Source organism: Lissotriton vulgaris, chromosome 2_2 (assembly GCF_964263255.1).
Source record: "Lissotriton vulgaris chromosome 2_2, aLisVul1.2, whole genome shotgun sequence".
In the NCBI taxonomy this organism is placed as follows: domain Eukaryota; kingdom Metazoa; phylum Chordata; class Amphibia; order Caudata; family Salamandridae; genus Lissotriton; species Lissotriton vulgaris.
Genome location: NC_141688.1, coordinates 198484579 through 198556667, shown reverse-complemented (window position 1 = coordinate 198556667; position 72089 = coordinate 198484579).

Genomic DNA, 72089 nt, shown 5'->3' with positions numbered 1-72089 from the left:
AACCTAAAACTAATTTTAAACAAACTTCTTTCTAGGCATCCACTCTCCCTAATCTTGCAAGAAAATGTCAATTAACTTGTTGAAATAATGCATTCACGCCTATCCTAAAACTAAATTTAAATCAACTTTTTTGCAGTAACATACTCACATTTCACATAAAACAATTTTTTTTCAGGAATCCACTCTATGGAACCACAAAATAATTTTTTAAAAACATCTTTCTAGGCCTCCACTCTCCGTAATCTTGCAAGAAAATTTCAATTAACTTGTTGAAATATTGCAATCACCCTTATCCAAAAACGACATTTAAATCAACTTTTTTGCAGTAGCACACTCACATTTTTCATAAAACAAACACATTTTTTTCAGGAATCTACTCTCTGAAACCTAAAACTAATTTTAAATAAACTTCTTTCTAGGCATCCACTCTCCCTAATCTTGCAAGAAAATGTCAATTAACTTGTTGAAATGATGCAATCACCCATATCCTGAAACTAAATTTAAATCAACATTTTTGCAGTAACACACTCACATTTTTCATAAAACAAACACATTTTTTTAAGGAATCCACTCTCTGAATTCTTCTACTCATTTTTTTTAAATTTCTTTCTAGGCATCCACTCTCCCTTATCTTGCAAGAAAATTCAATTAACTTGTTGAAATGATGCATTCACGCCTATCCCGAAACTAATTTTAAATCAACTTTTTTGCAGTAACACACTCACATTTTTCATAAAACAAACACATTTCTTTCAGGAATCTACTCTCTGAAACCTAAAACTAATTTTAAATAAACTTCTTTCTAGGCATCCACTCTCCCTAATCTTGCAAGAAAATGTCAATTAACTTGTTGAAATGATGCAATCACCCATATCTGAAACTAAATTTAAATCAACATTTTTGCAGTAACACACTCACATTTTTCATAAAACAAACAAATTTTTTTTAAGGAATCCACTCTCTGAATTCTTCTACTCATTTTTTTTTAATTTCTTTCTAGGCATCCACTCTCCCTAATCTTGAAAGAAAATTTCAATTAACTTGTTGAAATGATGCATTCACGCCTATCCCGAAACTAATTTTAAATCAACTTTTTTGCAGTAACACACTCACATTTTTCATAAAACAAATAATTTTTTTTCAGGAATCCACTCTCTGGAACCTAAAACGAATTTGTAAAAAACATCTTTCTAGGCATCCACTCTCCCTAATCTTGCAAGAAAATTTCAATTAACTTGTTGAAATATTGCAATCACCCTTTTCCAAAAACAAAATTTAAATCAACTTTTTTGTAGTAACACACTCACATTTTTCATGAAACAAACAATTTTTTTTCAGGAATCCACTCTCTGGAACCTAAAACGAATTTGTAAAAAACATCTTTCTAGGCATCCAATCTCCCTAATCTTGAAAGAAAATTTCAATTAACTTGTTGAAATATTGCAATCACCCTTATCCAAAAAGGAAATTTAAATCAACTTTTTGCAGTAACACACTCACATTTTTCATAAAACAAACACATTTTTTTCAGGAATCTACTCTCTGAAACCTAAAACTAATTTTAAATAAACTTCTTTCTAGGCATCCACTCTCCCTAATCTTGCAAGAAAATTTCAATTAACTTGTTGAAATAATGCATTCACGCCTATCCTAAAACTAAATTTAAATCAACTTTTTTGCAGTAACATACTCACATTTCACATAAAACAATTTTTTTTCAGGAATCCACTCTATGGAACCACAAAATAATTTTTTAAAAACATCTTTCTAGGCCTCCACTCTCCGTAATCTTGCAAGAAAATTTCAATTAACTTGTTGAAATATTGCAATCACCCTTATCCAAAAACGACATTTAAATCAACTTTTTTGCAGTAGCACACTCACATTTTTCATAAAACAAACACATTTTTTTCAGGAATCTACTCTCTGAAACCTAAAACTAATTTTAAATAAACTTCTTTCTAGGCATCCACTCTCCCTAATCTTGCAAGAAAATGTCAATTAACTTGTTGAAATGATGCAATCACCCATATCCTGAAACTAAATTTAAATCAACATTTTTGCAGTAACACACTCACATTTTTCATAAAACAAACACATTTTTTTTAAGGAATCCACTCTCTGAATTCTTCTACTCATTTTTTTTAAATTTCTTTCTAGGCATCCACTCTCCCTTATCTTGCAAGAAAATTCAATTAACTTGTTGAAATGATGCATTCACGCCTATCCCGAAACTAATTTTAAATCAACTTTTTTGCAGTAACACACTCACATTTTTCATAAAACAAACACATTTTTTTCAGGAATCTACTCTCTGAAACCTAAAACTAATTTTAAATAAACTTCTTTCTAGGCATCCACTCTCCCTAATCTTGCAAGAAAATGTCAATTAACTTGTTGAAATGATGCAATCACCCATATCTGAAACTAAATTTAAATCAACATTTTTGCAGTAACACACTCACATTTTTCATAAAACAAACAAATTTTTTTTAAGGAATCCACTCTCTGAATTCTTCTACTCATTTTTTTTTAATTTCTTTCTAGGCATCCACTCTCCCTAATCTTGCAAGAAAATTTCAATTAACTTGTTGAAATGATGCATTCACGCCTATCCCGAAACTAATTTTAAATCAACTTTTTTGCAGTAACAAACTCACATTTTTCATAAAACAAATAATTTTTTTTCAGGAATCCACTCTCTGGAACCTAAAACGAATTTGTAAAAAACATCTTTCTAGGCATCCACTCTCCCTAATCTTGCAAGAAAATTTCAATTAACTTGTTGAAATATTGCAATCACCCTTATCCAAAAACGACATTTAAATCAACTTTTTTGCAGTAACACACTCACATTTTTCATAAAATAAATAATTTTTTTTTCCGGAATCCACTCTCTGGAACCTAAAACGAATTTGTAAAAAACATCTCTCTATGCATCCACTCTCCCTAATCGTGCAAGAAAATTTCAATTAACTAGTTGAAATAATGCAATCACCCTTATCCTGAAACTAAATTTAAATCAACTTTTTTGCAGTAACATACTCACATTTCTCATAAAACAAACAATTTTTTTTGAGGAAATCACTCTCTGGAACCTAGGACTATTTTTTTAAAAACATCTTTCTAGGCATCCACTCTTCCTAATCTTGCAAGAAAATTTCAATTAACTTGTTGAAATATTGCAATCACCCTTTTCCAAAAACGAAATTTAAATCAACTTTTTTGTAGTAACACACTCACATTTTTCATGAAACAAACAATTTTTTTTCAGGAATCCACTCTCTGGAACCTAAAACGAATTTGTAAAAAACATCTTTCTAGGCATCCAATCTCCCTAATCTTGAAAGAAAATTTCAATTAACTTGTTGAAATATTGCAATCACCCTTATCCAAAAAGGAAATTTAAATCAACTTTTTGCAGTAACACACTCACATTTTTCATAAAACAAACACATTTTTTTCAGGAATCTGCTCTCTGAAACCTAAAACTAATTTTAAATAAACTTCTTTCTAGGCATCCACTCTCCCTAATCTTGCAAGAAAATGTCAATTAACTTGTTGAAATGATGCAATCACCCATATCCTGAAACTAAATTTAAATCAACATTTTTGCAGTAACACACTCACATTTTTCATAAAACAAACACATTTTTTTTAAGGAATCCACTCTCTGAATTCTTCTACTCATTTTTTTAATTTCTTTCTAGGCATCCACTCTCCCTAATCTTGCAAGAAAATTTCAATTAACTTGTTGAAATGATGCATTCACGCCTATCCCGAAACTAATTTTAAATCAACTTTTTTGCAGTAACACACTCACATTTTTCATAAAACAAATAATTTTTTTTTCAGGAATCCACTCTCTGGAACCTAAAACGAATTTGTAAAAAACATCTTTCTAGGCATCCACTCTCCCTAATCTTGCAGGAAAATTTCAATTAACTTGTTGAAATATTGCAATCACCCTTATCCAAAAACGACATTTAAATCAACTTTTTTGCAGTAACACACTCACATTTTACATAAAACAAATAATTTTTTTTTCAGGAATCCACTCTCTGAGACCTAAAACGAATTTGTAAAAAACATCTCTCTATGCATCCACTCTCCCTAATCGTGCAAGAAAATTTCAATTAACTAGTTGAAATAATGCATTCACCCTTATCCTGAAACTAAATTTAAATCAACTTTTTTGCAGTAACATACTCACATTTCTCATAAAACAAACAATTTTTTTTCAGGAATCCACTCTCTGGAACCTAGGACTATTTTTTTAAAAACATCTTTCTAGGCATCCACTCTTCCTAATCTTGCAAGAAAATTTCAATTAACTTGTTGAAATATTGCAATCACCCTTTTCCAAAAACGAAATTTAAATCAACTTTTTTGTAGTAACACACTCACATTTTTCATGAAACAAACAATTTTTTTTTCAGGAATCCACTCTCTGGAACATAAAACGAATTTGTAAAAAACATCTTTCTAGGCATCCAATCTCCCTAATCTTGAAAGAAAATTTCAATTAACTTGTTGAAATAATTCAATCACCCTTATCCTGAAACTAAATTTAAATCAACTTTTTTGCAGTAACATACTCACATTTCTCATAAAACAAACAATGTTTTTTTGAGGAATTCACTCTCTGGAACCTAGGACTATTTTTTTAAAAACATCTTTCTAGGCATCCACTCTTCCTAATCTTGCAAGAAAATTTCAATTAACTTGTTGAAAAATTGCAATCACCCTTTTCCAAAAACGAAATTTAAATCAACGTTTTTGTAGTAACACACTCACATTTTTCATGAAACAAACAATTTTTTTTTCAGGAATCCACTCTCTGGAACCTAAAACGAATTTGTAAAAAACATCTTTCTAGGCATCCAATCTCCCTAATCTTGAAAGAAAATTTCAATTAACTTGTTGAAATATTGCAATCACCCTTATCCAAAAAGGAAATTTAAATCAACTTTTTGCAGTAACACACTCACATTTTTCATAAAACAAACACATTTTATTCAGGAATCTACTCTCTGAAACCTAAAACTAATTTTAAATAAACTTCTTTCTAGGCATCCACTCTCCCTAATCTTGCAAGAAAATGTCAATTAACTTGTTGAAATGATGCAATCACCCATATCCTGAAACTAAATTTAAATCAACATTTTTGCAGTAACACACTCACATTTTTCATAAAACAAACAAATTTTTTTTAAGGAATCCACTCTCTGAATTCTTCTACTCATGTTTTTAAATTTCTTTCTAGGCATCCACTCTCCCTAATCTTGCAAGAAAATGTCAATTAACTTGTTGAAATGATGCATTCACACCTATCCTGAAACTAAATTTAAATCAACTTTTTTGCAGTAACACACTCACATTTTTCACAAAACAAATAATTTTTTTTTCGGGAATCTACTCTCTGGAACCTAAAACTAATTTAAAAAAAACATCTCTCTATGCATCCACTCTCCCTAATCTTGCAAGAAAATTTCAAATAACTTGTTGAAATATTGCATTCACGCCTATCCTGAAACTAAATTTAAATCAACTTTTTTGCAGTAACATACTCACATTTCACATAAAACAATTTTTTTTTTCAGGAATCCACTCTATGGAACCCAAAAATAATTTTTTAAAAACATCTTTCTCGGCCTCCACTCTCCCTAATCTTGCAAGAAAAGTTCAATTAACTTGTTGAAATATTGCAATCACCCTTATCCAAAAACGAAATTTAAATCAACTTTTTTGTAGTATAACACTCACATTTTTCATTAAACAAACACATTTTTTTCAGGAATCTACTCTCTGAAACCTAAAACTAATTTTAAATAAACTTCTTTCTAGGCATCCACTCTCCCTAATCTTGCAAGAAAATGTCAATTAACTTGTTGAAAATGCAATCACCCATATCCTGAAACTTAATTTAAATCAACATTTTTGCAGTAACACACTCACATTTTTCATGAAACAAACACATTTATTAAAGGAATCCACTCTCTGAATTCTTCTACTCATTTTTTTTAAATTTCTTTCTAGGCATCCACTCTCCCTAATCTTGCAAGAAAATTTCAATTAACTTGTTGAAATGATGCATTCACGCCTATCCAGAAACTAAATTTAAATCAACTTTTTTGCAGTAACACACTCACATTTTTCATAAAACAAATATTTTTTTTTTCAGGAATCCACTCTCTGGAACCTAAAACGAATTTGTAAAAAACATCTTTCTAGGCATCCACTCTCCCTAATCTTGCAAGAAAATTTCAATTAACTTGTTGAAATATTGCACTCAACCTTATCCAAAAACGACATTTAAATCAAGTTTTTTGCAGTAACACACTCACATTTATCATAAAACATACACATTTTATTTCAGGAATCTACTCTCTGAAACCTAAAACTAATTTAAAAAAAAATCTCTCTATGCATCCACTCTCCCTAATCGTGCAAGAAAATTTCAAGTAACTAGTTGAAATAATGCAATCACCCTTATCCTGAAACTAAATTTAAATCAACTTTTTTGCAGTAACATACTCACATTTCTCATAAAACAAACAATTTTTTTTTCAGGAATCCACTCTCTGGAACCTAAGACTATTTTTTTTAAACATCTTTCTAGGCATCCACTCTTCCTAATCTTGCAAGAAAATTTCAATTAACTTGTTGAAATATTGCAATCACCCTTTTCCAAAAACGAAATTTAAATCAACTTTTTTGTAGTAACACACTCACATTTTTCATGAAACAAACATTTTTTTTTCAGGAATCCACTCTCTGGAACCTAAAACGAATTTGTAAAAAACATCTTTCTAGGCATCCAATCTCCCTAATCTTGAAAGAAAATTTCAATTAACTTGTTGAAATATTGGAATCACCCTTATCCAAAAAGGAAATTTAAATCAACTTTTTGCAGTAACACACTCACACTTTTCATAAAACAAACACATTTTTTTCAGGAATCTACTCTCTGAAACCTAAAACTAATTTTAAATAAACTTCTTTCTAGGCATCCACTCTCCCTAATCTTGCAAGAAAATGTCATTTAACTTGTTGAAATGATGCAATCACCCTTATCCAAAAACGAAATTTAAATCAACTTTTTTGCAGTAACACACTCACATTTTTCATAAAACAAAAATTTTTTTTTCAGGAATCTACTCTCTGAAACCTAAAAGTAATTTTAAAAAAACATCTCTCTATGCATCCACTCTCCCTAATCGTGCAAGAAAATTTCAATTGACTTGTTTAAATGATGCATTCACGCCTATCCTGAAACTAAATTTAAATCAACTTTTTTGCAGAAACACACTCACATTTTTTTATAAAACAAACAATTTTTTTTCAGGAATCCACTCTCTGGAACCTAAAACGAATTTGTAAAAAACATCTTTCTAGGCATCCACTCTCCCTAATCTTGCAAGAAAATTTCAATTAACTTGTTGAAATGATGCATTCACGCCTATCCCGAAGCTAATTTTAAATCAACTTTTTTGCAGTAACACACTCACATTTTTCATAAAACAAATATTTTTTTTTTCAGGAATCCACTCTCTGGAACCTAAAACGAATTTGTAAAAAACATCTCTCTATGCATCCACTCTCCCTAATCGTGCAAGAAAATTTCAATTAACTAGTTGAAATAATGCAATCACCCTTATCCTGAAACTAAATTTAAATCAACTTTTTTGCAGTAACATACACACATTTCTCATAAAACAAACAATTTTTTTTCAGGAATCCACTCTCTGGAACCTAGGACTATTTTTTTAAAACATCTTTCTAGGCATCCACTCTTCCTAATCTTGCAAGAAAATTTCAATTAACTTGTTGAAATATTGCAATCACCCTTTTCCAAAAACGAAATTTAAATCAACTTTTTTGTAGTAACACACTCACATTTTTCATGAAACAAACAATTTTTTTTTCAGGAATTCACTCTCTGGAACCTAAAACGAATTTGTAAAAAACATCTTTCTAGGCATCCAATCTGCCTAATCTTGAAAGAAAATTTCAATTAACTTGTTGAAATATTGCAATCACCCTTATCCAAAAAGGAAATTTAAATCAACTTTTTGCAGTAACACACTCACATTTTTCATAAAACAAACACATTTTTTTCAGATATCTACTCTCTGAAACCTAAAACTAATTTTAAATAAACTTCTTTCTAGGCATCCACTCTCCCTAATCTTGCAAGAAAATTTCAATTAACTTGTTGAAATAATGCATTCACGCCTATCCTGAAACTAAATTTAAATCAACTTTTTTGCAGTAACATACTCACATTTCACATAGAACAATTTTTTTTTCAGGAATCCACTCTATGGAACCAAAAAATAATTTTTTAAAAACATCTTTCTCGGCCTCCACTCTCCCTAATCTTGCAAGAAAATTTCAATTAACTTGTTGAAATATTGCATTCACGCCTATCCTGAAACTAAAATTAAACCAACTTTTTTGCAGTAACACACTCACATTTTTCATAAAACAAACACATTTTTTTCAGGAATCCACTCTCTGAAACCTTCTACTCATTTTTTAAAAATTTCTTTCTAGGCATCCACTCTCCCTAATCTTGCAAGAAAATTTCAATTAACTTGTTGAAATGATGAATTCACGCTTACCCAAAAAGGAAATTTAAATCAACTTTTTGCAGTAACACACTCACATTTTTCATAAAACACATTTTTTTCAGGAATCTACTTTCTGAAACCTAAAACTAATTTTAAACAAACTTCTTTCTAGGCATCCACTCTCCCTAATCTTGCAAGAAAATGTCAATTAACTTGTTGAAATAATGCATTCACGCCTATCCTAAAACTAAATTTAAATCAACTTTTTTGCAGTAACATACTCACATTTCACATAAAACAATTTTTTTTCAGGAATCCACTCTATGGAACCACAAAATAATTTTTTAAAAACATCTTTCTAGGCCTCCACTCTCCGTAATCTTGCAAGAAAATTTCAATTAACTTGTTGAAATATTGCAATCACCCTTATCCAAAAACGACATTTAAATCAACTTTTTTGCAGTAGCACACTCACATTTTTCATAAAACAAACACATTTTTTTCAGGAATCTACTCTCTGAAACCTAAAACTAATTTTAAATAAACTTCTTTCTAGGCATCCACTCTCCCTAATCTTGCAAGAAAATGTCAATTAACTTGTTGAAATGATGCAATCACCCATATCCTGAAACTAAATTTAAATCAACATTTTTGCAGTAACACACTCACATTTTTCATAAAACAAACACATTTTTTTAAGGAATCCACTCTCTGAATTCTTCTACTCATTTTTTTTAAATTTCTTTCTAGGCATCCACTCTCCCTAATCTTGCAAGAAAATGTCAATTAACTTGTTGAAATGATGCAATCACCCATATCTGAAACTAAATTTAAATCAACATTTTTGCAGTAACACACTCACATTTTTCATAAAACAAACAAATTTTTTTTAAGGAATCCACTCTCTGAATTCTTCTACTCATTTTTTTTTAATTTCTTTCTAGGCATCCACTCTCCCTAATCTTGCAAGAAAATTTCAATTAACTTGTTGAAATGATGCCTATCCCGAAACTAATTTTAAATCAACTTTTTTGCAGTAACACACTCACATTTTTCATAAAACAAATAATTTTTTTTCAGGAATCCACTCTCTGGAACCTAAAACGAATTTGTAAAAAACATCTTTCTAGGCATCCACTCTCCCTAATCTTGCAAGAAAATTTCAATTAACTTGTTGAAATATTGCAATCACCCTTATCCAAAAACGACATTTAAATCAACTTTTTTGCAGTAACACACTCACATTTTTCATGAAACAAACAATTTTTTTTCAGGAATCCACTCTCTGGAACCTAAAACGAATTTGTAAAAAACATCTTTCTAGGCATCCAATCTCCCTAATCTTGAAAGAAAATTTCAATTAACTTGTTGAAATATAGCAATCACCCTTATCCAAAAAGGAAATTTAAATCAACTTTTTGCAGTAACACACTCACATTTTTCATAAAACAAACACATTTTTTTCAGGAATCTACTCTCTGAAACCTAAAACTAATTTTAAATAAACTTCTTTCTAGGCATCCACTCTCCCTAATCTTGCAAGAAAATGTCAATTAACTTGTTGAAATGATGCAATCACCCATATCCTGAAACTAAATTTAAATCAACATTTTTGCAGTAACACACTCACATTTTTCATAAAACAAATAATTTTTTTTTTCAGGAATCCACTCTCTGGAACCTAAAACGAATTTGTAAAAAACATCTTTCTAGGCATCCAATCTCCCTAATCTTGAAAGAAAATTTCAATTAACTTGTTGAAATATTGGAATCACCCTTATCCAAAAAGGAAATTTAAATCAACTTTTTGCAGTAACACACTCACACTTTTCATAAAACAAACACATTTTTTTCAGGAATCTACTCTCTGAAACCTAAAACTAATTTTAAATAAACTTCTTTCTAGGCATCCACTCTCCCTAATCTTGCAAGAAAATGTCATTTAACTTGTTGAAATGATGCAATCACCCTTATCCAAAAACGAAATTTAAATCAACTTTTTTGCAGTAACACACTCACATTTTTCATAAAACAAACAATTTTTTTTTCAGGAATCTACTCTCTGAAACCTAAAAGTAATTTTAAAAAAACATCTCTCTATGCATCCACTCTCCCTAATCGTGCAAGAAAATTTCAATTGACTTGTTTAAATGATGCATTCACGCCTATCCTGAAACTAAATTTAAATCAACTTTTTTGCAGAAACACACTCACATTTTTTTATAAAACAAACAATTTTTTTTCAGGAATCCACTCTCTGAATTCTTCTACTCATTTTTTTTAAATTTCTTTCTAGGCATCCACTCTCCCTAATCTTGCAAGAAAATTTCAATTAACTTGTTGAAATGATGCATTCACGCCTATCCCGAAACTAATTTTAAATCAACTTTTTTGCAGTAACACACTCACATTTTTCATAAAACAAATAATTTTTTTTTCAGGAATCCACTCTCTGGAACCTAAAACGAATTTGTAAAAAACATCTTTCTAGGCATCCACTCTCCCTAATCTTGCAAGAAAATTTCAATTAACTTGTTGAAATATTGCAATCACCCTTATCCAAAAATGACATTTAAATCAACTTTTTTGCAGTAACACACTCACATTTTTCATAAAACAAATATTTTTTTTTTCAGGAATCCACTCTCTGGAACCTAAAACGAATTTGTAAAAAACATCTTTCTAGGCATCCAATCTGCCTAATCTTGAAAGAAAATTTCAATTAACTTGTTGAAATATTGCAATCACCCTTATCCAAAAAGGAAATTTAAATCAACTTTTTGCAGTAACACACTCACATTTTTCATAAAACAAACACATTTTTTTCAGATATCTACTCTCTGAAACCTAAAACTAATTTTAAATAAACTTCTTTCTAGGCATCCACTCTCCCTAATCTTGCAAGAAAATGTCAATTAACTTGTTGAAATGATGCAATCACCCATATCCTGAAACTAAATTTAAATCAACATTTTTGCAGTAACACACTCACATTTTTCATAAAACAAACACATTTTTTTTAAGGAATCCACTCTCTGAATTCTTCTACTCATGTTTTTAAATTTCTTTCTAGGCATCCACTCTCCCTAATCTTGCAAGAAAATGTCAATTAACTTGTTGTTGTTGAAATGATGCATTCACACGTATCCTGAAACTAAATTTAAATCAACTTTTTTGCAGTAACTTACTCACATTTCTCATAAAATAAACAATTTTTTTTCAGGAATCTACTCTCTGAAACCTAAAACTAATTTTTAAAAAACATCTTTCTAGGCATCCACTGTCCCTAATCGGGCAAGAAAATGTCAATTAACTTGTTGAAATAATGCAATCACGCCTATCCTGAAACTAAATTTAAATAAACTTTTTTGCAGTAACATACTCACATTTTCCATAAAACAAAAAATTTTTTTTTTCAGGAATCCACTCTCTGGAATCTAAAACTAATTTTTAAAAAACATCTTTCAAGGCATCCACTCTCCCTAATCTTGCAAGAAAATTTAAATTAACTTGTTGAAATATTGTAATCACCCTTATCCAAAAACGAAATTTAAATCAACTTTTTTGCAGTAACACACTCACATTTTTCATAAAACAAACACATTTTTTTTAAGGAATCCACTCTCTGAATTCTTCTACTCATTTTTTTTTTAATTTCTTTCTAGGCATCCACTCTCCCTAATCTTGCAAGAAAATGTCAATTTACTTGTTGAAATGATGCATTCACACCTATCCTGAAACTAAATTTAAATCAACTTTTTTGCAGTAACACACTCACATTTTTCACAAAACAAATAATTTTTTTTTCAGGAATCTACTCTCTGGAACCTAAAACTAATTTAAAAAAAACATCTCTCTATGCATCCACTCTCCCTAATCGTGCAAGAACATTTCAATTAACTAGTTGAAATAATGCAATCACCCTTATCCTGAAACTAAATTTAAATCAACTTTGTTGCTGTAACATACTCACATTTCTCATAAAACAAACAATTTTTTTTCAGGAATCTACTCTCTGAAACCTAAAACTAATTTTTAAAAAACATCTTTCTAGGCATCCACTGTCCCTAATCGGGCAAGAAAATGTCAATTAACTAGTTGAAATATTGCAATCACCCTTATCCTGAAACTAAATTTAAATCAACTTTTTTGCAGTAACACACTCACATTTTTCATAAAACGAACACATTTTTTTTCAGGAATCCACTCTATGAAACCTTCTACTAATTTTTAAAAAACATCTTTCTAGGCATCCACTCTCCCTAATCTTGCAAGAAAATTTCAAATAACTTGTTGAAATATTGAATTCACACCTATCCTGAAACTAAATTTAAATCAGCTTTTTTGCAGTAACACACTCACATTTTTCATGAAACAAACAATTTTTTTTTCAGGAATCCACTCTTTGGAACCTAAAACGAATTTGTAAAATACATCTTTCTAGGCATCCAATCTCCCTAATCTTGAAAGAAAATTTCAATTAACTTGTTGAAATATTGCAATCACGCTTACCCAAAAAGGAAATTTAAATCAACTTTTTGCAGTAACACACTCACATTTTTCATAAAACAAACACATTTTTTTCAGGAATCTACTTTCTGAAACCTAAAACTAATTTTAAATAAACTTCTTTCTAGGCATCCACTCTCCCTAATCTTGCAAGAAAATTTCAATTAACTTGTTGAAATAATGCATTCACGCCTATCCTGAAACTAAATTTAAATCAACTTTTTTGCAGTAACATACTCACATTTCACATAGAACAATTTTTTTTTCAGGAATCCACTCTATGGAACCAAAAAATAATTTTTTAAAAACATCTTTCTCGGCCTCCACTCTCCCTAATCTTGCAAGAAAATTTCAATTAACTTGTTGAAATATTGCATTCACGCCTATCCTGAAACTAAAATTAAACCAACTTTTTTGCAGTAACACACTCACATTTTTCATAAAACAAACACATTTTTTTCAGGAATCCACTCTCTGAAACCTTCTACTCATTTTTTAAAAATTTCTTTCTAGGCATCCACTCTCCCTAATCTTGCAAGAAAATTTCAATTAACTTGTTGAAATGATGAATTCACGCCTATCCTGAAACTAAATTTAAATCAGCTTTTTTGCAGTAACACACTCACATTTTTCATGAAGCAAACCATTTTTTTTCAGGAATCCACTCTCTGGAACCTAAAACGAATTTGTAAAAAACATCTTTCTAGGCATCCAATCTCCCTAATCTTGAAAGAAAATTTCAATTAACTTGTTGAAATATTGCAATCACGCTTACCCAAAAAGGAAATTTAAATCAACTTTTTGCAGTAACACACTCACATTTTCCATAAAACACATTTTTTTCAGGAATCTACTTTCTGAAACCTAAAACTAATTTTAAACAAACTTCTTTCTAGGCATCCACTCTCCCTAATCTTGCAAGAAAATGTCAATTAACTTGTTGAAATAATGCATTCACGCCTATCCTAAAACTAAATTTAAATCAACTTTTTTGCAGTAACATACTCACATTTCACATAAAACAATTTTTTTTCAGGAATCCACTCTATGGAACCACAAAATAATTTTTTAAAAACATCTTTCTAGGCCTCCACTCTCCGTAATCTTGCAAGAAAATTTCAATTAACTTGTTGAAATATTGCAATCACCCTTATCCAAAAACGACATTTAAATCAACTTTTTTGCAGTAGCACACTCACATTTTTCATAAAACAAACACATTTTTTTCAGGAATCTACTCTCTGAAACCTAAAACTAATTTTAAATAAACTTCTTTCTAGGCATCCACTCTCCCTAATCTTGCAAGAAAATGTCAATTAACTTGTTGAAATGATGCAATCACCCATATCCTGAAACTAAATTTAAATCAACATTTTTGCAGTAACACACTCACATTTTTCATAAAACAAACACATTTTTTTAAGGAATCCACTCTCTGAATTCTTCTACTCATTTTTTTTAAATTTCTTTCTAGGCATCCACTCTCCCTTATCTTGCAAGAAAATTCAATTAACTTGTTGAAATGATGCATTCACGCCTATCCCGAAACTAATTTTAAATCAACTTTTTTGCAGTAACACACTCACATTTTTCATAAAACAAACACATTTTTTTCAGGAATCTACTCTCTGAAACCTAAAACTAATTTTAAATAAACTTCTTTCTAGGCATCCACTCTCCCTAATCTTGCAAGAAAATGTCAATTAACTTGTTGAAATGATGCAATCACCCATATCTGAAACTAAATTTAAATCAACATTTTTGCAGTAACACACTCACATTTTTCATAAAACAAACAAATTTTTTTAAGGAATCCACTCTCTGAATTCTTCTACTCATTTTTTTTTAATTTCTTTCTAGGCATCCACTCTCTCTAATCTTGCAAGAAAATTTCAATTAACTTGTTGAAATGATGCATTCACGCCTATCCCGAAACTAATTTTAAATCAACTTTTTTGCAGTAACACACTCACATTTTTCATAAAACAAATAATTTTTTTTCAGGAATCCACTCTCTGGAACCTAAAACGAATTTGTAAAAAACATCTTTCTAGGCATCCACTCTCCCTAATCTTGCAAGAAAATGTCAATTAACTTGTTGAAATATTGCAATCACCCTTATCCAAAAACGACATTTAAATCAACTTTTTTGCAGTAACACACTCACATTTTTCATAAAATAAATAATTTTTTTTTCCGGAATCCACTCTCTGGAACCTAAAACGAATTTGTAAAAAACATCTCTCTATGCATCCACTCTCCCTAATCGTGCAAGAAAATTTCAATTAACTAGTTGAAATAATGCAATCACCCTTATCCTGAAACTAAATTTAAATCAACTTTTTTGCAGTAACATACTCACATTTCTCATAAAACAAACAATTTTTTTTTGAGGAAATCACTCTCTGGAACCTAGGACTATTTTTTTAAAAACATCTTTCTAGGCATCCACTCTTCCTAATCTTGCAAGAAAATTTCAATTAACTTGTTGAAATATTGCAATCACCCTTTTCCAAAAACGAAATTTAAATCAACTTTTTTGTAGTAACACACTCACATTTTTCATGAAACAAACAATTTTTTTTCAGGAATCCACTCTCTGGAACCTAAAACGAATTTGTAAAAAACATCTTTCTAGGCATCCAATCTCCCTAATCTTGAAAGAAAATTTCAATTAACTTGTTGAAATATTGCAATCACCCTTATCCAAAAAGGAAATTTAAATCAACTTTTTGCAGTAACACACTCACATTTTTCATAAAACAAACACATTTTTTTCAGGAATCTACTCTCTGAAACCTAAAACTAATTTTAAATAAACTTCTTTCTAGGCATCCACTCTCCCTAATCTTGCAAGAAAATGTCAATTAACTTGTTGAAATGATGCAATCACCCATATCCTGAAACTAAATTTAAATCAACATTTTTGCAGTAACACACTCACATTTTTCATAAAACAAACAATTTTTTTTTCAGGAATCCACTCTCTGGAACATAAAACGAATTTGTAAAAAACATCTTTCTAGGCATCCAATCTCCCTAATCTTGAAAGAAAATTTCAATTAACTTGTTGAAATAATTCAATCACCCTTATCCTGAAACTAAATTTAAATCAACTTTTTTGCAGTAACATACTCACATTTCTCATAAAACAAACAATGTTTTTTTGAGGAATTCACTCTCTGGAACCTAGGACTATTTTTTTAAAAACATCTTTCTAGGCATCCACTCTTCCTAATCTTGCAAGAAAATTTCAATTAACTTGTTGAAATATTGCAATCACCCTTTTCCAAAAACGAAATTTAAATCAACGTTTTTGTAGTAACACACTCACATTTTTCATGAAACAAACAATTTTTTTTTCAGGAATCCACTCTCTGGAACCTAAAACGAATTTGTAAAAAACATCTTTCTAGGCATCCAATCTCCCTAATCTTGAAAGAAAATTTCAATTAACTTGTTGAAATATTGCAATCACCCTTATCCAAAAAGGAAATTTAAATCAACTTTTTGCAGTAACACACTCACATTTTTCATAAAACAAACACATTTTATTCAGGAATCTACTCTCTGAAACCTAAAACTAATTTTAAATAAACTTCTTTCTAGGCATCCACTCTCCCTAATCTTGCAAGAAAATGTCAATTAACTTGTTGAAATGATGCAATCACCCATATCCTGAAACTAAATTTAAATCAACATTTTTGCAGTAACACACTCACATTTTTCATAAAACAAACAAATTTTTTTTAAGGAATCCACTCTCTGAATTCTTCTACTCATGTTTTTAAATTTCTTTCTAGGCATCCACTCTCCCTAATCTTGCAAGAAAATGTCAATTAACTTGTTGAAATGATGCATTCACACCTATCCTGAAACTAAATTTAAATCAACTTTTTTGCAGTAACACACTCACATTTTTCACAAAACAAATAATTTTTTTTTCGGGAATCTACTCTCTGGAACCTAAAACTAATTTAAAAAAAACATCTCTCTATGCATCCACTCTCCCTAATCGTGCAAGAAAATTTCAATTAACTAGTTGAAATAATGCAATCACCCTTATCCTGAAACTAAATTTAAATCAACTTTGTTGCTGTAACATACTCACATTTCTCATAAAACAAACAATTTTTTTTCAGGAATCTACTCTCTGAAACCTAAAACTAATTTTTAAAAAACATCTTTCTAGGCATCCACTGTCCCTAATCGGGCAAGAAAATGTCAATTAACTAGTTGAAATATTGCAATCACCCTTATCCTGAAACTAAATTTAAATCAACTTTTTTGCAGTAACACACTCACATTTTTCATAAAACGAACACATTTTTTTTCAGGAATCCACTTTATAAAACCTTCTACTAATTTTTAAAAAACATCTTTCTAGGCATCCACTCTCCCTAATCTTGCAAGAAAATTTCAAATAACTTGTTGAAATATTGCAATCACGCTTACCCAAAAAGGAAATTTAAATCAACTTTTTGCAGTAACACACTCACATTTTTCATAAAACAAACACATTTTTTTCAGGAATCTACTTTCTGAAACCTAAAACTAATTTTAAATAAACTTCTTTCTAGGCATCCACTCTCCCTAATCTTGCAAGAAAATTTCAATTAACTTGTTGAAATAATGCATTCACGCCTATCCTGAAACTAAATTTAAATCAACTTTTTTGCAGTAACATACTCACATTTCACATAAAACAATTTTTTTTTCAGGAATCCACTCTATGGAACCAAAAAATAATTTTTTAAAAACATCTTTCTCGGCCTCCACTCTCCCTAATCTTCCAAGAAAATTTCAATTAACTTGTTGAAATATTGCATTCACCCCTATCCTGAAACTAAAATTAAACCAACTTTTTTGCAGTAACACACTCACATTTTTCATAAAACAAACACATTTTTTTTCAGGAATCCACTCTCTGAAACCTTCTACTCATTTTTTAAAAATTTCTTTCTAGGCATCCACTCTCCCTAATCTTGCAAGAAAATTTCAATTAACTTGTTGAAATGATGAATTCACGCCTATCCTGAAACTAAATTTAAATCAGCTTTTTTGCAGTAACACACTCACATTTTTCATGAAATAAACCATTTTTTTTTCAGGAATCCACTCTCTGGAACCTAAAACGAATTTGTAAAAAACATCTTTCTAGGCATCCAATCTCCCTAATCTTGAAAGAAAATTTCAATTAACTTGTTGAAATATTGCAATCACGCTTACCCAAAAAGGAAATTTAAATCAACTTTTTGCAGTAACACACTCACATTTTTCATAAAACAAACACATTTTTTTCAGGAATCTACTTTCTGAAACCTAAAACTAATTTTAAATAAACTTCTTTCTAGGCATCCACTCTCCCTAATCTTGCAAGAAAATGTCAATTAACTTGTTGAAATAATGCATTCACGCCTATCCTAAAACTAAATTTAAATCAACTTTTTTGCAGTAACATACTCACATTTCTCATAAAACAAACAATTTTTTTTCAGGAATCCACACTCTGGAACCTAGGACTATTTTTTTAAAAACATCTTTCTAGGCATCCACTCTTCCTAATCTTGCAAGAAAATTTCAATTAACTTGTTGAAATATTGCAATCACCCTTTTCCAAAAACGAAATTTAAATCAACTTTTTTGTAGTAACACACTCACATTTTTCATGAAACAAACAATTTTTTTTTCAGGAATCCACTCTCTGGAACCTAAAACGAATTTGTAAAAAACATCTTTCTAGGCATCCAATCTCCCTAATCTTGAAAGAAAATTTCAATTAACTTGTTGAAATGATGCAATCACCCATATCCTGAAACTAAATTTAAATCAACATTTTTGCAGTAACACACTCACATTTTTCATAAAACAAACACATTTTTTAAGGAATCCACTCTCTGAATTCTTCTACTCATGTTTTTAAATTTCTTTCTAGGCATCCACTCTCCCTAATCTTGCAAGAAAATGTCAATTAACTTGTTGAAATGATGCATTCACACCTATCCTGAAACTAAATTTAAATCAACTTTTTTGCAGTAACACACTCACATTTTTCACAAAACAAATAATTTTTTTTTTCAGGAATCTACTCTCTGGAACCTAAAACTAATTTAAAAAAAACATCTCTCTATGCATCCACTCTCCCTAATCGTGCAAGAAAATTTAAATTAACTAGTTGAAATAATGCAATCACCCTTATCCTGAAACTAAATTTAAATCAACTTTGTTGCTGTAACATACTCACATTTCTCATAAAACAAACAATTTTTTTTCAGGAATCTACTCTCTGAAACCTAAAACAAATTTTTAAAAAACATCTTTCTAGGCATCCACTGTCCCTAATCGGGCAAGAAAATGTCAATTAACTAGTTGAAATATTGCAATCACCCTTATCCTGAAACTAAATTTAAATCAACTTTTTTGCAGTACCACACTCACATTTTTCATAAAACGAACACATTTTTTTTCAGGAATCCACTCTATGAAACCTTCTACTAATTTTTAAAAAACATCTTTCTAGGCATCCACTCTCCCTAATCTTGCAAGAAAATTTCAAATAACTTGTTGAAATATTGCATTCACGCCTATCCTGAAACTAAATTTAAATCAACTTTTTTGCAGTAACATACTCACATTTCACATAAAACAATTTTTTTTTCAGGAATCCACTCTATGGAACCCAAAAATAATTTTTTAAAAACATCTTTCTCGGCCTCCACTCTCCCTAATCTTGCAAGAAAAGTTCAATTAACTTGTTGAAATATTGCAATCACCCTTATCCAAAAACAAAATTTAAATCAACTTTTTTGTAGTATAACACTCACATTTTTCATTAAACAAACACATTTTTTTCAGGAATCTACTCTCTGAAACCTAAAACTAATTTTAAATAAACTTCTTTCTAGGCATCCACTCTCCCTAATCTTGCAAGAAAATGTCAATTAACTTGTTGAAAATGCAATCACCCATATCCTGAAACTTAATTTAAATCAACATTTTTGCAGTAACACACTCACATTTTTCATGAAACAAACACATTTATTAAAGGAATCCACTCTCTGAATTCTTCTACTCATTTTTTTTAAATTTCTTTCTAGGCATCCACTCTCCCTAATCTTGCAAGAAAATTTCAATTAACTTGTTGAAATGATGCATTCACGCCTATCCCGAAACTAAATTTAAATCAACTTTTTTGCAGTAACACACTCACATTTTTCATAAAACAAATATTTTTTTTCAGGAATCCACTCTCTGGAACCTAAAACGAATTTGTAAAAAACATCTTTCTAGGCATCCACTCTCCCTAATCTTGCAAGAAAATTTCAATTAACTTGTTGAAATATTGCACTCAACCTTATCCAAAAACGACATTTAAATCAAGTTTTTTGCAGTAACACACTCACATTTTTCATAAAACATACACATTTTATTTCAGGAATCTACTCTCTGAAACCTAAAACTAATTTAAAAAAAATCTCTCTATGCATCCACTCTCCCTAATCGTGCAAGAAAATTTCAAGTAACTAGTTGAAATAATGCAATCACCCTCATCCTGAAACTAAATTTAAATCAACTTTTTTGCAGTAACATACTCACATTTCTCATAAAACAAACAATTTTTTTTTCAGGAATCCACTCTCTGGAACCTAAGACTATTTTTTTTAAACATCTTTCTAGGCATCCACTCTTCCTAATCTTGCAAGAAAATTTCAATTAACTTGTTGAAATATTGCAATCACCCTTTTCCAAAAACGAAATTTAAATCAACTTTTTTGTAGTAACACACTCACATTTTTCATGAAACAAACATTTTTTTTTCAGGAGTCCACTCTCTGGAACCTAAAACGAATTTGTAAAAAACATCTTTCTAGGCATCCAATCTCCCTAATCTTGAAAGAAAATTTCAATTAACTTGTTGAAATATTGGAATCACCCTTATCCAAAAAGGAAATTTAAATCAACTTTTTGCAGTAACACACTCACACTTTTCATAAAACAAACACATTTTTTTCAGGAATCTACTCTCTGAAACCTAAAACTAATTTTAAATAAACTTCTTTCTAGGCATCCACTCTCCCTAATCTTGCAAGAAAATGTCATTTAACTTGTTGAAATGATGCAATCACCCTTATCCAAAAACGAAATTTAAATCAACTTTTTTGCAGTAACACACTCACATTTTTCATAAAACAAATTTTTTTTTTTCAGGAATCTACTCTCTGAAACCTAAAAGTAATTTTAAAAAAACATCTCTCTATGCATCCACTCTCCCTAATCGTGCAAGAAAATTTCAATTGACTTGTTTAAATGATGCATTCACGCCTATCCTGAAACTAAATTTAAATCAACTTTTTTGCAGAAACACACTCACATTTTTTTATAAAACAAACAATTTTTTTCAGGAATCCACTCTCTGGAACCTAAAACGAATTTGTAAAAAACATCTTTCTAGGCATCCACTCTCCCTAATCTTGCAAGAAAATTTCAATTAACTTGTTGAAATGATGCATTCACGCCTATCCCGAAACTAATTTTAAATCAACTTTTTTGCAGTAACACACTCACATTTTTCATAAAACAAATAATTTTTTTTTCAGGAATCCACTCTCTGGAACCTAAAACGAATTTGTAAAAAACATCTCTCTATGCATCCACTCTCCCTAATCGTGCAAGAAAATTTCAATTAACTAGTTGAAATAATGCAATCACCCTTATCCTGAAACTAAATTTAAATCAACTTTTTTGCAGTAACATACTCACATTTCTCATAAAACAAACAATTTTTTTTCAGGAATCCACTCTCTGGAACCTAGGACTATTTTTTTAAAACATCTTTCTAGGCATCCACTCTTCCTAATCTTGCAAGAAAATTTCAATTAACTTGTTGAAATATTGCAATCACCCTTTTCCAAAAACGAAATTTAAATCAACTTTTTTGTAGTAACACACTCACATTTTTCATGAAACAAACAATTTTTTTTTCAGGAATCCACTCTCTGGAACCTAAAACGAATTTGTAAAAAACATCTTTCTAGGCATCCAATCTGCCTAATCTTGAAAGAAAATTTCAATTAACTTGTTGAAATATTGCAATCACCCTTATCCAAAAAGGAAATTTAAATCAACTTTTTGCAGTAACACACTCACATTTTTCATAAAACAAACACATTTTTTTCAGATATCTACTCTCTGAAACCTAAAACTAATTTTAAATAAACTTCTTTCTAGGCATCCACTCTCCCTAATCTTGCAAGAAAATTTCAATTAACTTGTTGAAATAATGCATTCACGCCTATCCTGAAACTAAATTTAAATCAACTTTTTTGCAGTAACATACTCACATTTCACATAGAACAATTTTTTTTTCAGGAATCCACTCTATGGAACCAAAAAATAATTTTTTAAAAACATCTTTCTCGGCCTCCACTCTCCCTAATCTTGCAAGAAAATTTCAATTAACTTGTTGAAATATTGCATTCACGCCTATCCTGAAACTAAAATTAAACCAACTTTTTTGCAGTAACACACTCACATTTTTCATAAAACAAACACATTTTTTTCAGGAAGCCACTCTCTGAAACCTTCTACTCATTTTTTAAAAATTTCTTTCTAGGCATCCACTCTCCCTAATCTTGCAAGAAAATTTCAATTAACTTGTTGAAATGATGAATTCACACCTATCCTGAAACTAAATTTAAATCAGCTTTTTTGCAGTAACACACTCACATTTTTCATGAAGCAAACCATTTTTTTTTCAGGAATCCACTCTCTGGAACCTAAAACGAATTTGTAAAAAACATCTTTCTAGGCATCCAATCTCCCTAATCTTGAAAGAAAATTTCAATTAACTTGTTGAAATATTGCAATCACGCTTACCCAAAAAGGAAATTTAAATCAACTTTTTGCAGTAACACACTCACATTTTTCATAAAACACATTTTTTTCAGGAATCTACTTTCTGAAACCTAAAACTAATTTTAAACAAACTTCTTTCTAGGCATCCACTCTCCCTAATCTTGCAAGAAAATGTCAATTAACTTGTTGAAATAATGCATTCACGCCTATCCTAAAACTAAATTTAAATCAACTTTTTTGCAGTAACATACTCACATTTCACATAAAACAATTTTTTTTCAGGAATCCACTCTATGGAACCACAAAATAATTTTTTAAAAACATCTTTCTAGGCCTCCACTCTCCGTAATCTTGCAAGAAAATTTCAATTAACTTGTTGAAATATTGCAATCACCCTTATCCAAAAACGACATTTAAATCAACTTTTTTGCAGTAGCACACTCACATTTTTCATAAAACAAACACATTTTTTTCAGGAATCTACTCTCTGAAACCTAAAACTAATTTTAAATAAACTTCTTTCTAGGCATCCACTCTCCCTAATCTTGCAAGAAAATGTCAATTAACTTGTTGAAATATTGCAATCACCCTTATCCAAAAAGGAAATTTAAATCACCTTTTTGCAGTAACACACTCACATTTTTCATAAAACAAACACATTTTTTTAAGGAATCCACTCTCTGAATTCTTCTACTCATTTTTTTTAAATTTCTTTCTAGGCATCCACTCTCCCTAATCTTGCAAGAAAATGTCAATTAACTTGTTGAAATGATGCAATCACCCATATCTGAAACTAAATTTAAATCAACATTTTTGCAGTAACACACTCACATTTTTCATAAAACAAACACATTTTTTTAAGGAATCCACTCTCTGAATTCTTCTACTCATTTTTTTTTAATTTCTTTCTAGGCATCCACTCTCCCTAATCTTGCAAGAAAATTTCAATTAACTTGTTGAAATGATGCATTCACGCCTATCCCGAAACTAATTTTAAATCAACTTTTTTGCAGTAACACACTCACATTTTTCATAAAACAAATAATTTTTTTTTCCGGAATCCACTCTCTGGAACCTAAAACGAATTTGTAAAAAACATCTCTCTATGCATCCACTCTCCCTAATCGTGCAAGAAAATTTCAATTAACTAGTTGAAATAATGCAATCACCCTTATCCTGAAACTAAATTTAAATCAACTTTTTTGCAGTAACATACTCACATTTCTCATAAAACAAACAATTTTTTTTGAGGAAATCACTCTCTGGAACCTAGGACTATTTTTTTAAAAACATCTTTCTAGGCATCCACTCTTCCTAATCTTGCAAGAAAATTTCAATTAACTTGTTGAAATATTGCAATCACCCTTTTCCAAAAACGAAATTTAAATCAACTTTTTTGTAGTAACACACTCAAATTTTTCATGAAACAAACAATTTTTTTTCAGGAATCCACTCTCTGGAACCTAAAACGAATTTGTAAAAAACATCTTTCTAGGCATCCAATCTCCCTAATCTTGAAAGAAAATTTCAATTAACTTGTTGAAATATTGCAATCACCCTTATCCAAAAAGGAAATTTAAATCACCTTTTTGCAGTAACACACTCACATTTTTCATAAAACAAACACATTTTTTTCAGGAATCTACTCTCTGAAACCTAAAACTAATTTTAAATAAACTTCTTTCTAGGCATCCACTCTCCCTAATCTTGCAAGAAAATGTCAATTAACTTGTTGAAATGATGCAATCACCCATATCCTGAAACTAAATTTAAATCAACATTTTTGCAGTAACACACTCACATTTTTCATAAAACAAACAAATTTTTTTTAAGGAATCCACTCTCTGAATTCTTCTACTCATTTTTTTTAATTTCTTTCTAGGCATCCACTCTCCCTAATCTTGCAAGAAAATTTCAATTAACTTGTTGAAATGATGCATTCACGCCTATCCCGAAACTAATTTTAAATCAACTTTTTTGCAGTAACACACTCACATTTTTCATAAAACAAATAATTTTTTTTTCAGGAATCCACTCTCTTGTACCTAAAACGAATTTGTAAAAAACATCTTTCTAGGCATCCACTCTCCCTAATCTTGCAGGAAAATTTCAATTAACTTGTTGAAATATTGCAATCACCCTTATCCAAAAACGACATTTAAATCAACTTTTTTGCAGTAACACACTCACATTTTTCATAAAACAAATAATTTTTTTTTCAGGAATCCACTCTCTGGAACCTAAAACGAATTTGTAAAAAACATCTCTCTATGCATCCACTCTCCCTAATCGTGCAAGAAAATTTCAATTAACTAGTTGAAATAATGCAATCACCCTTATCCTGAAACTAAATTTAAATCAACTTTTTTGCAGTAACATACTCACATTTCTCATAAAACAAACAATTTTTTTTCAGGAATCCACTCTCTGGAACCTAGGACTATTTTTTTAAAAACATCTTTCTAGGCATCCACTCTTCCTAATCTTGCAAGAAAATTTCAATTAACTTGTTGAAATATTGCAATCACCCTTTTCCAAAAACGAAATTTAAATCAACTTTTTTGTAGTAACACACTCACATTTTTCATTAAACAAACAATTTTTTTTTCAGGAATCCACTCTCTGGAACATAAAACGAATTTGTAAAAAACATCTTTCTAGGCATCCAATCTCCCTAATCTTGAAAGAAAATTTCAATTAACTTGTTGAAATAATTCAATCACCCTTATCCTGAAACTAAATTTAAATCAACTTTTTTGCAGTAACATACTCACATTTCTCATAAAACAAACAATGTTTTTTTGAGGAATTCACTCTCTGGAACCTAGGACTATTTTTTTAAAAACATCTTTCTAGGCATCCACTCTTCCTAATCTTGCAAGAAAATTTCAATTAACTTGTTGAAATATTGCAATCACCCTTTTCCAAAAACGAAATTTAAATCAACGTTTTTGTAGTAACACACTAACATTTTTCATGAAACAAACAATTTTTTTTCAGGAATCCACTCTCTGGAACCTAAAACGAATTAGTAAAAAACATCTTTCTAGGCATCCAATCTCCCTAATCTTGAAAGAAAATTTCAATTAACTTGTTGAAATATTGCAATCACCCTTATCCAAAAAGGAAATTTAAATCAACTTTTTGCAGTAACACACTCACATTTTTCATAAAACAAACACATTTTATTCAGGAATCTACTCTCTGAAACCTAAAACTAATTTTAAATAAACTTCTTTCTAGGAATCCACTCTCTGAATTCTTCTACTCATGTTTTTAAATTTCTTTCTAGGCATCCACTCTCCCTAATCTTGCAAGAAAATGTCAATTAACTTGTTGAAATGATGCATTCACACCTATCCTGAAACTAAATTTAAATCAACTTTTTTGCAGTAACACACTCACATTTTTCACAAAACAAATAATTTTTTTTTCGGGAATTTACTCTCTGGAACCTAAAACTAATTTAAAAAAAACATCTCTCTATGCATCCACTCTCCCTAATCGTGCAAGAAAATTTAAATTAACTTGTTGAAATAATGCATTCACGCCTATCCTAAAACTAAATTTAAATCAACTTTTTTGCAGTAACATACTCACATTTCACATAAAACAATTTTTTTTCAGGAATCCACTCTATGGAACCACAAAATAATTTTTTAAAAACATCTTTCTAGGCCTCCACTCTCCGTAATCTTGCAAGAAAATTTCAATTAACTTGTTGAAATATTGCAATCACCCTTATCCAAAAACGACATTTAAATCAACTTTTTTGCAGTAGCACACTCACATTTTTCATAAAACAAACACATTTTTTTCAGGAATCTACTCTCTGAAACCTAAAACTAATTTTAAATAAACTTCTTTCTAGGCATCCACTCTCCCTAATCTTGCAAGAAAATGTCAATTAACTTGTTGAAATATTGCAATCACCCTTATCCAAAAAGGAAATTTAAATCACCTTTTTGCAGTAACACACTCACATTTTTCATAAAACAAACACATTTTTTTAAGGAATCCACTCTCTGAATTCTTCTACTCATTTTTTTTAAATTTCTTTCTAGGCATCCACTCTCCCTAATCTTGCAAGAAAATGTCAATTAACTTGTTGAAATGATGCAATCACCCATATCTGAAACTAAATTTAAATCAACATTTTTGCAGTAACACACTCACATTTTTCATAAAACAAACACATTTTTTTAAGGAATCCACTCTCTGAATTCTTCTACTCATTTTTTTTTAATTTCTTTCTAGGCATCCACTCTCCCTAATCTTGCAAGAAAATTTCAATTAACTTGTTGAAATGATGCATTCACGCCTATCCCGAAACTAATTTTAAATCAACTTTTTTGCAGTAACACACTCACATTTTTCATAAAACAAATAATTTTTTTTTCCGGAATCCACTCTCTGGAACCTAAAACGAATTTGTAAAAAACATCTCTCTATGCATCCACTCTCCCTAATCGTGCAAGAAAATTTCAATTAACTAGTTGAAATAATGCAATCACCCTTATCCTGAAACTAAATTTAAATCAACTTTTTTGCAGTAACATACTCACATTTCTCATAAAACAAACAATTTTTTTTGAGGAAATCACTCTCTGGAACCTAGGACTATTTTTTTAAAAACATCTTTCTAGGCATCCACTCTTCCTAATCTTGCAAGAAAATTTCAATTAACTTGTTGAAATATTGCAATCACCCTTTTCCAAAAACGAAATTTAAATCAACTTTTTTGTAGTAACACACTCAAATTTTTCATGAAACAAACAATTTTTTTTCAGGAATCCACTCTCTGGAACCTAAAACGAATTTGTAAAAAACATCTTTCTAGGCATCCAATCTCCCTAATCTTGAAAGAAAATTTCAATTAACTTGTTGAAATATTGCAATCACCCTTATCCAAAAAGGAAATTTAAATCACCTTTTTGCAGTAACACACTCACATTTTTCATAAAACAAACACATTTTTTTCAGGAATCTACTCTCTGAAACCTAAAACTAATTTTAAATAAACTTCTTTCTAGGCATCCACTCTCCCTAATCTTGCAAGAAAATGTCAATTAACTTGTTGAAATGATGCAATCACCCATATCCTGAAACTAAATTTAAATCAACATTTTTGCAGTAACACACTCACATTTTTCATAAAACAAACAAATTTTTTTTAAGGAATCCACTCTCTGAATTCTTCTACTCATTTTTTTTAATTTCTTTCTAGGCATCCACTCTCCCTAATCTTGCAAGAAAATTTCAATTAACTTGTTGAAATGATGCATTCACGCCTATCCCGAAACTAATTTTAAATCAACTTTTTTGCAGTAACACACTCACATTTTTCATAAAACAAATAATTTTTTTTTCAGGAATCCACTCTCTTGTACCTAAAACGAATTTGTAAAAAACATCTTTCTAGGCATCCACTCTCCCTAATCTTGCAGGAAAATTTCAATTAACTTGTTGAAATATTGCAATCACCCTTATCCAAAAACGACATTTAAATCAACTTTTTTGCAGTAACACACTCACATTTTTCATAAAACAAATAATTTTTTTTTCAGGAATCCACTCTCTGGAACCTAAAACGAATTTGTAAAAAACATCTCTCTATGCATCCACTCTCCCTAATCGTGCAAGAAAATTTCAATTAACTAGTTGAAATAATGCAATCACCCTTATCCTGAAACTAAATTTAAATCAACTTTTTTGCAGTAACATACTCACATTTCTCATAAAACAAACAATTTTTTTTCAGGAATCCACTCTCTGGAACCTAGGACTATTTTTTTAAAAACATCTTTCTAGGCATCCACTCTTCCTAATCTTGCAAGAAAATTTCAATTAACTTGTTGAAATATTGCAATCACCCTTTTCCAAAAACGAAATTTAAATCAACTTTTTTGTAGTAACACACTCACATTTTTCATTAAACAAACAATTTTTTTTTCAGGAATCCACTCTCTGGAACATAAAACGAATTTGTAAAAAACATCTTTCTAGGCATCCAATCTCCCTAATCTTGAAAGAAAATTTCAATTAACTTGTTGAAATAATTCAATCACCCTTATCCTGAAACTAAATTTAAATCAACTTTTTTGCAGTAACATACTCACATTTCTCATAAAACAAACAATGTTTTTTTGAGGAATTCACTCTCTGGAACCTAGGACTATTTTTTTAAAAACATCTTTCTAGGCATCCACTCTTCCTAATCTTGCAAGAAAATTTCAATTAACTTGTTGAAATATTGCAATCACCCTTTTCCAAAAACGAAATTTAAATCAACGTTTTTGTAGTAACACACTAACATTTTTCATGAAACAAACAATTTTTTTTCAGGAATCCACTCTCTGGAACCTAAAACGAATTAGTAAAAAACATCTTTCTAGGCATCCAATCTCCCTAATCTTGAAAGAAAATTTCAATTAACTTGTTGAAATATTGCAATCACCCTTATCCAAAAAGGAAATTTAAATCAACTTTTTGCAGTAACACACTCACATTTTTCATAAAACAAACACATTTTATTCAGGAATCTACTCTCTGAAACCTAAAACTAATTTTAAATAAACTTCTTTCTAGGCATCCACTCTCCCTAATCTTGCAAGAAAATGTCAATTAACTTGTTGAAATGATGCAATCACCCATATCCTGAAACTAAATTTAAATCAACATTTTTGCAGTAACACACTCACATTTTTCATAAAACAAACACATTTTTTTTAAGGAATCCACTCTCTGAATTCTTCTACTCATGTTTTTAAATTTCTTTCTAGGCATCCACTCTCCCTAATCTTGCAAGAAAATGTCAATTAACTTGTTGAAATGATGCATTCACACCTATCCTGAAACTAAATTTAAATCAACTTTTTTGCAGTAACACACTCACATTTTTCACAAAACAAATAATTTTTTTTTCGGGAATTTACTCTCTGGAACCTAAAACTAATTTAAAAAAAACATCTCTCTATGCATCCACTCTCCCTAATCGTGCAAGAAAATTTAAATTAACTAGTTGAAATAATGCAATCACCCTTATCCTGAAACTAAATTTAAATCAACTTTGTTGCTGTAACATACTCACATTTCTCATAAAACAAACAATTTTTTTTCAGGAATCTACTCTCTGAAACCTAAAACAAATTTTAAAAAAACATCTTTCTAGGCATCCACTGTCCCTAATCGGGCAAGAAAATGTCAATTAACTAGTTGAAATATTGCAATCACCCTTATCCTGAAACTAAATTTAAATCAACTTTTTTGCAGTAACACACTCACATTTTTCATAAAACGAACACATTTTTTTTCAGGAATCCACTCTATGAAACCTTCTACTAATTTTTAAAAAACATCTTTCTAGGCATCCACTCTCCCTAATCTTGCAAGAAAATTTCAAATAACTTGTTGAAATATTGCATTCACGCCTATCCTGAAACTAAATTTAAATCAGCTTTTTTGCAGTAACACACTCACATTTTTCATGAAACAAACAATTTTTTTTTCAGGAATCCACTCTTTGGAACCTAAAACGAATTTGTAAAATACATCTTTCTAGGCATCCAATCTCCCTAATCTTGAAAGAAAATTTCAATTAACTTGTTGAAATATTGCAATCACGCTTACCCAAAAAGGAAATTTAAATCAACTTTTTGCAGTAACACACTCACATTTTTCATAAAACAAACACATTTTTTTCAGGAATCTACTTTCTGAAACCTAAAACTAATTTTAAATAAACTTCTTTCTAGGCATCCACTCTCCCTAATCTTGCAAGAAAATTTCAATTAACTTGTTGAAATAATGCATTCACGCCTATCCTGAAACTAAATTTAAATCAACTTTTTTGCAGTAACATACTCACATTTCACATAAAACAATTTTTTTTTCAGGAATCCACTCTATGGAACCAAAAAATATTTTTTTTAAAACATCTTTCTCGGCCTCCACTCTCCCTAATCTTGCAAGAAAATTTCAATTAACTTGTTGAAATATTGCATTCACGCCTATCCTGAAACTAAAATTAAACCAACTTTTTTGCAGTAACACACTCACATTTTTCATAAAACAAACACATTTTTTTTCAGGAATCCACTCTCTGAAACCTTCTACTCATTTTTTAAATATTTCTTTCTAGGCATCCACTCTCCCTAATCTTGCAAGAAAATTTCAATTAACTTGTTGAAATGATGCATTCACGCCTATCCTGAAACTAATTTTAAATCAGCTTTTTTGCAGTAACACACTCACATTTTTCATGAAACAAACCATTTTTTTTTCAGGAATCCACTCTCTGGAACCTAAAACGAATTTGTAAAAAACATCTTTCTAGGCATCCACTCTCCCTAATCTTGCAGGAAAATTTCAATTAACTTGTTGAAATATTGCAATCACCCTTATCCAAAAACGACATTTAAATCAACTTTTTTGCAGTAACACACTCACATTTTTCATAAAACAAATAATTTTTTTTTCAGGAATCCACTCTCTGGAACCTAAAACGAATTTGTAAAAAACATCTCTCTATGCATCCACTCTCCCTAATCGTGCAAGAAAATTTCAATTAACTAGTTGAAATAATGCAATCACCCTTATCCTGAAACTAAATTTAAATCAACTTTTTTGCAGTAACATACTCACATTTCTCATAAAACAAACAATTTTTTTTCAGGAATCCACTCTCTGGAACCTAGGACTACTTTTTTTAAAAACATCTTTCTAGGCATCCACTCTTCCTAATCTTGCAAGAAAATTTCAATTAACTTGTTGAAATATTGCAATCACCCTTTTCCAAAAACGAAATTTAAATCAACTTTTTTGTAGTAACACACTCACATTTTTCATGAAACAAACAATTTTTTTTTCAGGAATCCACTCTCTGGAACATAAAACGAATTTGTAAAAAACATCTTTCTAGGCATCCAATCTCCCTAATCTTGAAAGAAAATTTCAATTAACTTGTTGAAATAATTCAATCACCCTTATCCTGAAACTAAATTTAAATCAACTTTTTTGCAGTAACATACTCACATTTCTCATAAAGCAAACACATTTTTTTCAGGAATCTACTCTCTGAAACCTAAAACTAATTTTAAATAAACTTTTTTCTAGGCATCCACTCTCCCTAATCTTGCAAGAAAATGTCAATTAACTTGTTGAAATGATGCAATCACCCATATCCTGAAACTAAATTTAAATCAACATTTTTGCAGTAACACACTCACATTTTTCATAAAACAAACAAATTTTTTTTAAGGAATCCACTCTCTGAATTCTTCTACTCATGTTTTTAAATTTCTTTCTAGGCATCCACTCTCCCTAATCTTGCAAGAAAATGTCAATTAACTTGTTGAAATGATGCATTCACACCTATCCTGAAACTAAATTTAAATCAACTTTTTTGCAGTAACACACTCACATTTTTCACAAAACAAATAATTTTTTTTTCGGGAATCTACTCTCTGGAACCTAAAACTAATTTAAAAAAAACATCTCTCTATGCATCCACTCTCCCTAATCGTGCAAGAAAATTTCAATTAACTAGTTGAAATAATGCAATCACCCTTATCCTGAAACTAAATTTAAATCAACTTTGTTGCTGTAACATACTCACATTTCTCATAAAACAAACAATTTTTTTTCAGGAATCTACTCTCTGAAACCTAAAACTAATTTTTAAAAAACATCTTTCTAGGCATCCACTGTCCCTAATCGGGCAAGAAAATGTCAATTAACTAGTTGAAATATTGCAATCACCCTTATCCTGAAACTAAATTTAAATCAACTTTTTTGCAGTAACACACTCACATTTTTCATAAAACGAACACATTTTTTTTCAGGAATCCACTTTATGAAACCTTCTACTAATTTTTAAAAAACATCTTTCTAGGCATCCACTCTCCCTAATCTTGCAAGAAAATTTCAAATAACTTGTTGAAATATTGAATTCACGCCTATCCTGAAACTAAATTTAAATCAGCTTTTTTGCAGTAACACACTCACATTTTTCATGAAACAAACAATTTTTTTTTCAGGAATCCACTCTTTGGAACCTAAAACGAATTTGTAAAATACATCTTTCTAGGCATCCAATCTCCCTAATCTTGAAAGAAAATTTCAATTAACTTGTTGAAATATTGCAATCACGCTTACCCAAAAAGGAAATTTAAATCAACTTTTTGCAGTAACACACTCACATTTTTCATAAAACAAACACATTTTTTTCAGGAATCTACTTTCTGAAACCTAAAACTAATTTTAAATAAACTTCTTTCTAGGCATCCACTCTCCCTAATCTTGCAAGAAAATTTCAATTAACTTGTTGAAATATTGAATTCACGCCTATCCTGAAACTAAATTTAAATCAGCTTTTTTGCAGTAACACACTCACATTTTTCATGAAACAAACAATTTTTTTTTCAGGAATCCACTCTTTGGAACCTAAAACGAATTTGTAAAATACATCTTTCTAGGCATCCAATCTCCCTAATCTTGAAAGAAAATTTCAATTAACTTGTTGAAATATTGCAATCACGCTTACCCAAAAAGGAAATTTAAATCAACTTTTTGCAGTAACACACTCACATTTTTCATAAAACAAACACATTTTTTTCAGGAATCTACTTTCTGAAACCTAAAACTAATTTTAAATAAACTTCTTTCTAGGCATCCACTCTCCCTAATCTTGCAAGAAAATTTCAATTAACTTGTTGAAATAATGCATTCACGCCTATCCTGAAACTAAATTTAAATCAACTTTTTTGCAGTAACATACTCACATTTCACATAAAACAATTTTTTTTTCAGGAATCCACTCTATGGAACCAAAAAATATTTTTTTTAAAACATCTTTCTCGGCCTCCACTCTCCCTAATCTTGCAAGAAAATTTCAATTAACTTGTTGAAATATTGCATTCACGCCTATCCTGAAACTAAAATTAAACCAACTTTTTTGCAGTAACACACTCACATTTTTCATAAAACAAACACATTTTTTTTCAGGAATCCACTCTCTGAAACCTTCTACTCATTTTTTAAATATTTCTTTCTAGGCATCCACTCTCCCTAATCTTGCAAGAAAATTTCAATTAACTTGTTGAAATGATGCATTCACGCCTATCCTGAAACTAATTTTAAATCAGCTTTTTTGCAGTAACACACTCACATTTTTCATGAAACAAACCATTTTTTTTTCAGGAATCCACTCTCTGGAACCTAAAACGAATTTGTAAAAAACATCTTTCTAGGCATCCACTCTCCCTAATCTTGCAGGAAAATTTCAATTAACTTGTTGAAATATTGCAATCACCCTTATCCAAAAACGACATTTAAATCAACTTTTTTGCAGTAACACACTCACATTTTTCATAAAACAAATAATTTTTTTTCAGGAATCCACTCTCTGGAACCTAAAACGAATTTGTAAAAAACATCTTTCTAGGCATCCACTCTCCCTAATCGTGCAAGAAAATATCAATTAACTAGTTGAAATAATGCAATCACCCTTATCCTGAAACTAAATTTAAATCAACTTTTTTGCAGTAACATACTCACATTTCTCATAAAACAAACAATTTTTTTTGAGGAATTCACTCTCTGGAACCTAGGACTATTTTTTTAAAAACATCTTTCTAGGCATCCACTCTTCCTAATCTTGCAAGAAAATTTCAATTAACTTGTTGAAATATTGCAATCACCCTTTTCCAAAAACGAAATTTAAATCAACTTTTTTGTAGTAACACACTCACATTTTTCATGAAACAAACAATTTTTTTTCAGGAATCCACTCTCTGGAACCTAAAACGAATTTGTAAAAAACATCTTTCTAGGCATCCAATCTCCCTAATCTTGAAAGAAAATTTCAATTAACTTGTTGAAATATTGCAATCACCCTTATCCAAAAAGGAAATTTAAATCAACTTTTTGCAGTAACACACTCACATTTTTCATAAAACAAACACATTTTTTTCAGGAATCTACTCTCTGAAACCTAAAACTAATTTTAAATAAACTTCTTTCTAGGCATCCACTCTCCCTAATCTTGCAAGAAAATGTCAATTAACTTGTTGAAATGATGCAATCACCCATATCCTGAAACTAAATTTAAATCAACATTTTTGCAGTAACACACTCACATTTTTCATAAAACAAAAACATTTTTTTTAAGGAATCCACTCTCTGAATTCTTCTACTCATTTTTTTTAAATTTCTTTCTAGGCATCAACTCTCCCTAATCTTGCAAGAAAATTTCAATTAACTTGTTGAAATGATGCATTCACGCCTATCCCGAAACTAATTTTAAATCAACTTTTTTGCAGTAACACACTCACATTTTTCATAAAACAAATAATTTTTTTTTTCAGGAATCCACTCTCTGGAACCTAAAACGAATTTGTAAAAAACATCTTTCTAGGCATCCACTCTCCCTAATCTTGCAAGAAAATTTCAATTAACTTGTTGAAATATTGCAATCACCCTTATCCAAAAACGACATTTAAATCAACTTTTTTGCAGTAACACACTCACATTTTTCATAAAACAAATAATTTTTTTTTCAGGAATCCACTCTCTGGAACCTAAAACGAATTTGTAAAAAACATCTCTCTATGCATCCACTCTCCCTAATCGTGCAAGAAAGTTTCAATTAACTAGTTGAAATAATGCAATCATCCTTATCCTGAAACTAAATTTAAATCAACTTTTTTGCAGTAACATACTCACATTTCTCATAAAACAAACAATTTTTTTTCAGGAATCCACTCTCTGGAACCTAGGACTATTTTTTTAAAAACATATTTCAAGGCATCCACTCTTCCTAATCTTGCAAGAAAATTTCAATTAACTTGTTGAAATATTGCAATCACCCTTTTCCAAAAACGAAATTTAAATCAACTTTTTTGTAGTAACACACTCACATTTTTCATGAAACAAACAATTTTTTTTTCAGGAATCCACTCTCTGGAACATAAAACGAATTTGTAAAAAACATCTTTCTAGGCATCCAATCTCCCTAATCTTGAAAGAAAATTTCAATTAACTTGTTGAAATATTGCAATCACCCTTATCCAAAAAGGAAATTTAAATCAACTTTTTGCAGTAACACACTCACATTTTTCATAAAACAAACACATTTTTTTCAGGAATCTACTTTCTGAAACCTAAAACTAATTTTAAATAAACTTCTTTCTAGGCATCCACTCTCCCTAATCTTGCAAGAAAATGTCAATTAACTTGTTGAAATAATGCATTCACGCCTATCCTGAAACTAAATTTAAATCAACTTTTTTGCAGTAACATACTCACATTTCACATAAAACAATTTTTTTTCAGGAATCCACTCTATGGAACCAAAAAATAATTTTTTAAAAACATCTTTCTCGGCCTCCACTCTCCCTAATCTTGCAAGAAAATTTCAATTAACTTGTTGAAATATTGCAATCACCCTTATCCAAAAACGAAATTTAAATCAACTTTTTTGTAGTATAACACTCACATTTTTCATAAAACAAACACATTTTTTTCAGGAATCTAATCTCTGAAACCTAAAACTAATTTTAAATAAACTTCTTTCTAGGCATCCACTCTCCCTAATCTTGCAAGAAAATGTCAATTAACTTGTTGAAAATGCAATCACCCATATCCTGAAACTTAATTTAAATCAACATTTTTGCAGTAACACACTCACATTTTTCATGAAACAAACACATTTTTTAAAGGAATCCACTCTCTGCATTCTTCTACTCATTTTTTTTAAATTTCTTTCTAGGCATCCACTCTCCCTAATCTTGCAAGAAATTTTCAATTAACTTGTTGAAATGATGCATTCACGCCTATCCCGAAACTAAATTTAAATCAACTTTTTTGCAGTAACACACTCACATTTTTCATAAAACAAATATTTTTTTTTCAGGAATCCACTCTCTGGAACCTAAAACGAATTTGTAAAAAACATCTTTCTAGGCATCCACTCTCCCTAATCTTGCAAGAAAATTTCAATTAACTTGTTGAAATATTGCACTCCCCCTTATCCAAAAACGACATTTAAATCAAGTTTTTTGCAGTAACACACTCACATTTTTCATAAAACATACACATTTTATTTCAGGAATCTACTCTCTGAAACCTAAAACTAATTTAAAAAAAAAATCTCTCTATGCATCCACTCTCCCTAATCGTGCAAGAAAATTTCAAGTAACTAGTTGAAATAATGCAATCACCCTTATCCTGAAACTAAATTTAAATCAACTTTTTTGCAGTAACATACTCACATTTCTCATAAAACAAACAATTTTTTTTTCAGGAATCCACTCTCTGGAACCTAAGACTATTTTTTTTAAACATCTTTCTAGGCATCCACTCTTCCTAATCTTGCAAGAAAATTTCAATTAACTTGTTGGAATATTGCAATCAGCCTTTTCCAAAAACGAAATTTAAATCAACTTTTTTGTAGTAACACACTCACATTTTTCATGAAACAAACATTTTTTTTTCAGGAATCCACTCTCTGGAACCTAAAACGAATTTGTAAAAAACATCTTTCTAGGCATCCAATCTCCCTAATCTTGAAAGAAAAATTCAATTAACTTGTTGAAATATTGCAATCACCCTTATCCAAAAAGGAAATTTAAATCAACTTTTTGCAGTAACACACTCACACTTTTCATAAAACAAACACATTTTTTTCAGGAATCTACTCTCTGAAACCTAAAACTAATTTTAAATAAACTTCTTTCTAGGCATCCACTCTCCCTAATCTTGCAAGAAAATGTCAATTAACTTGTTGAAATGATGCAATCACCCTTATCCAAAAACGAAATTTAAATCAACTATTTTGCAGTAACACACTCACATTTTTCATAAAACAAACAATTTTTTTTTCAGGAATCTACTCTCTGAAACCTAAAAGTAATTTTTAAAAAACATCTCTCTATGCATCCACTCTCCCTAATCGTGCAAGAAAATTTCAATTGACTTGTTTAAATGATGCATTCACGCCTATCCTGAAACTAAATTTAAATCAACTTTTTTGCAGAAACACACTCACATTTTTTTATAAAACAAACAATTTTTTTTCAGGAATCCACTCTCTGGAACCTAAAACGAATTTGTAAAAAACATCTTTCTAGGCATCCACTCTCCCTAATCTTGCAAGAAAATTTCAATTAACTTGTTGAAATGATGCATTCACGCCTATCCCGAAACTAATTTTAAATCAACTTTTTTGCAGTAACACACTCACATTTTTCATAAAACAAATATTTTTTTTTCAGGAATCCACTCTCTGGAACCTAAAACGAATTTGTAAAAAACATCTTTCTAGGCATCCACTCTCCCTAATCTTGCAAGAAAATTTCAATTAACTTGTTGAAATATTGCAATCACCCTTATCCAAAAACGACATTTAAATCAACTTTTTTGCAGTAACACACTCACATTTTTCATAAAACAAATAATTTTTTTTTCAGGAATCCACTCTCTGGAACCTAAAACGAATTTGTAAAAAACATCTCTCTATGCATCCACTCTCCCTAATAGTGCAAGAAAATTTCAATTAACTAGTTGAAATAATGCAATCACCCTTATCCTGAAACTAAATTTAAATCAACTTTTTTGCAGTAACATACTCACATTTCTCATAAAACAAACAATTTTTTTTGAGGAATTCACTCTCTGGAACCTAGGACTATTTTTTTAAAAACATCTTTCTAGGCATCCACTCTTCCTAATCTTGCAAGAAAATTTCAATTAACTTGTTGAAATATTGCAATCACCCTTTTCCAAAAACGAAATTTAAATCAACTTTTTTGTAGTAACACACTCACATTTTTCATGAAACAAACAATTTTTTTTTCAGGAATCCACTCTCTGGAACCTAAAACGAATTTGTAAAAAACATCTTTCTAGGCATCCAATCTCCCTAATCTTGAAAGAAAATTTCAATTAACTTGTTGAAATATTGCAATCACCCTTATCCAAAAAGGAAATTTAAATCAACTTTTTGCAGTAACACACTCACATTTTTCATAAAACAAACACATTTTTTTCAGGAATCTACTCTCTGAAACCTAAAACTAATTTTAAATAAACTTCTTTCTAGGCATCCACTCTCCCTAATCTTGCAAGAAAATGTCAATTAACTTGTTGAAATGATGCAATCACCCATATCCTGAAACTAAATTTAAATCAACATTTTTGCAGTAACACACTCACATTTTTCATAAAACAAACACATTTTTTTAAGGAATCCACTCTCTGAATTCTTCTACTTATGTTTTTAAATTTCTTTCTAGGCATCCACTCTCCCTAATCTTGCAAGAAAATGTCAATTAACTTGTTGAAATGATGCATTCACACCTATCCTGAAACTAAATTTAAATCAACTTTTTTGCAGTAACACACTCACATTTTTCACAAAACAAATAATTTTTTTTTCAGGAATCTACTCTCTGGAACCTAAAACTAATTCAAAAAAAACATCTCTCTATGCATCCACTCTCCCTAATCGTGCAAGAAAATTTAAATTAACTAGTTGAAATAATGCAATCACCCTTATCCTGAAACTAAATTTAAATCAACTTTGTTGCTGTAACATACTCACATTTCTCATAAAACAAACAATTTTTTTTCAGGAATCTACTCTCTGAAACCTAAAACAAATTTTTAAAAAACATCTTTCTAGGCATCCACTGTCCCTAATCGGGCAAGAAAATGTCAATTAACTAGTTGAAATATTGCAATCACCCTTATCCTGAAACTAAATTTAAATCAACTTTTTTGCAGTAACACACTCACATTTTTCATAAAACGAACACATTTTTTTTCAGGAATCCACTCTATGAAACCTTCTACTAATTTTTAAAAAACATCTTTCTAGGCATCCACTCTCCCTAATCTTGCAAGAAAATTTCAAATAACTTGTTGAAATATTGCATTCACGCCTATCCTGAAACTAAATTTAAATCAGCTTTTTTGCAGTAACACACTCACATTTTTCATGAAACAAACAATTTTTTTTTCAGGAATCCACTCTTTGGAACCTAAAACGAATTTGTAAAATACATCTTTCTAGGCATCCAATCTCCCTAATCTTGAAAGAAAATTTCAATTAACTTGTTGAAATATTGCAATCACGCTTACCCAAAAAGGAAATTTAAATCAACTTTTTGCAGTAACACACTCACATTTTTCATAAAACAAACACATTTTTTTCAGGAATCTACTTTCTGAAACCTAAAACTAATTTTAAATAAACTTCTTTCTAGGCATCCACTCTCCCTAATCTTGCAAGAAAATTTCAATTAACTTGTTGAAATATTGCATTCACGCCTATCCTGAAACTAAAATTAAACCAACTTTTTTGCAGTAACACACTCACATTTTTCATAAAACAAACACATTTTTTTTCAGGAATCCACTCTCTGAAACCTTCTACTCATTTTTTAAATATTTCTTTCTAGGCATCCACTCTCCCTAATCTTGCAAGAAAATTTCAATTAACTTGTTGAAATGATGCATTCACGCCTATCCTGAAACTAATTTTAAATCAGCTTTTTTGCAGTAACACACTCACATTTTTCATGAAACAAACCATTTTTTTTTCAGGAATCCACTCTCTGGAACCTAAAACGAATTTGTAAAAAACATCTTTCTAGGCATCCACTCTCCCTAATCTTGCAGGAAAATTTCAATTAACTTGTTGAAATATTGCAATCACCCTTATCCAAAAACGACATTTAAATCAACTTTTTTGCAGTAACACACTCACATTTTTCATAAAACAAATAATTTTTTTTTCAGGAATCCACTCTCTGGAACCTAAAACGAATTTGTAAAAAACATCTCTCTATGCATCCACTCTCCCTAATCGTGCAAGAAAATTTCAATTAACTAGTTGAAATAATGCAATCACCCTTATCCTGAAACTAAATTTAAATCAACTTTTTTGCAGTAACATACTCACATTTCTCATAAAACAAACAATTTTTTTTCAGGAATCCACTCTCTGGAACCTAGGACTACTTTTTTTAAAAACATCTTTCTAGGCATCCACTCTTCCTAATCTTGCAAGAAAATTTCAATTAACTTGTTGAAATATTGCAATCACCCTTTTCCAAAAACGAAATTTAAATCAACTTTTTTGTAGTAACACACTCACATTTTTCATGAAACAAACAATTTTTTTTTCAGGAATCCACTCTCTGGAACATAAAACGAATTTGTAAAAAACATCTTTCTAGGCATCCAATCTCCCTAATCTTGAAAGAAAATTTCAATTAACTTGTTGAAATAATTCAATCACCCTTATCCTGAAACTAAATTTAAATCAACTTTTTTGCAGTAACATACTCACATTTCTCATAAAACAAACAATGTTTTTTTGAGGAATTCACTCTCTGGAACCTAGGACTATTTTTTTAAAAACATCTTTCTAGGCATCCACTCTTCCTAATCTTGCAAGAAAATTTCAATTAACTTGTTGAAATATTGCAATCACCCTTTTCCAAAAACGAAATTTAAATCAACGTTTTTGTAGTAACACACTCACATTTTTCATGAAACAAACAATTTTTTTTTCAGGAATCCACTCTCTGGAACCTAAAACGAATTTGTAAAAAACATCTTTCTAGGCATCCAATCTCCCTAATCTTGAAAGAAAATTTCAATTAACTTGTTGAAATATTGCAATCACCCTTATCCAAAAAGGAAATTTAAATCAACTTTTTGCAGTAACACACTCACATTTTTCATAAAGCAAACACATTTTTTTCAGGAATCTACTCTCTGAAACCTAAAACTAATTTTAAATAAACTTTTTTCTAGGCATCCACTCTCCCTAATCTTGCAAGAAAATGTCAATTAACTTGTTGAAATGATGCAATCACCCATATCCTGAAACTAAATTTAAATCAACATTTTTGCAGTAACACACTCACATTTTTCATAAAACAAACAAATTTTTTTTAAGGAATCCACTCTCTGAATTCTTCTACTCATGTTTTTAAATTTCTTTCTAGGCATCCACTCTCCCTAATCTTGCAAGAAAATGTCAATTAACTTGTTGAAATGATGCATTCACACCTATCCTGAAACTAAATTTAAATCAACTTTTTTGCAGTAACACACTCACATTTTTCATAAAACAAACACATTTTTTTCAGGAATCTACTTTCTGAAACCTAAAACTAATTTTAAATAAACTTCTTTCTAGGCATCCACTCTCCCTAATCTTGCAAGAAAATTTCAATTAACTTGTTGAAATAATGCATTCACGCCTATCCTGAAACTAAATTTAAATCAACTTTTTTGCAGTAACATACTCACATTTCACATAAAACAAACACATTTTTTTCAGGAATCTACTTTCTGAAACCTAAAACTAATTTTAAATAAACTTCTTTCTAGGCATCCACTCTCCCTAATCTTGCAAGAAAATTTCAATTAACTTGTTGAAATAATGCATTCACGCCTATCCTGAAACTAAATTTAAATCAACTTTTTTGCAGTAACATACTCACATTTCACATAAAACAATTTTTTTTTCAGGAATCCACTCTATGGAACCAAAAAATATTTTTTTTAAAACATCTTTCTCGGCCTCCACTCTCCCTAATCTTGCAAGAAAATTTCAATTAACTTGTTGAAATATTGCATTCACGCCTATCCTGAAACTAAAATTAAACCAACTTTTTTGCAGTAACACACTCACATTTTTCATAAAACAAACACATTTTTTTTCAGGAATCCACTCTCTGAAACCTTCTACTCATTTTTTAAATATTTCTTTCTAGGCATCCACTCTCCCTAATCTTGCAAGAAAATTTCAATTAACTTGTTGAAATGATGCATTCACGCCTATCCTGAAACTAATTTTAAATCAGCTTTTTTGCAGTAACACACTCACATTTTTCATGAAACAAACCATTTTTTTTTCAGGAATCCACTCTCTGGAACCTAAAACGAATTTGTAAAAAACATCTTTCTAGGCATCCACTCTCCCTAATCTTGCAGGAAAATTTCAATTAACTTGTTGAAATATTGCAATCACCCTTATCCAAAAACGACATTTAAATCAACTTTTTTGCAGTAACACACTCACATTTTTCATAAAACAAATAATTTTTTTTTCAGGAATCCACTCTCTGGAACCTAAAACGAATTTGTAAAAAACATCTCTCTATGCATCCACTCTCCCTAATCGTGCAAGAAAATTTCAATTAACTAGTTGAAATAATGCAATCACCCTTATCCTGAAACTAAATTTAAATCAACTTTTTTGCAGTAACATACTCACATTTCTCATAAAACAAACAATTTTTTTTCAGGAATCCACTCTCTGGAACCTAGGACTACTTTTTTTAAAAACATCTTTCTAGGCATCCACTCTTCCTAATCTTGCAAGAAAATTTCAATTAACTTGTTGAAATATTGCAATCACCCTTTTCCAAAAACGAAATTTAAATCAACTTTTTTGTAGTAACACACTCACATTTTTCATGAAACAAACAATTTTTTTTTCAGGAATCCACTCTCTGGAACATAAAACGAATTTGTAAAAAACATCTTTCTAGGCATCCAATCTCCCTAATCTTGAAAGAAAATTTCAATTAACTTGTTGAAATAATTCAATCACCCTTATCCTGAAACTAAATTTAAATCAACTTTTTTGCAGTAACATACTCACATTTCTCATAAAACAAACAATGTTTTTTTGAGGAATTCACTCTCTGGAACCTAGGACTATTTTTTTAAAAACATCTTTCTAGGCATCCACTCTTCCTAATCTTGCAAGAAAATTTCAATTAACTTGTTGAAATATTGCAATCACCCTTTTCCAAAAACGAAATTTAAATCAACGTTTTTGTAGTAACACACTCACATTTTTCATGAAACAAACAATTTTTTTTTCAGGAATCCACTCTCTGGAACCTAAAACGAATTTGTAAAAAACATCTTTCTAGGCATCCAATCTCCCTAATCTTGAAAGAAAATTTCAATTAACTTGTTGAAATATTGCAATCACCCTTATCCAAAAAGGAAATTTAAATCAACTTTTTGCAGTAACACACTCACATTTTTCATAAAGCAAACACATTTTTTTCAGGAATCTACTCTCTGAAACCTAAAACTAATTTTAAATAAACTTTTTTCTAGGCATCCACTCTCCCTAATCTTGCAAGAAAATGTCAATTAACTTGTTGAAATGATGCAATCACCCATATCCTGAAACTAAATTTAAATCAACATTTTTGCAGTAACACACTCACATTTTTCATAAAACAAACAAATTTTTTTTAAGGAATCCACTCTCTGAATTCTTCTACTCATGTTTTTAAATTTCTTTCTAGGCATCCACTCTCCCTAATCTTGCAAGAAAATGTCAATTAACTTGTTGAAATGATGCATTCACACCTATCCTGAAACTAAATTTAAATCAACTTTTTTGCAGTAACACACTCACATTTTTCACAAAACAAATAATTTTTTTTTCGGGAATCTACTCTCTGGAACCTAAAACTAATTTAAAAAAAACATCTCTCTATGCATCCACTCTCCCTAATCGTGCAAGAAAATTTCAATTAACTAGTTGAAATAATGCAATCACCCTTATCCTGAAACTAAATTTAAATCAACTTTGTTGCTGTAACATACTCACATTTCTCATAAAACAAACAATTTTTTTTCAGGAATCTACTCTCTGAAACCTAAAACTAATTTTTAAAAAACATCTTTCTAGGCATCCACTGTCCCTAATCGGGCAAGAAAATGTCAATTAACTAGTTGAAATATTGCAATCACCCTTATCCTGAAACTAAATTTAAATCAACTTTTTTGCAGTAACACACTCACATTTTTCATAAAACGAACACATTTTTTTTCAGGAATCCACTTTATGAAACCTTCTACTAATTTTTAAAAAACATCTTTCTAGGCATCCACTCTCCCTAATCTTGCAAGAAAATTTCAAATAACTTGTTGAAATATTGAATTCACGCCTATCCTGAAACTAAATTTAAATCAGCTTTTTTGCAGTAACACACTCACATTTTTCATGAAACAAACAATTTTTTTTTCAGGAATCCACTCTTTGGAACCTAAAACGAATTTGTAAAATACATCTTTCTAGGCATCCAATCTCCCTAATCTTGAAAGAAAATTTCAATTAACTTGTTGAAATATTGCAATCACGCTTACCCAAAAAGGAAATTTAAATCAACTTTTTGCAGTAACACACTCACATTTTTCATAAAACAAACACATTTTTTTCAGGAATCTACTTTCTGAAACCTAAAACTAATTTTAAATAAACTTCTTTCTAGGCATCCACTCTCCCTAATCTTGCAAGAAAATTTCAATTAACTTGTTGAAATATTGCATTCACGCCTATCCTGAAACTAAATTTAAATCAGCTTTTTTGCAGTAACACACTCACATTTTTCATGAAACAAACAATTTTTTTTTCAGGAATCCACTCTTTGGAACCTAAAACGAATTTGTAAAATACATCTTTCTAGGCATCCAATCTCCCTAATCTTGAAAGAAAATTTCAATTAACTTGTTGAAATATTGCAATCACGCTTACCCAAAAAGGAAATTTAAATCAACTTTTTGCAGTAACACACTCACATTTTTCATAAAACAAACACATTTTTTTCAGGAATCTACTTTCTGAAACCTAAAACTAATTTTAAATAAACTTCTTTCTAGGCATCCACTCTCCCTAATCTTGCAAGAAAATTTCAATTAACTTGTTGAAATAATGCATTCACGCCTATCCTGAAACTAAATTTAAATCAACTTTTTTGCAGTAACATACTCACATTTCACATAAAACAATTTTTTTTTCAGGAATCCACTCTATGGAACCAAAAAATATTTTTTTTAAAACATCTTTCTCGGCCTCCACTCTCCCTAATCTTGCAAGAAAATTTCAATTAACTTGTTGAAATATTGCATTCACGCCTATCCTGAAACTAAAATTAAACCAACTTTTTTGCAGTAACACACTCACATTTTTCATAAAACAAACACATTTTTTTTCAGGAATCCACTCTCTGAAACCTTCTACTCATTTTTTAAATATTTCTTTCTAGGCATCCACTCTCCCTAATCTTGCAAGAAAATTTCAATTAACTTGTTGAAATGATGCATTCACGCCTATCCTGAAACTAATTTTAAATCAGCTTTTTTGCAGTAACACACTCACATTTTTCATGAAACAAACCATTTTTTTTTCAGGAATCCACTCTCTGGAACCTAAAACGAATTTGTAAAAAACATCTTTCTAGGCATCCACTCTCCCTAATCTTGCAGGAAAATTTCAATTAACTTGTTGAAATATTGCAATCACCCTTATCCAAAAACGACATTTAAATCAACTTTTTTGCAGTAACACACTCACATTTTTCATAAAACAAATAATTTTTTTTCAGGAATCCACTCTCTGGAACCTAAAACGAATTTGTAAAAAACATCTTTCTAGGCATCCACTCTCCCTAATCGTGCAAGAAAATATCAATTAACTAGTTGAAATAATGCAATCACCCTTATCCTGAAACTAAATTTAAATCAACTTTTTTGCAGTAACATACTCACATTTCTCATAAAACAAACAATTTTTTTTGAGGAATTCACTCTCTGGAACCTAGGACTATTTTTTTAAAAACATCTTTCTAGGCATCCACTCTTCCTAATCTTGCAAGAAAATTTCAATTAACTTGTTGAAATATTGCAATCACCCTTTTCCAAAAACGAAATTTAAATCAACTTTTTTGTAGTAACACACTCACATTTTTCATGAAACAAACAATTTTTTTTCAGGAATCCACTCTCTGGAACCTAAAACGAATTTGTAAAAAACATCTTTCTAGGCATCCAATCTCCCTAATCTTGAAAGAAAATTTCAATTAACTTGTTGAAATATTGCAATCACCCTTATCCAAAAAGGAAATTTAAATCAACTTTTTGCAGTAACACACTCACATTTTTCATAAAACAAACACATTTTTTTCAGGAATCTACTCTCTGAAACCTAAAACTAATTTTAAATAAACTTCTTTCTAGGCATCCACTCTCCCTAATCTTGCAAGAAAATGTCAATTAACTTGTTGAAATGATGCAATCACCCATATCCTGAAACTAAATTTAAATCAACATTTTTGCAGTAACACACTCACATTTTTCATAAAACAAACACATTTTTTTTAAGGAATCCACTCTCTGAATTCTTCTACTCATTTTTTTTAAATTTCTTTCTAGGCATCAACTCTCCCTAATCTTGCAAGAAAATTTCAATTAACTTGTTGAAATGATGCATTCACGCCTATCCCGAAACTAATTTTAAATCAACTTTTTTGCAGTAACACACTCACATTTTTCATAAAACAAATAATTTTTTTTTTCAGGAATCCACTCTCTGGAACCTAAAACGAATTTGTAAAAAACATCTTTCTAGGCATCCACTCTCCCTAATCTTGCAAGAAAATTTCAATTAACTTGTTGAAATATTGCAATCACCCTTATCCAAAAACGACATTTAAATCAACTTTTTTGCAGTAACACACTCACATTTTTCATAAAACAAATAATTTTTTTTTCAGGAATCCACTCTCTGGAACCTAAAACGAATTTGTAAAAAACATCTCTCTATGCATCCACTCTCCCTAATCGTGCAAGAAAGTTTCAATTAACTAGTTGAAATAATGCAATCATCCTTATCCTGAAACTAAATTTAAATCAACTTTTTTGCAGTAACATACTCACATTTCTCATAAAACAAACAATTTTTTTTCAGGAATCCACTCTCTGGAACCTAGGACTATTTTTTTAAAAACATATTTCAAGGCATCCACTCTTCCTAATCTTGCAAGAAAATTTCAATTAACTTGTTGAAATATTGCAATCACCCTTTTCCAAAAACGAAATTTAAATCAACTTTTTTGTAGTAACACACTCACATTTTTCATGAAACAAACAATTTTTTTTTCAGGAATCCACTCTCTGGAACATAAAACGAATTTGTAAAAAACATCTTTCTAGGCATCCAATCTCCCTAATCTTGAAAGAAAATTTCAATTAACTTGTTGAAATATTGCAATCACCCTTATCCAAAAAGGAAATTTAAATCAACTTTTTGCAGTAACACACTCACATTTTTCATAAAACAAACACATTTTTTTCAGGAATCTACTTTCTGAAACCTAAAACTAATTTTAAATAAACTTCTTTCTAGGCATCCACTCTCCCTAATCTTGCAAGAAAATGTCAATTAACTTGTTGAAATAATGCATTCACGCCTATCCTGAAACTAAATTTAAATCAACTTTTTTGCAGTAACATACTCACATTTCACATAAAACAATTTTTTTTCAGGAATCCACTCTATGGAACCAAAAAATAATTTTTTAAAAACATCTTTCTCGGCCTCCACTCTCCCTAATCTTGCAAGAAAATTTCAATTAACTTGTTGAAATATTGCAATCACCCTTATCCAAAAACGAAATTTAAATCAACTTTTTTGTAGTATAACACTCACATTTTTCATAAAACAAACACATTTTTTTCAGGAATCTAATCTCTGAAACCTAAAACTAATTTTAAATAAACTTCTTTCTAGGCATCCACTCTCCCTAATCTTGCAAGAAAATGTCAATTAACTTGTTGAAAATGCAATCACCCATATCCTGAAACTTAATTTAAATCAACATTTTTGCAGTAACACACTCACATTTTTCATGAAACAAACACATTTTTTAAAGGAATCCACTCTCTGCATTCTTCTACTCATTTTTTTTAAATTTCTTTCTAGGCATCCACTCTCCCTAATCTTGCAAGAAATTTTCAATTAACTTGTTGAAATGATGCATTCACGCCTATCCCGAAACTAAATTTAAATCAACTTTTTTGCAGTAACACACTCACATTTTTCATAAAACAAATATTTTTTTTTCAGGAATCCACTCTCTGGAACCTAAAACGAATTTGTAAAAAACATCTTTCTAGGCATCCACTCTCCCTAATCTTGCAAGAAAATTTCAATTAACTTGTTGAAATATTGCACTCCCCCTTATCCAAAAACGACATTTAAATCAAGTTTTTTGCAGTAACACACTCACATTTTTCATAAAACATACACATTTTATTTCAGGAATCTACTCTCTGAAACCTAAAACTAATTTAAAAAAAAAATCTCTCTATGCATCCACTCTCCCTAATCGTGCAAGAAAATTTCAAGTAACTAGTTGAAATAATGCAATCACCCTTATCCTGAAACTAAATTTAAATCAACTTTTTTGCAGTAACATACTCACATTTCTCATAAAACAAACAATTTTTTTTCAGGAATCCACTCTCTGGAACCTAAGACTATTTTTTTTAAACATCTTTCTAGGCATCCACTCTTCCTAATCTTGCAAGAAAATTTCAATTAACTTGTTGGAATATTGCAATCAGCCTTTTCCAAAAACGAAATTTAAATCAACTTTTTTGTAGTAACACACTCACATTTTTCATGAAACAAACATTTTTTTTTCAGGAATCCACTCTCTGGAACCTAAAACGAATTTGTAAAAAACATCTTTCTAGGCATCCAATCTCCCTAATCTTGAAAGAAAAATTCAATTAACTTGTTGAAATATTGCAATCACCCTTATCCAAAAAGGAAATTTAAATAAACTTTTTGCAGTAACACACTCACACTTTTCATAAAACAAACACATTTTTTTCAGGAATCTACTCTCTGAAACCTAAAACTAATTTTAAATAAACTTCTTTCTAGGCATCCACTCTCCCTAATCTTGCAAGAAAATGTCAATTAACTTGTTGAAATGATGCAATCACCCTTATCCAAAAACGAAATTTAAATCAACTATTTTGCAGTAACACACTCACATTTTTCATAAAACAAACAATTTTTTTTTCAGGAATCTACTCTCTGAAACCTAAAAGTAATTTTTAAAAAACATCTCTCTATGCATCCACTCTCCCTAATCGTGCAAGAAAATTTCAATTGACTTGTTTAAATGATGCATTCACGCCTATCCTGAAACTAAATTTAAATCAACTTTTTTGCAGAAACACACTCACATTTTTTTATAAAACAAACAATTTTTTTTCAGGAATCCACTCTCTGGAACCTAAAACGAATTTGTAAAAAACATCTTTCTAGGCATCCACTCTCCCTAATCTTGCAAGAAAATTTCAATTAACTTGTTGAAATGATGCATTCACGCCTATCCTGAAACTAATTTTAAATCAACTTTTTTTGCAGTAACACACTCACATTTTTCATAAAACAAATATTTTTTTTTCAGGAATCCACTCTCTGGAACCTAAAACGAATTTGTAAAAAACATCTTTCTAGGCATCCACTCTCCCTAATCTTGCAAGAAAATTTCAATTAACTTGTTGAAATATTGCAATCACCCTTATCCAAAAACGACATTTAAATCAACTTTTTTGCAGTAACACACTCACATTTTTCATAAAACAAATAATTTTTTTTTCAGGAATCCACTCTCTGGAACCTAAAACGAATTTGTAAAAAACATCTCTCTATGCATCCACTCTCCCTAATAGTGCAAGAAAATTTCAATTAACTAGTTGAAATAATGCAATCACCCTTATCCTGAAACTAAATTTAAATCAACTTTTTTGCAGTAACATACTCACATTTCTCATAAAACAAACAATTTTTTTTGAGGAATTCACTCTCTGGAACCTAGGACTATTTTTTTAAAAACATCTTTCTAGGCATCCACTCTTCCTAATCTTGCAAGAAAATTTCAATTAACTTGTTGAAATATTGCAATCACCCTTTTCCAAAAACGAAATTTAAATCAACTTTTTTGTAGTAACACACTCACATTTTTCATGAAACAAACAATTTTTTTTTCAGGAATCCACTCTCTGGAACCTAAAACGAATTTGTAAAAAACATCTTTCTAGGCATCCAATCTCCCTAATCTTGAAAGAAAATTTCAATTAACTTGTTGAAATATTGCAATCACCCTTATCCAAAAAGGAAATTTAAATCAACTTTTTGCAGTAACACACTCACATTTTTCATAAAACAAACACATTTTTTTCAGGAATCTACTCTCTGAAACCTAAAACTAATTTTAAATAAACTTCTTTCTAGGCATCCACTCTCCCTAATCTTGCAAGAAAATGTCAATTAACTTGTTGAAATGATGCAATCACCCATATCCTGAAACTAAATTTAAATCAACATTTTTGCAGTAACACACTCACATTTTTCATAAAACAAACACATTTTTTTTAAGGAATCCACTCTCTGAATTCTTCTACTAATTTTTTTTAATTTCTTTCTAGGCATCCACTCTCCCTAATCTTGCAAGAAAATTTCAATTAACTTGTTGAAATGATGCATTCACGCCTATCCCGACACTAATTTTAAATCAACTTTTTTGCAGTAACACACTCACATTCTTCATAAAACAAATAATTTTTTTTTCAGGAATCCACTCTCTGGAACCTAAAACGAATTTGTAAAAAACATCTCTCTATGCATCCACTCTCCCTAATCGTGCAAGAAAATTTCAATTAACTAGTTGAAATAATGCAATCACCCTTATCCTGAAACTAAATTTAAATCAACTTTTTTGCAGTAACATACTCACATTTCTCATAAAACAAACAATTTTTTTTCAGGAATCCACTCTCTGGAACCTAGGACTATTTTTTTAAAAACATCTTTCTAGGCATCCACTCTTCCTAATCTTGCAAGAAAATTTCAATTAACTTGTTGAAATATTGCAATCACCCTTTTCCAAAAACGAAATTTAAATCAACTTTTTTGTAGTAACACACTCACATTTTTCATGAAACAAACAATTTTTTTTCAGGAATCCACTCTCTGGAACATAAAACGAATTTGTAAAAAACATCTTTCTAGGCATCCAATCTCCCTAATCTTGAAAGAAAATTTCAATTAACTTGTTGAAATATTGCAATCACCCTTATCCAAAAAGGAAATTTAAATCAACTTTTTGCAGTAACACACTCACATTTTTCATAAAACAAACACATTTTTTTCAGGAATCTACTCTCTGAAACCTAAAACTAATTTTAAATAAACTTCTTTCTAGGCATCCACTCTCCCTAATCTTTCAAGAAAATTTCAATTAACTTGTTGAAATAATGCATTCACGCCTATCCTGAAACTAAATTTAAATCAACTTTTTTGCAGTAACATACTCACATTTCACATAAAACAATTTTTTTTTCAGGAATCCACTCTATGGAACCAAAAAATAATTTTTTAAAAACATCTTTCTCGGCCTCCACTCTCCCTAATCTTGCAAGAAAATTTCAATTAACCTGTTGAAATATTGCATTCACGCCTATCCTGAAACTAAAATTAAACCAACTTTTTTGCAGTAACACACTCACATTTTTCACAAAACAAACACATTTTTTTTCAGGAATCCACTCTCTGAAACCTTCTACTCATTTTTTTAAAATTTCTTTCTAGGCATCCACTCTCCCTAATCTTGCAAGAAAATGTCAATTAACTTGTTGAAATGATGAATTCACGCCTATCCTGAAACTAAATTTAAATCAGCTTTTTTGCAGTAACACACTCACATTTCTCATAAAACAAACAATTTTTTTTCAGGAATCCACTCTCTGGAACCTAGGACTATTTTTTAAAAAACATCTTTCTAGGCATCCACTCTTCCTAATCTTGCAAGAAAATTTCAATTAACTTGTTGAAATATTGCAATCACCCTTTTCCAAAAACGAAATTTAAATCAACTTTTTTGTAGTAACACACTCACATTTTTCATGAAACAAACAATTTTTTTTTCAGGAATCCACTCTCTGGAACCTAAAACGAATTTGTAAAAAACATCTTTCTAGGCATCCAATCTCCCTAATCTTGAAAGAAAATTTCAATTAACTTGTTGAAATATTGCAATCACCCTTATCCAAAAAGGAAATTTAAATCAACTTTTTGCAGTAACACACTCACATTTTTCATAAAACAAACACTGTTTTTTTCAGGAATCTACTCTCTGAAACCTAAAACTAATTTTAAATAAACTTCTTTCTAGGCATCCACTCTCCCTAATCTTGCAAAAAAATGTCAATTAACTTGTTGAAATGATGCAATCACCCATATCCTGAAACTAAATTTAAATCAACATTTTTGCAGTAACACACTCACATTTTTCATAAAACAAACACATTTTTTTAAGGAATCCACTCTCTGAATTCTTCTACTCATGTTTTTAAATTTCTTTCTAGGCATCCACTCTCCCTAATCTTTCAAGAAAATGTCAATTAACTTGTTGAAATGATGCATTCACACCTATCCTGAAACTAAATTTAAATCAACTTTTTTGCAGTAACACACTCACATTTTTCACAAAACAAATAATTTTTTTTTCAGGAATCTACTCTCTGGAACCTAAAACTAATTTAAAAAAAACATCTCTCTATGCATCCACTCTCCCTAATCGTGCAAGAAAATTTCAATTAACTAGTTGAAATAATGCAATCACCCTTATCCTGAAACTAAATTTAAATCAACTTTGTTGCTGTAACATACTCACATTTCTCATAAAACAATTTTTTTTCAGGAATCTACTCTCTGAAACCTAAAACTAATTTTTAAAAAACATCTTTCTAGGCATCCACTGTCCCTAATCGGGCAAGAAAATGTCAATTAACTAGTTGAAATATTGCAATCACCCTTATCCTGAAACTAAATTTAAATCAACTTTTTTGCAGTAACACACTCACATTTTTCATAAAACGAACACATTTTTTTTCAGGAATCCACTCTATGAAACCTTCTACTAATTTTTAAAAAACATCTTTCTAGGCATCCACTCTCCCTAATCTTGCAAGAAGATTTCAAATAACTTGTTGAAATATTGTATTCACGCCTATCCTGAAACTAAATTTAAATCAGCTTTTTTGCAGTAACACACTCACATTTTTCATGAAACAAACAATTTTTTTTTCAGGAATCCACTCTTTAGAACCTAAAACGAATTTGTAAAATACATCTTTCTAGGCATCCAATCTCCCTAATCTTGAAAGAAAATTTCAATTAACTTGTTGAAATATTGCAATCACGCTTACCCAAAAAGGAAATTGAAATCAACTTTTTGCAGTAACACACTCACATTTTTCATAAAACAAACACATTTTTTTCAGGAATCTACTTTCTGAAACCTAAAACTAATTTTAAATAAACTTCTTTCTAGGCATCCACTCTCCCTAATCTTGCAAGAAAATGTCAATTAACTTGTTGAAATAATGCATTCACGCCTATCCTGAAACTAAATTTAAATCAACTTTTTTGCAGTAACATACTCACATTTCACATAAAACAATTTTTTTTTCAGGAATCCACTCTATGGAACCACAAAATAATTTTTTAAAAACATCTTTCTAGGCCTCCACTCTCCGTAATCTTGCAAGAAAATTTCAATTAACTTGTTGAAATATTGCAATCACCCTTATCCAAAAACGACATTTAAATCAACTTTTTTGTAGTAACACACTCACATTTTTCATGAAACAAACAATTTCTTTTTCAGGAATCCACTCTCTGGAACCTAAAACGAATTTGTAAAAAACATCTTTCTAGGCATCCAATCTCCCTAATCTTGAAAGAAAATTTCAATTAACTTGTTGAAATATTGCAATCACCCTTATCCAAAAAGGAAATTTAAATCAACTTTTTGCAGTAACACACTCACATTTTTCATAAAACAAACACATTTTTTTCAGGAATCTACTCTCTGAAACCTAAAACTAATTTTAAATAAACTTCTTTCTAGGCATCCACTCTCCCTAATCTTGCAAGAAAATGTCAATTAACTTGTTGAAATGATGCAATCACCCATATCCTGAATCTAAATTTAAATCAACATTTTTGCAGTAACACACTCACATTTTTCATAAAACAAACACATTTTTTTTAAGGAATCCACTCTCTGAATTCTTCTACTCATTTTTTTTAATTTCTTTCTAGGCATCCACTCTCCCTAACCTTGCAAGAAAATTTCAATTATCTTGTTGAAATGATGCATTCACGCCTATCCCGAAACTAATTTTAAATCAACTTTTTTGCAGTAACACACTCACATTTTTCATAAAACAAATAATTTTTTTTTCAGGAATCCACTCTCTGGAACCTAAAACGAATTTGTAAAAAACATCTTTCTAGGCATCCACTCTCCCTAATCTTGCAAGAAAATTTCAATTAACTTGTTGAAATATTGCAATCACCCTTATCCAAAAACGACATTTAAATCAACTTTTTTGCAGTAACACACTCACATTTTTCATAAAACAAATAATTTTTTTTTCAGGAATCCACTCTCTGGAACCTAAAACGAATTTGTAAAAAACATCTCTCTATGCATCCACTCTCCCTAATCGTGCAAGAAAATTTCAATTAACTAGTTGAAATAATGCAATCATCCTTATCCTGAAACTAAATTTAAATCAACTTTTTTGCAGTAACATACTCACATTTCTCATAAAACAAACAATTTTTTTTCAGGAATCCACTCTCTGGAACCTAGGACTATTTTTTAAAAAACATCTTTCTAGGCATCCACTCTTCCTAATCTTGCAAGAAAATTTCAATTAACTTGTTGAAATATTGCAATCACCCTTTTCCAAAAACGAAATTTAAATCAACTTTTTTGTAGTAACACACTCACATTTTTCATGAAACAAACAATTTTTTTTTCAGGAATCCACTCTCTGGAACATAAAACGAATTTGTAAAAAACATCTTTCTAGGCATCCAATCTCCCTAATCTTGAAAGAAAATTTCAATTAACTTGTTGAAATATTGCAATCACCCTTATCCTGAAACTAAATTTAAATCAACTTTTTTGCAGTAACATACTCACATTTCTCATAAAACAAACAATTTTTTTGAGGAATTCACTATCTGGAAGCTAGGACTATTTTTTTTAAAACATCTTTCTAGGCATCCATTCTTCCTAATCTTGCAAGAAAATTTCAATTAACTTGTTGAAATATTGCAATCACCCTTTTCCAAAAACGAAATTTAAATCAACTTTTTTGTAGTAACACACTCACATTTTTCATGAAACAAACAATTTTTTTTTCAGGAATCCACTCTCTGGAACCTAAAACGAATTTGTAAAAAACATCTTTCTAGGCATCCAATCTCCCTAATCTTGAAGGAAAATTTCAATTAACTTGTTGAAATATTGCAATCACCCTTATCCAAAAAGGAAATTTAAATCAACTTTTTGCAGTAACACAGTCACATTTTTCATAAAACAAACACAGTTTTTTTCAGGAATCTACTCTCTGAAACCTAAAACTAATTTTAAATAAACTTCTTTCTAGGCATCCACTCTCCCTAATCTTGCAAGAAAATGTCAATTAACTTGTTGAAATGATGCAATCACCCATATCCTGAAACTAAATTTAAATCAACATTTTTGCAGTAACACACTCACATTTTTCATAAAACAAACACATTTTTTTTAAGGAATCCACTCTCTGAATTCTTCTACTCATGTTTTTAAATTTCTTTCTAGGCATCCACTCTCCCTAATCTTGCAAGAAAATGTCAATTAACTTGTTGAAATGATGCATTCACACCTATCCTGAAACTAAATTTAAATCAACTTTTTTGCAGTAACACACTCACATTTTTCACAAAACAAATAATTTTTTTTTCAGGAATCTACTCTCTGGAACCTAAAACTAATTTTAAAAAAACATCTCTCTATGCATCCACTCTCCCTAATCGTGCAAGAAAATTTCAATTAACTAGTTGAAATAATGCAATCACCCTTATCCTGAAACTAAATTTAAATCAACTTTGTTGCTGTAACATACTCACATTTCTCATAAAACAAACAATTTTTTTTCAGGAATCTGCTCTCTGAAACCTAAAACTAATTTTTAAAAAAACATCTTTCTAGACATCCACTGTCCCTAATCGGGCAAGAAAATGTCAATTAACTAGTTGAAATATTGCAATCACCCTTATCCTGAAACTAAATTTAAATCAACTTTTTTGCAGTAACACACTCACATTTTTCATAAAACGAACACATTTTTTTTCAGGAATCCACTCTATGAAACCTTCTACTAATTTTTAAAAAACATCTTTCTAGGCATCCACTCTCCCTAATCTTGCAAGAAAATTTCAAATAACTTGTTGAAATATTGCATTCACGCCTATCCTGAAACTAAATTTAAATCAGCTTTTTTGCAGTAACACACTCACATTTTTCATGAAACAAACAATTTTTTTTTCAGGAATCCACTCTTTGGAACCTAAAACGAATTTGTAAAATACATCTTTCTAGGCATCCAATCTCCCTAATCTTGAAAGAAAATTTCAATTAACTTGTTGAAATATTGCAATCACGCTTACCCAAAAAGGAAATTTAAATCAACTTTTTTGCAGTAACATACTCACATTTCACATAAAACAATTTTTTTTTCAGGAATCCACTTTATGGAACCAAAAAATAATTTTTTAAAAACATCTTTCTCGGCCTCCACTCTCCCTAATCTTGCAAGAAAATTTCAATTAACTTGTTGAAATATTGCATTCACGCCTATCCTGAAACTAAAATTAAACCAACTTTTTTGCAGTAACACACTCACATTTTTCATAAAACAAACACATTTTTTTTTCAGGAATCCACTCTCTGGAACCTAAAACGAATTTGTAAAAAACATCTTTCTAGGCATCCAATCTCCCTAATCTTGAAAGAAAATTTCAATTAACTTGTTGAAATATTGCAATCACGCTTACCCAAAAAGGAAATTTAAATCAACTTTTTGCAGTAACACACTCACATTTTTCATAAAACAAACACATTTTTTTCAGGAATCTACTTTCTGAAACCTAAAACTAATTTTAAATAAACTTCTTTCTAGGCATCCACTCTCCCTAATCTTGCAAGAAAATGTCAATTAACTTGTTGAAATAATGCATTCACGCCTATCCTAAAACTAAATTTAAATCAACTTTTTTGCAGTAACATACTCACATTTCACATAAAACAATTTTTTTTCAGGAATCCACTCTATGGAACCACAAAATAATTTTTTAAAAATATCTTTCTAGGCCTCCACTCTCCCTAATCTAGCAAGAAAATTTCAATTAACTTGTTGAAATATTGCAATCACCCTTATCCAAAAACGACATTTAAATCAACTTTTTTGTAGTAACACACTCACATTTTTCATGAAACAAACAATTTTTTTTTCAGGAATCCACTCTCTGGAACCTAAAACGAATTTGTAAAAAACATCTTTCTAGGCATCCAATCTCCCTAATCTTGAAAGAAAATTTCAATTAACTTGTTGAAATATTGCAATCACCCTTATCCAAAAAGGAAATTTAAATCAACTTTTTGCAGTAACACACTCACATTTTTTATCAAACAAACACATTTTTTTCAGGAATCTACTCTCTGAAACCTAAAACTAATTTTAAATAAACTTCTTTCTAGGCATCCACTCTCCCTAATCTTGCAAGAAAATGTCAATTAACTTGTTGAAATGATGCAATCACCCATATCCTGAAACTAAATTTAAATCAACATTTTTGCAGTAACACACTCACATTTTTCATAAAACAAACACATTTTTTTTAAGGAATCCACTCTCTGAATTCTTCTACTCATTTTTTTTAATTTCTTTCTAGGCATCCACTCTTCCTAATCTTGCAAGAAAATTTCAATTAACTTGTTGAAATATTGCAATCACCCTTTTCCAAAAACGAAATTTAAATCAACTTTTTTGTAGTAACACACTCACATTTTTCATGAAACAAACAATTTTTTTTTCAGGAATCCACTCTCTGGAACATAAAACGAATTTGTAAAAAACATCTTTCTAGGCATCCAATCTCCCTAATCTTGAAAGAAAATTTCAATTAACTTGTTGAAATATTGCAATCACCCTTATCCTGAAACTAAATTTAAATCAACTTTTTTGCAGTAACATACTCACATTTCTCATAAAACAAACAATTTTTTTGAGGAATTCACTATCTGGAAGCTAGGACTATTTTTTTTAAAACATCTTTCTAGGCATCCATTCTTCCTAATCTTGCAAGAAAATTTCAATTAACTTGTTGAAATATTGCAATCACCCTTTTCCAAAAACGAAATTTAAATCAACTTTTTTGTAGTAACACACTCACATTTTTCATGAAACAAACAATTTTTTTTTCAGGAATCCACTCTCTGGAACCTAAAACGAATTTGTAAAAAACATCTTTCTAGGCATCCAATCTCCCTAATCTTGAAGGAAAATTTCAATTAACTTGTTGAAATATTGCAATCACCCTTATCCAAAAAGGAAATTTAAATCAACTTTTTGCAGTAACACAGTCACATTTTTCATAAAACAAACACAGTTTTTTTCAGGAATCTACTCTCTGAAACCTAAAACTAATTTTAAATAAACTTCTTTCTAGGCATCCACTCTCCCTAATCTTGCAAGAAAATGTCAATTAACTTGTTGAAATGATGCAATCACCCATATCCTGAAACTAAATTTAAATCAACATTTTTGCAGTAACACACTCACATTTTTCATAAAACAAACACATTTTTTTTAAGGAATCCACTCTCTGAATTCTTCTACTCATGTTTTTAAATTTCTTTCTAGGCATCCACTCTCCCTAATCTTGCAAGAAAATGTCAATTAACTTGTTGAAATGATGCATTCACACCTATCCTGAAACTAAATTTAAATCAACTTTTTTGCAGTAACACACTCACATTTTTCACAAAACAAATAATTTTTTTTTCAGGAATCTACTCTCTGGAACCTAAAACTAATTTTAAAAAAACATCTCTCTATGCATCCACTCTCCCTAATCGTGCAAGAAAATTTCAATTAACTAGTTGAAATAATGCAATCACCCTTATCCTGAAACTAAATTTAAATCAACTTTGTTGCTGTAACATACTCACATTTCTCATAAAACAAACAATTTTTTTTCAGGAATCTACTCTCTGAAACCTAAAACTAATTTTTAAAAAAACATCTTTCTAGACATCCACTGTCCCTAATCGGGCAAGAAAATGTCAATTAACTAGTTGAAATATTGCAATCACCCTTATCCTGAAACTAAATTTAAATCAACTTTTTTGCAGTAACACACTCACATTTTTCATAAAACGAACACATTTTTTTTCAGGAATCCACTCTATGAAACCTTCTACTAATTTTTAAAAAACATCTTTCTAGGCATCCACTCTCCCTAATCTTGCAAGAAAATTTCAAATAACTTGTTGAAATATTGCATTCACGCCTATCCTGAAACTAAATTTAAATCAGCTTTTTTGCAGTAACACACTCACATTTTTCATGAAACAAACAATTTTTTTTTCAGGAATCCACTCTTTGGAACCTAAAACGAATTTGTAAAATACATCTTTCTAGGCATCCAATCTCCCTAATCTTGAAAGAAAATTTCAATTAACTTGTTGAAATATTGCAATCACGCTTACCCAAAAAGGAAATTTAAATCAACTTTTTTGCAGTAACATACTCACATTTCACATAAAACAATTTTTTTTTCAGGAATCCACTTTATGGAACCAAAAAATAATTTTTTAAAAACATCTTTCTCGGCCTCCACTCTCCCTAATCTTGCAAGAAAATTTCAATTAACTTGTTGAAATATTGCATTCACGCCTATCCTGAAACTAAAATTAAACCAACTTTTTTGCAGTAACACACTCACATTTTTCATAAAACAAACACATTTTTTTTTCAGGAATCCACTCTCTGGAACCTAAAACGAATTTGTAAAAAACATCTTTCTAGGCATCCAATCTCCCTAATCTTGAAAGAAAATTTCAATTAACTTGTTGAAATATTGCAATCACGCTTACCCAAAAAGGAAATTTAAATCAACTTTTTGCAGTAACACACTCACATTTTTCATAAAACAAACACATTTTTTTCAGGAATCTACTTTCTGAAACCTAAAACTAATTTTAAATAAACTTCTTTCTAGGCATCCACTCTCCCTAATCTTGCAAGAAAATGTCAATTAACTTGTTGAAATAATGCATTCACGCCTATCCTAAAACTAAATTTAAATCAACTTTTTTGCAGTAACATACTCACATTTCACATAAAACAATTTTTTTTCAGGAATCCACTCTATGGAACCACAAAATAATTTTTTAAAAATATCTTTCTAGGCCTCCACTCTCCCTAATCTTGCAAGAAAATTTCAATTAACTTGTTGAAATATTGCAATCACCCTTATCCAAAAACGACATTTAAATCAACTTTTTTGTAGTAACACACTCACATTTTTCATGAAACAAACAATTTTTTTTTCAGGAATCCACTCTCTGGAACCTAAAACGAATTTGTAAAAAACATCTTTCTAGGCATCCAATCTCCCTAATCTTGAAAGAAAATTTCAATTAACTTGTTGAAATATTGCAATCACCCTTATCCAAAAAGGAAATTTAAATCAACTTTTTGCAGTAACACACTCACATTTTTTATCAAACAAACACATTTTTTTCAGGAATCTACTCTCTGAAACCTAAAACTAATTTTAAATAAACTTCTTTCTAGGCATCCACTCTCCCTAATCTTGCAAGAAAATGTCAATTAACTTGTTGAAATAATGCAATCACCCATATCCTGAAACTAAATTTAAATCAACATTTTTGCAGTAACACACTCACATTTTTCATAAAACAAACACATTTTTTTTAAGGAATCCACTCTCTGAATTCTTCTACTCATTTTTTTTAATTTCTTTCTAGGCATCAACTCTCCCTAATCTTGCAAGAAAATTTCAATTAACTTGTTGAAATGATGCATTTACGCCTATCCCGAAACTAATTTTAAATCAACTTTTTTGCAGTAACACACTCACATTTTTCATAAAACAAATAATTTTTTTTTCAGGAATCCACTCTCTGGAACCTAAAACGAATTTGTAAAAAACATCTTTCTAGGCATCCACTCTCCCTAATCTTGCAAGAATATTTCAATTAACTTGTTGAAATATTGCAATCACCCTTATCCAAAAACGACATTTAAATCAACTTTTTTGCAGTAACACACTCACATTTTTCATAAAACAAATAATTTTTTTTCAGGAATCCACTCTCTGGAACCTAAAACGAATTTGTAAAAAACATCTCTCTATGCATCCACTCTCCCTAATCGTGCAGGAAAGTTTCAATTAACTAGTTGAAATAATGCAATCACCCTTATCCTGAAACTAAATTTTTTGCAGTAACATACTCACATTTCTCATAAAACAAACAATTTTTTTTCAGGAATCCACTCTCTGGAACCTAGGACTATTTTTTTTAAAAACATCTTTCTAGGCATCCACTCTTCCTAATCTTGCAAGAAAATTTCAATTAACTTGTTGAAATATTGCAATCACCCTTTTCCAAAAACGAAATTTAAATCAACTTTTTTGTAGTAACACACTCACATTTTTCATGAAACAAACAATTTTTTTTTCAGGAATCCACTCTCTGGAACATAAAACGAATTTGTAAAAAACATCTTTCTAGGCATCCAATCTCCCTAATCTTGAAAGAAAATTTCAATTAACTTGTTGAAATATTGCAATCACCCTTATCCAAAAAGGAAATTTAAGTCAACTTTTTGCAGTAACACACTCACATTTTTCATAAAACAAACACATTTTTTTCAGGAATCTACTTTCTGAAACCTAAAACTAATTTTAAATAAACTTCTTTCTAGGCATCCACTCTCCCTAATCTTGCAAGAAAATGTCAATTAACTTGTTGAAATAATGCATTCACGCCTATCCTGAAACTAAATTTAAATCAACTTTTTTGCAGTAACATACTCACATTTCACATAAAACAATTTTTTTTTCAGGAATCCACTCTATGGAACCAAAAAATAATTTTTTAAAAACATCTTTCTCGGCCTCCACTCTCCCTAATCTTGCAAGAAAATTTCAATTAACTTGTTGAAATATTGCATTCACGCCTATCCTGAAACTAAAATTAAACCAACTTTTTTGCAGTAACACACTCACATTTTTCATAAAACAAACACATTTTTTTTCAGGAATCCACTCTCTGAAACCTTCTACTCATTTTTTTAAAATTTCTTTCTAGGCATCCACTCTCCCTAATCTTGCAAGAAAATTTCAATTAACTTGTTGAAATGATGAATTCACGCCTATCCTGAAACTAAATTTAAATCAGCTTTTTTGCAGTAACACACTCACATTTTTCATGAAACAAACAATTTTTTTTCAGGAATCCACTCTCTGGAACCTAAAACGAATTTGTAAAAAACATCTTTCTAGGCATCCAATCTCCCTAATCTTGAAAGAAAATTTCAATTAACTTGTTTAAATATTGCAATCACCCTTATCCAAAAAGGAAATTTAAATCAACTTTTTGCAGTAACACACTCACATTTTTCATAAAACAAACACATTTTTTTCAGGAATCTACTTTCTGAAACCTAAAACTAATTTTAAATAAACTTCTTTCTAGGCATCCACTCTCCCTAATCTTGCAAGAAAATGTCAATTAACTTGTTGAAATGATGCAATCACCCATATCCTGAAACTAAATTTAAATCAACATTTTTGCAGTAATACACTCACATTTTTCATAAAACAAACACATTTTTTTTAAGGAATCCACTCTCTGAATTCTTCTACTAATTTTTTTTTAATTTCTTTCTAGGCATCAACTCTCCCTAATCTTGCAAGAAAATTTCAATTAACTTGTTGAAATGATGCATTCACGCCTATCCTGAAACTAAATTTAAATCAACTTTTTTGCAGTAACACACTCACATTTTTCATAAAACAAATAATTTTTTTTTCAGGAATCCACTCTCTGGAACCTAAAACTAATTAAAAAAAACATCTTTCTAGGCATCCACTCTCCCTAATCTTGCAAGAAAATTTCAATTAACTTGTTGAAATATTGCAATCACCCTTATCCAAAAACGACATTTAAATCAACTTTTTTGCAGTAACACACTCACATTTTTCATAAAACAAATATTTTTTTTTTCAGAAATCCACTCTCTGGAACCTAAAACGAATTTGTAAAAAACATCTCTCTATGCATCCACTCTCCCTAATCGTGCAGGAAAGTTTCAATTAACTAGTTGAAATAATGCAATCACCCTTATCCTGAAACTAAATTTAAATCAACTTTTTTGCAGTAACATACTCACATTTCTCATAAAACAAACACATTTTTTTCAGGAATCTACTTTCTGAAACCTAAAACTAATTTTAAATAAACTTCTTTCTAGGCATCCACTCTCCCTAATCTTGCAAGAAAATGTCAATTAACTTGTTGAAATAATGCATTCACGCCTATCCTGAAACTAAATTTAAATCAACTTTTTTGCAGTAACATACTCACATTTCACATAAAACAATTTTTTTTTCAGGAATCCACTCTATGGAACCAAAAAATAATTTTTTAAAAACATCTTTCTCGGCCTCCACTCTCCCTAATCTTGCAAGAAAATTTCAATTAACTTGTTGAAATATTGCAATCACCCTTATCCAAAAACGAAATTTAAATCAACTTTTTTGTAGTATAACACTCACATTTTTCATAAAACAAACACATTTTTTTCAGGAATCTACTCTCTGAAACCTAAAACTAATTTTAAATAAACTTCTTTCTAGGCATCCACTCTCCCTAATCTTGCAAGAAAATGTCAATTAACTTGTTGAAAATGCAATCACCCATATCCTGAAACTTAATTTAAATCAACATTTTTGCAGTAACTCACTCACATTTTTCATGAAACAAACACATTTTTTAAAGGAATCCACTCTCTGAATTCTTCTACTCATTTTTTTTAAATTTCTTTCTAGGCATCCACTCTCCCTAATCTTGCAAGAAAATTTCAATTAACTTGTTGAAATGATGCATTCACGCCTATCCCGAAACTAAATTTAAATCAACTTTTTTGCAGTAACACACTCACATTTTTCATAAAACAAACATTTTTTTTTCAGGAATCCACTCTCTGGAACCTAAAACGAATTTGTAAAAAACATCTTTCTAGGCATCCACTCTCCCTAATCTTGCAAGAAAATTTCAATTAACTTGTTGAAATATTGCACTCACCCTTATCCAAAAACGACATTTAAATCAAGTTTTTTGCAGTAACACACTCACATTTTTCATAAAACATACACATTTTATTTCAGGAATCTACTCTCTGAAACCTAAAACTAATTTAAAAAAAAAATCTCTCTATGCATCCACTCTCCCTAATCGTGCAAGAAAATTTCAAGTAACTAGTTGAAATAATGCAATCACCCTTATCCTGAAACTAAATTTAAATCAACTTTTTTGCAGTAACATACTCACATTTCTCATAAAACAAACAATTTTTTTTTTTTCAGGAATCCACTCTCTGGAACCTAAGACTATTTTTTTTAAACATCTTTCTAGGCTTCCACTCTTCCTAATCTTGCAAGAAAATTTCAATTAACTTGTTGAAATATTGCAATCACCCTTTTCCAAAAACGAAATTTAAATCAACTTTTTTGTAGTAACACACTCACATTTTTCATGAAACAAACATTTTTTTTCAGGAATCCACTCTCTGGAACCTAAAACGAATTTGTAAAAAACATCTTTCTAGGCATCCAATCTCCCTAATCTTGAAAGAAAATTTCAATTAACTTGTTGAAATATTGCAATCACCCTTATCCAAAAACGACATTTAAATCAACTTTTTTGCAGTAACACACTCACATTTTTCATAAAACAAATGTTAGAACTGGGGGTCTCTAGTTGGCAGAGGTAGGTACCACTGTCCAAATAGGGACCCTTGCTTCTAGTCAGGACAAGGAGATAACCCTCTCAGATAACCCCTGCTCGCCCTCAAGGTAGCTTGGCCTGAGCAGTCTAGGCTAACCAGAGGCAATGCGTTAAGTATTTGTACCAACACTCACAGTAACACAGTGAAAACACCACAGACTGATTCCACAACAGTTTAGGAAAATAAAGATATTTATTCTAAACTACACAAGACCAAAACGGCAAAAATCCAACATACACAGTTCAAGGATATGGTTTCAAAAGAGTTCTTCAGGTTGTAATCAAAGTTCTTTAAGTTGCGTTAAAATAATCCACAGATGCGTGAAAAGTTCACAGTTGCGTCACGTTTACTCACAGTACCTTTTAGATGCAACAAAGTTCCACAAGCAGGAAGCTGGTGCGGTGGAAACAAGCGATGCGTCACTCCTGAGACCCTGGGGAGGCGATGCGACAGCCCCGCTGCAGCAGCGGGCGTGTTGCGACGAGTCCGATCTGTATGGGGAGGAAGGCAGCTTGCGTAGATTCCGGTGCGTAGGTTCCGTGGGAAGTCTGTTCTCGCAAAGGCACGATGCGATGATCTCGTAGGGGCTGCGACGATCTCCGGGGCGGCGATGCGCGGTCCAGCGGTGATCCTCTCTCTCGCAGCTCCTCGATGCGATGGTTCTGCGACGATGCTCGCAGCGACGTGATGCGGTCCGCAAGCAAGCGGTGCGGCGATCTCACCCAGCGACGACAGGCTCTGCGACGACACTCGCAGCGATGTTCGATTCTCCCGCACCGGTCTGGTGCGTCCCGCAAACGAAGGGTGCGACGGCTCCGGCAGCGATGTCAGGCGCTGCGCCGATCTCGACCTTCGTAGCGGCGGGAAACTTCTCGCACTGTCGGGGATGCGCTCCGCAAGCGAGCGATGCAACACTTTTCAGCTTCACAAGTTTCTCAGCTTAGTCTCAAGCTTCCCAGCTCAGGTTCTACTTCCAGAGGCCCCACAACTGGATCAAGCACTCTAGGAAGGACAGAACTCTCTCAGCAGAGTTCAGGGAGACTGGGGGTGAAGTCCTTTTGTTCCTGGGACTTCAAAACAGGGAGCCAGCTCTTCTCAGGCCCTTGGAGATTCCTTACAAGACAGGGGACACAGCTCACAGCAAAGTCCTTCCCCTCTCCTTGGCAGCAAAGCAACAGCAGGTCAGTCCAGCAGAGCAACAGCAGGACAGTCTTCCTTCTTCAGAGTCAGCTTTCTCCTTGGCAGAGGTTCCTTCTTGATTTCCAGGATGATCTAATTTTCTGTTGTCAGGGGTCCTGTACTTATACCCCTAAAGTCTTTGTTCTCTAAGTGCATGTGGGCCCTGAGCCCGGTCTGAACCAGTTCTGGGTGGATCCTGAGCACTTTGTTTTGCTGGCTGCATCTTTCCTTTCAGAGCGAGGGGCAGAGTCCTCAGCCGCCCAGCAGGAGGTGGAGCCAGCATTGTGGCAGGCAGGCACAGCCCTATTCAGCCCAGGTGCTAACTCCTCCCACCACTCAGGTTGCAATTGCTTCATTCAGCCTAGTGATGACTCATCCAGCCTCTGGGGGAATTCCCCAGCCCCTGTCACTCACAAACCAGACAGTCAATACACAAACATTCCCAGGCACACAGAAGGGTCAGACAAGAGAACAGCAACTTTCTAAAAGTGCTGTTCTCAAACACAGGATTTAAAAACCACCTTTCCTAAAAGATGTATTATTAAATTCTGAGTTCAGGGATACTAGATACTTATGTCCTATCTTGTTCCTATGGGAAGAAATGCTGTTAACCACTGTAGCCAGCATCCCCCATGTTAACCTATGGAGCAAGATAGCCTTGCAATAGTGAAAAACGAAAATGGCTGTAATTCACTACCAGAGCATGGTACCTGCACTAGTACATGCTCTACCTTTCACATACACTGCACCCTGCCCAGGGGGGTACCTTGGGCCTTCCATAGGGGTGACTGATGTGCACGAAAAGGGAAGGGTTAGGCCTGGTCAGTGGGGACACTGACCAGGAGGACATGGCAGTTCTAAACTGCCCACAGGCACCGCAGTGGCAGGCCTGAGACACCAGTTTAGGGCTACTCATGTGGGTGGCACAATCAGTGCTGCAGGCCCACTAGTAGCATTTGTCATCACCAGCCCTGGCACACCCAGTGCACTTTACTAGGGACTTCATGGTGATACAAATATGCCAAACATGTATATCCAATCATGATAACAATTTACATAGAGAGCATATGCACTTTAGCACTGATCAGCAGTGGTAAAGTGCGCAGAGTCCTATTGCCAACAGCCACGGGTCAGGAAAAATAAGGGAGGAAGAAGCAAAAAGTTTGGGGATGACCCTGCAAAAAGGGCCAGTTCCAACACAACCCCCTTCCAGCCTAAAGACAGGGTAGACCAAACGATACCTCGATGGGATTCCCTGCTTAAGGCGATAGAACACGGAACCTGGCCCAAAAAGCAGGGCAGTCCTGTTCTACGCCGTCCTAAACCCAGTTGTACCACTCTATCCATACTCTCGGGGTACACCATGCCAATCCATATGGAACCCTTCACCTCACCTGTGGACACCACCTGTGCAGCACCTAACCTTAATTTCCTCACGGGTGTGTCCCAACAGACCAACAGCAAGCCACAGTGACCACCAACAGTGATCAGGGATGAGACCCAGGCCTCCTGCCTCTCATGGCTCTCAAACCCCTGTGGCATCAGAGGGTGGGGGGCAGTAGCCCCAGGTGCTTGGCACCCTTTGTCCACTCTCTCTCTTGTCAGTTCAGGTCTGACACTCTGGCACTGACTCACCAGTCCCGGACCTTTATCCGGAGGCTGGACAGGAGGCTGAGGTGGGCTTCCCCACACCTGGTCCTCCTCTTCCTTGGGGCTCTGTACCCTCCCACCTGGAGCGGTACCCCCTTCTAGAATAGTCAGGGCACCTGTGGCAGGTACCCTGCACCATCCACCCACCAGTTCAGGGGTTCTATCCTGCAACTGGTATTCCAGGTCAGGGGGGACACCCCGGACCTGGCCCTCAAACCTAGGCTCCAACGCCCCCAGGTCAGACAACACCTGAACCTGGCTTCCCCACCCAGGAACCAACCCCTGCGGTGGAACACTTGCCTGGCACGCCAGGTCTTCTGGGGACTCACACAGTACCCCCTTGAGGGTGACACACAACTCATGTGTCCCGTGACAGTCTGCCTGGCGCAGATCTCCCGACCCCTGTCCACCTGACAGTGTGGGAAGATCCCCCAGGACAGAAGTGGTTTCACCATGGTCACTCCTGGGAGACTCAGCCCTTCTGACTGGTCCCTGACCCACTGGTTCTCCCACTGGGGACTCCTTCCCCCTCTCACCCCTCAGTCTGGACTTCTGTACCCTCCCCAATGGAGCGGCACTGCCAAACACCAGAACTGATGGAGGCCTGGTTACAGGCACTCCCCGTTCAACAGACACTGGGAGATCCTCCTCAAATGGCCTACAAGTACAGTCTAGGTCCTCAACCTGGTGTTCCCTTAAGGAACCCTCCAGGCCCTGAGACTGGGTTTCGGGCACCGTGAGACACACCGTCCCACACTCATTCCTTCTCCACTGAGACCGGACATGAGCCCCTACACCCCTCCCACTATACTGGGACCTAACCGGGCTACACTGAACCTCTTCCACCTCACAGGTCTGGAAGATATCTAAGCCACTCCTTTTGGGATCACTCCCCAATGCCTCCTCAGACTCTCTGGAATTCACCAAGAGGTCTGCCTCCAACGCAAGCTCTCTGGGGTCAGAGAACTCACACTCCACCGGGTGTTGGCATAGCTCTGGAAAACAGGGACTTAAAATATGCTCTCCATCAAATGAATCACACAGCCCCCCACAGTTGTTAACCAAGCTACCCTTTGCCTCACCCTCCAGTGCCTCACACAAGTACCCCACACCACTCTCCTGAGACTGGCAAGACAGTATCTGACTGCCTCTGTCACACAACCCACACTCTTCTGGCTGGTCTTCACACACACACACCAAGGTTTCTACCATGGGGGAACCCCTCTCCCTGTACCTCTCATCTAGAGTCAGTAGGGTGTCCCTCCCACCACTAGGAATATGGTCCCCTGTGACAGCCCCCCAATCTACTTCAGGGAAACTGCACTCCACTGGAACTACATCATAAACCTGAACCCCCTGGTGTATGTTGACCCCCTCCCTCAAGTCAGGCGCCACATCTCTGGGTGTTTGTACCTTTCTCTCAGCACTGGAAACTATAATCTTGCTGCCACCATCTGAGCTGGACTCCACCTCCAACTCAGCAAAGCTCCTCTCTTGAGCTACCCATGTTTCTTCTTCAGCTGAGACCCTCATGGCCTCACGCCTCTTGAGCTCTATCTCAAGCTTCCTCATTCTTAATTCATGGGCCAAGGTCAATTTCAATTCCTCCAGGGCACGGGCATGTTTGCTCTCCTCCGCCGCCCTTTCTTTTTCCATTTGCTTCATCTTCATTTCAAGCCTCAACATTTCTAATTTATGATCTCTAGCCCTTTGGTTTTCCTCCAACTCTTCTGGGGAAAAACTTTCAGCTGAATGGTTGCTGCCAGCCCTTGAGGCTGCTCCGGACACAGGCAGATCCTGTGGCCTGAAACCATCCCTTTGTGCATCCTCATCCACTTCTGCATCATCTGTTTCCCCAGCCTCTTTGGTCTTCCGCCAGGCCCTTATAGCCTCCTGTAGCTCCTCCTTCCTGGAGCTGCGCTTCATGGGACATCCAAAGTTCCTGCAGAACTGCCTGAGTTGACCTACTTTGTAATCACTTAACATTTCAATATCAAACTCCAGTTCTGCAACATCACTTGCTGGTTTACCATTCTGAGACATGATGCTTGGATTCTTTCAGGGTTACGATCAAAAATAGAACCAAAAAAAAAAAAATGTAGTATGCGGTGGCGTAGTGGTCTGCACTCACTAGTGATGTACACCAATTACTGTGGGTCAAGTACAAATACAAGTTCAAATCCCACCGCCTGACCACCAATGTTAGAACTGGGGGTCTCTAGTTGGCAGAGGTAGGTACCACTGTCCAAATAGGGACCCTTGCTTCTAGTCAGGACAAGGAGATAACCCTCTCAGATAACCCCTGCTCGCCCTCAAGGTAGCTTGGCCTGAGCAGTCTAGGCTAACCAGAGGCAATGCGTTAAGTATTTGTACCAACACTCACAGTAACACAGTGAAAACACCACAGACTGATTCCACAACAGTTTAGGAAAATAAAGATATTTATTCTAAACTACACAAGACCAAAACGGCAAAAATCCAACATACACAGTTCAAGGATATGGTTTCAAAAGAGTTCTTCAGGTTGTAATCAAAGTTCTTTAAGTTGCGTTAAAATAATCCACAGATGCGTGAAAAGTTCACAGTTGCGTCACGTTTACTCACAGTACCTTTTAGATGCAACAAAGTTCCACAAGCAGGAAGCTGGTGCGGTGGAAACAAGCGATGCGTCACTCCTGAGACCCTGGGGAGGCGATGCGACAGCCCCGCTGCAGCAGCGGGCGTGTTGCGACGAGTCCGATCTGTATGGGGAGGAAGGCAGCTTGCGTAGATTCCGGTGCGTAGGTTCCGTGGGAAGTCTGTTCTCGCAAAGGCACGATGCGATGATCTCGTAGGGGCTGCGACGATCTCCGGGGCGGCGATGCGCAGTCCAGCGGTGATCCTCTCTCTCGCAGCTCCTCGATGCGATGGTTCTGCGACGATGCTCGCAGCGACGTGATGCGGTCCGCAAGCAAGCGGTGCGGCGATCTCACCCAGCGACGACAGGCTCTGCGACGACACTCGCAGCGATGTTCGATTCTCCCGCACCGGTCTGGTGCGTCCCGCAAACGAAGGGTGCGACGGCTCCGGCAGCGATGTCAGGCGCTGCGCCGATCTCGACCTTCGTAGCGGCGGGAAACTTCTCGCACTGTCGGGGATGCGCTCCGCAAGCGAGCGATGCGACACTTTTCAGCTTCACAAGTTTCTCAGCTTAGTCTCAAGCTTCCCAGCTCAGGTTCTACTTCCAGAGGCCCCACAACTGGATCAAGCACTCTAGGAAGGACAGAACTCTCTCAGCAGAGTTCAGGGAGACTGGGGGTGAAGTCCTTTTGTTCCTGGGACTTCAAAACAGGGAGCCAGCTCTTCTCAGGCCCTTGGAGATTCCTTACAAGACAGGGGACACAGCTCACAGCAAAGTCCTTCCCCTCTCCTTGGCAGCAAAGCAACAGCAGGTCAGTCCAGCAGAGCAACAGCAGGACAGTCTTCCTTCTT